This window comes from Miscanthus floridulus, chromosome 15, assembly GCF_019320115.1.
Source record: "Miscanthus floridulus cultivar M001 chromosome 15, ASM1932011v1, whole genome shotgun sequence".
Lineage (NCBI taxonomy): Eukaryota > Viridiplantae > Streptophyta > Magnoliopsida > Poales > Poaceae > Miscanthus > Miscanthus floridulus.
In genome coordinates, this window is record NC_089594.1 from 64,647,504 (window position 1) to 64,719,592 (window position 72,089).

The 72,089-nt window shown below is 44.8% G+C and overlaps 2 protein-coding genes and 1 pseudogene across 2 annotated transcripts; 1 reads left to right on the forward strand and 2 right to left on the reverse strand.

The window, feature by feature from the left end:
- Positions 1–15,492: 15,492 nt before the first annotated feature.
- LOC136508160 (uncharacterized) lies at positions 15,493–32,398 on the forward strand. The gene is made up of 7 exons (XM_066502788.1): positions 15,493–15,737; positions 30,442–30,495; positions 30,607–30,693; positions 31,333–31,412; positions 31,497–31,610; positions 31,755–31,804; positions 32,104–32,398. The coding sequence occupies exons 1-7, from the start codon at positions 15,519–15,521 to the stop codon at positions 32,169–32,171; spliced, it is 672 nt and encodes a 223-aa protein (XP_066358885.1). The 5' UTR covers positions 15,493–15,518; the 3' UTR covers positions 32,172–32,398.
- A 576-nt stretch (positions 32,399–32,974) lies between these two features.
- LOC136509279 (uncharacterized) lies at positions 32,975–43,799 on the reverse strand. Its single transcript, XM_066504090.1, has 4 exons — positions 42,594–43,799; positions 41,632–41,893; positions 33,736–35,521; positions 32,975–33,560 (listed from the first exon to the last, which is right to left on the reverse strand). Exons 2-4 carry the CDS (start codon positions 41,850–41,852, stop codon positions 33,141–33,143), a joined length of 2,427 nt encoding a protein of 808 aa, XP_066360187.1. The 5' UTR covers positions 41,853–41,893; positions 42,594–43,799; the 3' UTR covers positions 32,975–33,140.
- LOC136509397 (non-specific lipid transfer protein GPI-anchored 7-like) lies at positions 36,638–37,028 on the reverse strand (annotated as a pseudogene).
- Positions 43,800–72,089: the final 28,290 nt, after the last annotated feature.

The window sequence follows — 72,089 nt, forward strand, 5'->3', positions numbered from 1 at the left end:
CTACATATAGTAAAACTATACAGAAAAATCTACAAAAATTACAGTAGCTACCTCATGCTTCACATAGACTACCATAAAATTTTCAAAGCAATTGGACAAGCAGAACTTGCTGTATCAAAAATAACAGATGGCAGGTCTATTTCTAGCATAATTAGGAAACCCTATTGAAAAGTGTCAAGTAATAGATTTCACATTTTTCCTAGTATATTTCTAGCATAAGAATAGCACTCACCAAATTTTACCTTTACTGGATCTATAGAAAAATTATGAAAATTCACACAATATCCATCCATGCAAACAAGAGAATTACCTAACTCCTACATACAGTGTCCAAAGTGTATGAAAATTTAACTACAAGCTATTCATAATATGAGCAATACACCATAAAAATTTCATGCCATTTGGAGCTACATAGAAAAAGATATAATTACCCCTATTTCCCACATGATTAAAAGAGATAATTAGCAACTCCATTTTTCATAACAGAATATGGCATAAATTATATTTTTAATATAAACTAGACATTACCAGGGACTCAACAAAATTGGAACCACATCATTTGGACCTACCAACCAAGAGATATACATTTTTGAATCTGTACTCAAATCTGTGAAAAAGAATAAACAACACAAAAATGGAAACCCTAATCAGCTACTGGGCCGGCCCGGAAGGCCATTGCAGCCCGCGACGCGTGCGTTAGCGTAGCCTAGAACACGGCGCAGCCTAGGTCGGCTCTCGCCTGAGCTCTGCGGCTGACAAACGGGTCCCGTGAGTCAGCGAGACAGACAGGGGAGGGGAGAAGAGCGACGACGGTAGCTCACCGACAGCGACTCCTCCGATGAAACCGACGGCACCGGCGTGCTCCCCACAATGAGGCGCACTCATCCATGCCCTCACTTCAACCTCTACCAAACCCTAGCAAGGACAATGGTGTGCATGGCAGACGATGGCGTGGTCTGACGGTGCTCCAGCGAGGTTCAACCTCGTAGGGCGCGGCTAAGCTCGGTACGAGCTTTCAGAGTGCGCTACCAAGCTAACCAAGCAAAGAGGAGGGGATGGGAAGGCCTCAATGGTAGTTGGCCGCATGGAGCACCAACTCCAGCGAGGTCCCGTCATGGCGGCGTTGGTGGAAACGGCAAATACGCCCTTACCAAGACCCAATCGACATGGCTAAGAGGTGGAGGAGGTAGAGGAGAACACGGCGGAGCTATGGACGAGCTGGCCGACACGTTTTTGTAGTGACGAATGAGCTAAGCGACGGCGAAGCTTGGTCAGCAATGGCGGAGCTGCTGCTCTGTTGCTGCTCACGGGTGAAGGCGACTGGAATGGAGGAAATGAAATGGCGAGTGCGTCAGGCAGGCGGGCGCGAGTTCAAGTCATGGCCAGTAGCGCCAGGAGGCCCACGGCATGTGGTAGCGCAGTTAGATGGCTGGCAACGAGTGTCACCCATGCGGCACTCATTTTCTGAATGCTGTCAGGTACTATAGCTCGCATTCAGTTAACTCGATCAGCTTGATAGCCATGTTTGACAGTGTTTGATCTCTTAAACCGTGATGAATTAGTGGAAGCGATGCACATGAAAGTTGTAGAGTTAAGCTAGGTCTACAACTTTGCTTTAGAAATCAATAGCTAAATCACAAAGGATCGAGAGTTGTATCAAGCCAAAGTTGGCTCAATCAAACTGAAACTGGATTTAGGACAGAATTTTTTTTCAGTGTTGAATCAACCTTCAATAATGACTTGTGGGTCCTTTTTGAACATGTTCTAGCCATTTTCATGAGATGGTCATATTGAGACTTTTGTTCCTTGATAAATTGGCTACAACTTTGGTAAAGGGTGCAATCCATGCAAGGTCTCTAGGTTGGACTTTTGAATCAGTCAAATAGTGGCACTCTATAGGTCACCCTAAGTCAAACCTCCACCTAGAGGGCAATTTAGTCATTTTGGTCCACATGAACAATGTCCCATCAATTACCCTAAGTGTAGTTAAGGTGTATTAGACCATAATCAACCACTCTACACAAGTGCTACACCAACTTCTAAGTATCACATGTGATGAAACAACAAAACACTCGATTTACCCTAATGTTGCAATTCCATGTTTCACATGTTTCATGACTTTGTTGCAATTTTACACTTGTCAAATTACACTACCAAGTTGCCATGTTTCAAGGTATGAGATACTCATGTTGCATTCACATGTTGCACCACTACCATTCACAAACAATCAAGCATGAAACAAACATAATTGAGAATGTTGCATATGCATGTTTCAGTAATAATGGCATGATGAGGTAGATGATGCACTTGTTTATAAAATGAAATGCAATTTTTGTGGGAGCTAAACACCTAGGGTGTTACATAGTTAGCCTTGTGTAGATGTTAATATTAGATTAGTTAGTATAGTTATAGTTAGAATAGGTATTAATATTACTATGGACATTATGCACGACGATTTTGATAAATTGATGAAGTTTCTTGAAATGCTTTTGTAGATGGATTATTGTGTTAGAGTTTTTTACGGAGGAAGTGTTAGGAGGGAAGATGGTATGTTTGAGGATATGGAAGAAGAAATGGAATGGTTTGATGAACCTCCTAGCTTCAATGACCTTTGTGTCCGTTTGAACACAAAGTTTGGCGGTGATTTCATAATGAAGGGGAGGTTTGATACTAGGAAGACTAGGGCACACTATGTCCTTATGCCCTTATGTAACCCTGCTCACTAGTCCCGCTACACTAGGGTGCTCCAAGGTTCCAATGTGACCATGGCTGAGGTGGTGGTGGAGAATAGGTACAGGATGCAAGGTGTCCAGGACGGCCGTCCATTGACGGTGTTAGAGGCAATGAGCAAGAATTGGGGGTCGAAGGGGAAGCAGCTTAGGGTAACATGGATTTGGACGGTCTGTTGATGCAGGAGTAGTTTCATTCAAGTTAAGTTGGCTGTATAAGCAATGATTTCGATGTGAACAAGTTTGAACTAGAAGAGGAGGAGCAGGAGGAGGAGGACAGGATCAGTGATATAGTTAGCAGTGATTCAGACGATTCAGATGGTGGCCAGGGAGATAGACATGCTATGCCCATACCAGTTGATGCCATGCCAATACCTGTTCATGGTATGCCATCACCAGTACCAACTGAGGTTTTGCATGTTATCCATGCTCAGGGTAGACTAGTCATAGATTTGCCAGCAAATGATACCCCCTATGATTCATGGGGCAGAATTAGCAAAGCACAATAGTATGTTCCACCACCACCTTACACAGCGACTGAGCTTGAGCAACTAACAAATAGGGGGAAGCAAAATCATCAGCAGCTCACTACACGTTACCTTGCCCATCGTATATTGGGGCTCGTTGATGACAATAACGATATTTCGGTGTCTTCTTTACAATAGTCCATATCTGGATTCGTTAAGTACGATATGAAGTATGAAAAGGCATGGCATGCTAAGCAAATTGCCCTGGCAATTCATTGGGGTAGTTGGGAGGAAGCGTACAACAGGGTGCCCTGCATCTTATGTGCAATGCATTACTACAACACTGGCTTGAAATGGTTTGTGGACACCGGAGGGATGTGTTTTCGGGACCCATTGAGGCATGTCCTCTATCGTGTGTTCTAGTCATTCGCGCAAACAGAACATGCATTCTAGTTTTGTCGGCCAGTCATACTTGTTGATGGCACTTTCCTGACAGGAAAGTACAGGGGCACCTTGATGATGGCTACTGCTGTTGATCCTGAGGACCAGATAGTACCCATGGCATTTGCTTTAGCAGAGGGAGAGAACAATGAATCATGGTCATGGTTCATGCGGCTTCTACGTGTATAAGTGCTTGGCCCATCTCGCACTATATGTTTGATCTCGGATCATCAACCAGGGCTTCTTAATGCTATAGCTGAGCATATAGATGGGTTCTCACCTCTAGTGCATAGATGGTGCATGAGACACTTTGCCGCTAATTTCTAGCGGCGTCAGAGGAAGAAGGAGGTATGTGACAAGGTAAAGGCTCTATGTTGTGTATGTACAGAGCACCAGTTCAAGGAGACAAAGAGAGAACTAGACAAGATGATAAATGAAGTGGGAAATGCCTGGTTAGAGGCGTAGATGGAATAGAAGGCTCAGTGGGCATTAGCATATGACGAGGGGGGTTTTAGGTATGGCATCATGACCACTAACTCCTCGGAGTCCTTCAACTGTGTATTTACCAGAGTTCGATCGTTGCCTGTGTCTAAAATTGTTGAGTTCTCCTTTTATAAGTGCAATGAATATTTTGTCAAGAGGTGGGAACTTGCGTAGAGCAATATAGCTGAGCAGGGGCGTTTTGGAAAGGTTGGAGCAGAACATTTGAAGGAGGCTGAGGAATTGGCCAAGTAGCACACCGTCGAGCCGTATGGACCCCGGCGCCATATCTTTAGTGTATGGAGTAAGGGTGGCACAAGCTTGGGCGATGAATGTTATGGTGGATGAAACTACTGAGTTGATCTTGAAAAGGTAGAGTGCAGTTGCAATGTCCCTTAGATCATGCATGTCCCTTGCTCTCATATGATCACAGCCTGTAGGGTTCGCGGGTACAACTATGAGGATCTACCATATATGCCACCCTTGTATCTATGTTTGAACACCGTTAGTTTGGGAGATGAGCTTCGAGCCAAAACTTGACCCGACATAGTGGCCACCTTATAATGGTTATGACTACATGCCGCATCCGGATCTAATGAAGGTAGGGAAGGGTAGGAGGAAGAAGAAGTGACTCAAGAGGGACATGGATACTATGAGAGGGTACGACGAAGACATGTACGGAGGGGGAGACTTCAACGAGACCCATGGCAGGAATCTTTGCTCCGTTTGCAAAGTCCCTGGTCATAAGGCTAGCATGCATAGAAGACGAGGGCAACAAGTGCTTTCATATTGTTAATGTTATTTTGAATATATACATGTGTTTTCATATTGTGTTCGTATTGCATAACAAGTAGTTCAAATTTTGCAATGCTACATAATGTTAATTTGAATATTGTTAATTTGAATACTCTAATCCTTTGTTTATCAATTTGTAATAGGATGGCCCCTCCCATGCAGCACTAGTTGTACCCCCTTCTTGAGGTGGAGTACGACGACCCACATCGAGCACACTTCTTGACTGACAATGACGCAGAGGTGCCCTTGCTCCACACCGATGTTGGCTACACTCCCACTATGTTGCCTACAAATCCGAAGAGACAGAGGCATCCGCGGGATCCTTACACTCCTTGGACTTAGTTGGTTATGTTGAACGAATATTGTCGTCCGAAACTTGTAGACTCATGAACCAATGAAAATGTTATGTGGCCCTTGTCAACTTGCGCACGAACTCTATTTATTTGCTTCATATTCATTTCAATGCGTCGCGGCAGCAATTATAGTTGTTTACAGCACTGACAGCAGCTCCTGTTCAATTGGAATTGAGGCTGGTCAGATGCTGTCTGTGTCCTAGTCCTACCGCACCATGGGCTATGGCATGGCAGAACCAGGGCTTAGGGTTGCATGCCAAACGAGAACATCGATCTGACAAACGTGCCGCGCTGTGGGCCTTGTTATTTTAGATTGATCTGATGCTAATAACATAAATCACACGATACTATTTTAAAATACATGGGAAACATACAAGATATATATGCCAGCCAACCGTATTCGAAATAATTTCACTTGATTATGTTAGTTTTAGAAATTCTCAACGCATTCACTATTATTAAAAAAACTTAGATGCATCGAAGAGTGACAAATGGATGGGATCACTTAAGATCGACCATGGGTAATCTAAGTACATGATACATGGGTACAATAAACCAATAGTTCAAAAGGAAAATAAGACAACACAATAAAAGTTCTAGTACATAGCTACATAGATCATTAATAAAGCATGGAACTAACAGACGGTGCAATAAAAAACCCTCAGTCAGAAATATACTAAGTAAGAAACTCGTCATTCGAGTACCAATCCTCTGCCATAACCCTGTTGCTGTGGCTAGGGTCACCTACATTGCCATGATATGCCTTTTGCCTGTACTAAGCGGCCTCCGCTTCATCTGTGGCCTCTCTAGCCTGAGTGAAGAACGCGTCGTCATCCTCCTCCACCTACAAGCCCGCCTCTGCTAGAGCGATGAGCTCACTCAGTCTACCAATGTCATCCTCAGCCTCCTTCGCTTGCAAGCCCGCCTTTACTAGAGCGATGAGCTCGCTGAGTCTATCAATGTCGTTCTCAGCCTCCTCCGCCTGCAAGCCCGCCTTTGCTAGAGCGATGAGCTCGCTCAGTCTGGCAATGTCGTCCTCATCCTCGCCCCCCTCATCAGACAACACAATCGGTGATTGAACGATGCGACCAGGTCAAGTTCTGTGCTCATCTAACTTCTTTTCCTCATACCTTACACGAGCCACCTCTCCATCATGGTCCTCGTTGCATCCAATCCCTTCATTTATAAAATGCAATTAGTTAGCAACACGATTATATTACATTTAAAATCAGGCAATGAAAAAATGGCTTTCAAGCACTCAATGGCACATAATGCAACAACATGCTCGTTCAAGACCTACATCTGTACTCTTGTCTCCTCCCTTGCCTCCTTGCTTGCTCTCTCCTCCTCTAACACCCTTCGTCTCTCCAATCCCCATTTGTCAAGCCCAACATCGATCGGGTTACGAATACCGCATTGTCTAGCAAACTCACACATCTTGTCTTTGTGATGTTTAACGAATAGGTTGACGTAGTCAGGTCCATATCCTCTCTTCCATTCAATTACTTGCCTCCCCTTTAGTTCATCCAAGAACTTAGCTTGACCATCATAACATTCCCACCTGCATTTCCTAGTGCTCTGTTCAAACGAAAAATTATATCATATATGTCTTAGAAAAAGAAATAAAATACAATTTCATGTTTACCACAAAAATAACCAACCTCATCATAGTCAACCATATGGCCACAATAATGGCCTATTCCAAGCTCCAAAGGGACTAGGCCATAGTTGGAATTAACACCACATTCGCACATGACAGGAGGTGCTTTGTAAATTACCCTTTCTTTCTTCTTTTCCTTAACCCTTGGTGGTTCTTTCGGCCATTGGTTCTTAGGACCATACAACCACTCCTTAAAATGACACTTTGCCATTGAAAACACCTAAATAAGGTGACATTAGCACATGAACATATATAGCTCAACATTTCAACACATACACTTTTCACTTACTTCATGCTTGTTTGGACACACAAACTCCAACGTATTCTCAGGGTTTATCACAGCTCGATCTCCACAATTGCATAGAGGAGGTTCCTCGAGTTGTCTAACTGTGGCTAAGTGCTTCTCCTTAGCCATCATTAGAGGGGGGTTAGGGGGAGGTGGAACCCACCTCTCAAAGTGCTCTCGTGGATGTCGCCCTCTACACCAATCGTCGAAAAGGAGGTACCTAGGTCAAATTTGTCTGCACCATCGATCCACTGAAAGAAAAAGGACCTCTCATGGGCCTACACAACAAAATTCCAACAAAATATTAGTAACCTAGTAATACAAATGAAGAAAAAAACATACAGAAATAATTACTTACATTAAAACGACTGCATGTGTAGAAGCAATGAGCCGCTGTATCTGGATGTCTCGATTGAAACATGTCGGCCGGACGACCACAGTCATAGTTAGGGACAAGGAGGTCAGGAGGGACGGGGGCATCTTTGCTAGACTCGTCGGGGTACAATTCTCTAGGACGACCCTGTTTTCACCACAACTGCTCCCGAAACATGTCTTCCATCTAATAAAACGGTTCAAATTAAACATCAATCAAAACAACTCAAATTAATGTAAAATATGATCATTTGCATTGCAACTCAAATAATATAACCAACACTTATAGCAACAAAAAATATACATGGTAAACATACTTCTAACTAAATAATTAACCTTAACATCGACAAAATCAAACTAATATCTTCCTCCAAACCATATCCCATAGTTCCTAAACATAATTTTCCTCCTAACCTTAACTCCCATGCATAATATTTCAATCTACCATTCAAATGAAAATAAAAAATGCGCCATTACCTTGAACGAGGCTGAGGAGGGAGGGAGGCGGCCAGGGAATGGAAGGGAAGGGAAGGGAGGGAGGGAGGGAGGCGGCAATAGAGGGTCGGGCGCCGACAGCACTTGGGAGTGGCGGGCAGGCAGGGCGGCGGCAGACACGGCGGGCGTGAAGGCGCGGCGGCCAGGCACCATAGGCAGGCAGGACTGGGGCGCGGCCCTTTTATCCGGCTTTGCCGCGCCACCGATCAGCGCCCCGGTCATCGCCACATCATCCCTCTCACTGCGCCACCATGCATGGCAGGGCACAGGCGTTTCGCCACACCAGGAAAATAGGCACGGCCAAAAGTGTTAGTTTTGAAAAAAAAAATTAAACAGTGTTAGATTTAAAAATAGTTTATAAAAAGTGTTAAAAATAAAAAAAATTCACAGTAGCAGGCCTGTTTTTGCCAACCTCAATATCTGATTCACTATCTTTAGTTTATATCTGTCTTAGGGCTGCTCTTTTTTATAAAGAGCGTCATCAGCCTAGTGTGAGATGTCTAAATGTTTGTTGGTTTCATCACTCTGGTCCTCATCAATTCATCATTACGCTTATCCCGATCAACTTGGCTAGTGGAACCCTTGTAGTATATAGGTTCATCCTGAGCCTGCACTATCAGTACACATATGCTAGTGTGATTGTGGGAGTTGATGAAGGTAATTTTATGTTTTGGCTAGACAACTTGGCAAGGAGAATATACAAGTCCTCTGCCTACGAAACTGCATGACTATGCCTGTCTTATTTTGGGAATATCATGAAACAGTGTTCCTAATCCTCTGAAAGGAAATAAATCCTAGGCTTTGAGCTTTATTGGGTTGGATCGATTAACACTCTATAAGGTGTCAGTAGGTATCTTTGAGCAAGGCTATAGCAGTAGGAAAATTGGGGGCCAAGGTCATGCTCTAATCCTCATGATCTTCATGCTTACCGGATCAGATGTTTTTAAACGAATTCTACAGAGTAGGTTATATCTGATTGGCCTATACACTAGTTTATTGTTCGAGTTGGTTTTTAGGGTATACTATCATGTATGTCAACCAAGTAACTGAGTTGCAATACAGACTAAACTAAAGTGAACATGAAATAAAAGAAAGCTAAAAGTGTCTATTTCCTAGAAACTGACCGAGGTTCTCAAAAATAAGAATGTAGCGCAGAACAACATAAGCCAAATCCAGAAATTTTCAGCCCTACCAGAACAAACCAAAACATAAAAAAATTATTTTCTGTGATTTGTGCCGATACATTTCAGATATTTTCATGTTTGTTTTTTTTCAGAAGTGTAGGAACTTGGCCATTAATTAATTTGTATTTGGTTCTTTATGTGATACAATTTGGGCACAACTCGTGAAGTGTCTTCTACGACGCAGTGTCAGGCTATGTTAGTTAATAAGCTCAGCCCCAGACCTCTCCAATCTGTCAGAATTAACATGTTTTTTCTGAGACAACAGGAACTTTGTTCCCTGTATTTTTACTTGTTTGGACAACTAGAGACATTTCAGTTTGGCTAGTCGATGCTAGGAGTATAGTTGTGGCTGTTGGATCTAGGAGAGAAGGAGAAATCTTGTCGTCGCCAAATTTGAAGGCATTCCTCATTTGGTGACAAAGCCTGAGTTACCACATGCGGTTTTTGCCTCTCAATAGGTCATGTTTTTTATAACCTTGTCGTTAATCAATTCTTACATTTGATTTTGTTTGGAATTGTATTATTGTGACATCATACTATCTAGTGGTTAATGATTGTGTTTTTCCTGATATCTTGCAAATAAAATCAATAGGATTTCCTCCCAAACTGTTTAAGGACAACTATGGCTACTATTCAAGACATAGGACTCTCTGCGGCTATCAACATACTAGGTGCTGTAGTGTTCCTACTTGCATTTGCTTTCCTTCAGCTCCAGCCAATCAATGATAGGGTTTACTTCCCAAAATGGTACCTGAAAGGCTCAAGAGAGAGTTCAAGTCATGGGGGTACATTTGTCCGAAAATTTGTCAATTTGGACATGCGTTCATACTTGAAATTCTTAAGTTGGATGCCTGCTGCTCTCAAAATGCCTGAAGATGAGTTGATTAGCCATGCAGGTCTAGATTTAGCTGTGTATCTGAGGATTTACTTGGTCGGGTATGTGACTTGTATACCATGTATAAGCAGTCCGGCATAAGTTTTTTGAGCAAAATAATTGTTTGACCTGCATGTAAATATTGCAGTGAAGTTGCAATGAATTTTTTTTGTTATGTAGCCATGGAGGATGATGAATTTATACTGCAAACTGCATTAGAATTCTATTGAACTGTGATTTCATTCTATTCTTTTATGTACAAGCACCATTTTCTTGATTGCACATTTATTAGTAGTAAATTGCATAGTTCAAATACTGCAATTACTGTGTGTAACATGTGCAATATCTAGTCTTTATAAATAACTTTATCACTATTTTGTTTTCCTTTTTACATTTGATTAAGCAGGAAAAACATATGTTCAGGAAGCTTGCCTCTATGGTGGAATCTGTTATATGCCCCCACATTTTGTGTTCAATATCCCTTTCAGTGGGGTGCTCCAACTTTTGATGCGGGTGAAGCTTTTGCAATGATGGCAGCGTCATTTGTTACTCTCATGGAGGTTTAGCTCGTTGCGCTTAGAAAAAAAATATTCCAGTACATTATTGCTATATGTGGGTTTGTATGGTGATATAATAATGATCTCACTAACTGGATATTCCTTGTGTTTGTAGTGCACTGGGGCCTTCATTGCTATCTCTAGGTATGCTAGTGCTACACCAATCCCACCCTCTGTTCTTAGCTATGGTATTGGCTGGTAGGTACATGTTATTGTTTCATCTACCATATGTTTAGGCTCAAGCACTATTTTACTGGAAGCACAGTGACATCACCCTCAAAGGACTCCAAGACCCTTCTCTTTGGTGACAAGCTGGTTACCGTCTTTGGCATCAGGTACTCTCCTGTCCCCTCTCCTGCTTATTTCGTACATGGATTGAGTTTATTTGTTCAGGCTTTAGTTTTGAGCTTGTGAGTTGATGCTTGAATTGCTTCAATTCTACAGGAACCCTAATTAGATCATGTGGGGTGAGGCTGGTGCCAACTATGTCATGGAGTCCACTTATGTCTTCACTGATAAGGACAAGGCTGCTGCGCATCTGAAGGTATAATTTTTCTTCACGGTCCTTTATTTGTTTTAGAATATGTATGCTGTTTCACTTGTTTGGGTACCATATTCTCCTAGATCCTAAATATATCCATTTGGTTGTAAAATGACAGCATGATGCTTGTCTTTAAGCCATCGAGAAGACTGTTGATGGACCCTCAGCCAAGGACTGGAGAGGTGGCAGGGCTGCCAGCTTTAACATCATTCCCAGCAGCACTGGTGTTGCCAAGGTATATGATAAAACTCATGATGTCTCTTGTGATTTGTGTTAGCACACCTTTTCTTCTGTAAATTGTGATTTGTGCCTGCCCACACCAAGTTTTTGTTCTTGTCCTTTCATAGAAAAAATTATCCTTTGTGATTTATGCTAACACACCTTGTCCTTTGTTTCTTGTGATTTGTGTCAGCCCACACCAAACTTTTGTCCTTGTCCTTCCATAAAAAAATGTCTCTTTTGATTTTTTGTGGTAACACATCTTTCAAGTTTGTTAATTATGATTTGTGTCAACACACCTTATTTTTGTCTTTGTCATTTTATAGAAAAAAATTGTCTCTTGTGATTTGTGCTAACACTTGATGAATTTTTATATTCTGATTTGTGTCAACACATATCTCATTTTTCCTCTGTTCAGTGCGTGGTTGTCTCTGAATGTCAGTGCTAGTGATGCGTTGATTTACCCATTTGTGTTTGACAGATTAAGTTTCAGTATATATGCTTATGCTGGATATTGCTACATTGCTAAATAGTAGTCCTGTCTCTGTGAACTTGGAGCTTGCCATTTTTCAGGATATATGCTTAGTGCTGCTGTACATTTTTAGTATATTATCACCGCTGTACATTTTCAGTGTTGCATTTTCAGTATATATCTTTTCTTAAGGACCGAAACCCCAACTTAACTTCTGTCTATCATTTGTATTGTCCACTTGCTCCTAGCTACTGTGCCATTACAGATTTCTAAATTCTATTTCACCTAGTCTGCAATACGTGTAGGCGTCTTGGGGCAGAAAGTGCAGTTCACATAGAGTAACCAAAAGGATAATGCTGAGGTATGCACGTTTAGCTCTGATTTTCATGATCTTGCTGATGTTTCTGTTGCTCCAAATCAGCTATGTAACTTCAGCCTTTGTTCAATCTTAGGAAGACAGCCATGTCAGATGCCTTGTACAAGGTGGTGTCGGTGCTACACTCGATGGCCATGGTTTGTTCCAGCATAAGTTCATTGTAGCCTCCCTACATTGAAATATAATTTAGTTAAAAAACAACCTTTTTATCTTGACATTTTTGAATATCAGCAATGATTTGCTCACCTTTTGTATCTGTAGGCATTTGAAGGGCCGGCATCAGATCCAGTAAGTATTTCTGCAACATAATTGGTGTTCCTACTATGCTCATCTTTGTCATTGTACCTGATGTCTGATAGATTTGTCAACATAGGATTTGTAAATGCTTTCTATCCAGCCTGTATTTATTTGAACATATATACTTATTAACATATGCCTAGTTGCCCTGAGTAAATGATTATTTGAAGCTATACTTTAATCTAGTACATGGTTAGTCTGGTACATCAGTTGTAGTGTTTCTTGCCACTTCTTGATCCCATGTGTTGTTGTGAGATCAAAGTTTGGTTCTAAGTTTCCACTTGCATGTGTATATGGTACCTGCAGTAGATGATGTACATCATTTAGAAATGTGAAATTTAGGAGGATTCACCTGTTTTTGTAGTAAGTACATGGAAAATAGATTTTTTCTAAACCAAAACTTAATTATTGACATTTATATTACCTAAAAGTTATGCCCATCCATAGTTTCAGTGATCTATAATACTTCCTACTCCAGTCTTAATTTTACCCTATGCTTTGCCTGCATTTAGTAATAAATGATGATATATCATTAGGATAAAGTTGAAGCATTATAAAGAATTAGTATTTGAGATTATAGCCACTCGTAGGTACAAGTAGCAATACTTGCATGAGCCGGAACTTTAAATTCTATACATGTGTAGTATAATTGCATTAGTAGCAAGTACAAGTTGCACTATGTGAAATGTGCAATTTCTATATTTGTATTTTGTAATTTATTTACAATAGGAATATAGCAAATGCATAACAAATATATTTGTAATTTTAGTTAAGGATTGGTGAGTGGTGTTGCTGCAGAATTACTTTTAGAAATTGGCCCAAAAAATTCGATATGTTTGTGTGATTTCTGCTAGCTACATGTGTGTGTGATCTCATGCTCTTTGTTTTGCACTATGCTCTCTATATTTCTAGCCTTTTAGACCACATCACAAACCCCCAAGTGCTGGATCTGCTCATTGTGCACAGTGAGCAACCAGGGTCACGCCCTGTTGTTGGAGCAAGCACAAGTAGCAGTCCATCTTTGCCATCCTGACTGTGTTTATAGCTCCCATGATTACAGATTCCATGGATCTAGGTTCTCCTAGTCTTTCATCTCAGCTGCTAATTTGTTTATTGTTGCTTCATCAGATAAATTGGTTTACCAGAGAAATTGATTGAAAAGATTGGTGTACTAACCTTGGCTGATGAGGTATGAATCAAACTTGTAGTGTTTGTTCTTCAAATTTCCTTTGTAATCTAATTTTTGTCCCTGTCCGTGAGCAGAGCAGAGCTTTTCCCCACGCAGAGTAGATCTGTTTTGTTTGCTTTCCTTCTTTCCCAAGTCTTGATTGTTTTATTCCTATGGATTTTCTGTTGTTGGGCTGTTTTTTTTGGGCTACTGCATGTTTCATGGGCTAAGTTATTGTGCTCTGCTATTTTGTTGCACAGAAATTACAACAGATCTGCTCTGTGTGTGCCTTCATTTAAAATCAATTGTTTTATGGCTAGCCAACAACCGTGTGCTAGCTTGTACTAAAACACACGGTTTTTGCTCTGTTACAAATCGTGTGTTATGCAAGCAGTCAACAACCATGTGCTAGCTTGTGCTAAAACACATGGTTTTCTCTCTCTTACAAATCATGTGTCTTGCAGCGAACAAACAACCATGTACTAGCTTTTGCTAAAACACGTGGTTGTACACTAGATAGACTCTTTTTTAATAGGGGAGGCATGCATTGGGGCAAGCACACCCAATTCCTAGCAATTTTTGCATTTTCACAATAAATTCGCGCAATTTGCACAATCCGGGAATCAAACTCACAACCTCAGGCCTCGCATGATATGTCTCTTACCACTGCAGCCCAAAATCACTTGTGACTTAGCACCAGAAACAATCATCTAGTATTTACTTCACCAGATTTTGAAATGGAGATTTGAAGCCCTAGATGAATTCAAATGAAAAAAAGTTTCAACTACAAAGTTGTAGATCTTGTCGAGATCAACATCTTTGCTTTTGATCATTTTTCCATTTGAGAAATTTAGAAAAATTATGAATTTTAAAATCATTAATTTTAAAAAATAATTTTCGAGCCCTAAATGATTCCAAATAAAAAAGTAATTAACTATAAAGTTGTAGATCTTTTTAAATACTACAACTTTCGTTTAGACCTTGTATTCATCCGAGATAATTTGAAAAAAAAAATCAAATTATTTGCAGTGGCGCTAGATTAAAAAAAATCGCTAGCATAACTGCATTTTTATTGTCTGTTTTCCAAAAGCTATCGCCTACTGACGGTTGACTTAAGAAAACAGTCAATAAAAATATATTTGTACTAGCGGTTCATAGCCTAGGCCTATGGCGCCTATATATTATGAATCACTAGTAAAAAAATACAATCATCAGCAAAAATCGACTGTATACTAGTGTGGAGGACATGAAAATCTGGTATCATGGGCAAATCTCGTCTTTTTTTTCATCAACAACAGACCCATGAAAATAGAGAGTAATTAGCATAGTGTATTTGGTATCTAGATAAATGAAAATTTAACAAATCACACAACTACACACAAGAGCACGCACACTTAATAGTTCGATTATTTCAATTTGAGTACGTTATTCTGAATTTGGCTTGGTACCAAACGCAGCATTTTAGGCCAAATTTTGGCGCTGTCCAGGTTTGATCATGGCCAATATTTGGTTTCAAGAGTTTTTTGAAAGTCTTTTAAGGCATGCCCTGTTGCGAACATCTTGGCTGCCATCTCGTTGAAGTGACAGAGTCAAATCTCTTGGTCTTTGTCAAATCAATGTCAATCCAACCGAATCTTATCGTCAAAGCACGTCTATCAAGGCCTCCTGCATCTGCAGTTTCATACCCAGGTGTTGCTCAACCTTTTGCTAGATCCTTGCCCTTGTCGCCGTTGTCCATTACCATGGAGAAGGATGGAGACCATGGCTGCGCTCGCGAGGACGGCGCCGCCCCTTGCCGGGTCCAGTTGCCGGCCCTCCTGTGCGCTGCGGCCGACGGCGTCCCTCTCCTCCGGCGCCGCTTCCACGACGCCCCGCGGCCGGCTCGGGCTGGGGCTGAGCACCGCGTCGGCAGGGAGCGGGAGGGCGGCCAGGGCTCGCGCCGTCCCGCGGCGCAAAATCGTCGCCTCCTCGGTTGGTGCCCCTGCATACTTGGTCTGATTGGGTACTTGCATTAGCTCGAGGTTGGGGAAATGGTGAAGAGTTAATTTTGGTTCTGCTCGTGTGTTCGAGGATTAGGAACGGCTCGGAGAGCAATTTTTTTGTATGGTTTTGGTAGCTTTACTTGATCTTTATGTATTGGATTAGCTTCAAATTGGAGATTTTTTTCTTCGAAAAGTAAGGCTAACTAGAAACTACCTCATAATCCTCTTACCTTTGGGATTAGTCTAGTGGGTAGGTTATGCACAGCAGCTGAACTGAAGAAATTTGCACTGCGCAATGTGCCTTTTTTTTTGCTCCTATTTCACCTAGGCTTTTAGTATTTCTTCTTATCAAAACAGGAGCTTTGGCCACCGCTCAGACCATCCGCGGTAGCAAACTTACTTTGGTCCGTTCGATCTTCGTTTTCACGGCTGACGCCCGTCCCAGCTACTATGCAGCCGTGGCCGCTTCCGTTCGCCTGCATTCGTTGTTTCTGGTTCCCGTCCCACTGCGCAGCCGCCTTGGTCCCTTCCAGTCGCCGTCTCCCTTTTCGCGTTTCGGCCGTCCTCGCCCGCTCCGTGCTCTCTGCCGTCACCATCGTTGCCGCCTCTGTGGGTCCCGTGCTCCTCCGTTTACCTGGTTTGCCTCGCGCTCCTTTTCTCCTCCTTGATTTGCCGTGTCGATTGGGTTTCTGTGTTCCCCATTTGTTCCGCGTCTGCCTTCCTTTCCTCCTCCCCTTCTCTTTTCCGTGCTTTTGCGCTTCTCTGGAATGGGACGTGCTCGTCCTACAACGTGCTCCTGTGCCAGATCTACGCCGTCCGTGCTTCCTTGCCATCGTTCTTGGAAGCGGTCTTCGTCTATTGTTCCCGCCTAGGGTTTACATGCGGCGGTGGGGGTGCCCGCGCTGTTCTGGCCGCCTCCACACTAGACGTATTGCCCGATTCGCCTGCGCAGTGCTGCGTTGCCGTGTTTCTTGCCGCTGCTGTACGCGTATTTCTTGCGCCTGCGGTTTGCGCGCTACAGGCCCCCCGGCCCTGTTCCTCCTGACTGCGCCATGGCCCTACTTGCTCCTGCTTCCTTTACCCTGCTTCCACCCGCGTTTATTTTCTTCTCCTCCTTTGCTATTTTGGTAGGGTTGGGGACCTGCACTTCAGACCGGTGTGCTCTCCACAACGCTTTTCCCCTTCTCTATGCTCCACTCCTTAACTCCTTTTTCCATTCCTTTTGTTTTCCCAACTGATTTCCCTTCTGATGTATGTACTAATACTTGAATTTGTTTCCAGGTTTCGGCCCTGTCGTTGCGTCGCCGCTCCGGATCGACTATGTAGGTGCCTCTTGCAGATGCGCTGTGGACGGAACTTACCTTCCTCTTACTCTCGGTAATTTTGTTGCCTTTGTTGCCGGCCTCAGATCCAATGTTTACTGAGTCCTTACGGTTGTCTGCTTCTTACGAAAAATGTCGGCCTAGCCTCGGCGTATGTCGTTGCGTTGTGCGGTGCCCGTCGGGATGCTTACATTTTGCTTACATGCTTTCCTGATTCGCTTCGTGCTGTGACCTGCTTGGCCGGTTATTTTCGATGAGCTTAGGGTACGTGTCAGCTGTTTCTGTCCGTTAGCTTCCTTCTACGTTGTACACAGTTGTGTACGCGTATGTGTGTGCTGTTGATTTCTACGGTATCTTGGGATTTGCAAGTCTTTCCGTATTGGTTCATGTGTTACAGGTGTATTGTGCGTTTTCCATCCTACTCCTTCATCCTTGTCCTCACATAGCCTTACTAGATATCCAACCTGCCTTGATGCTTCCTGTTCTGTGCGTTATTTCTTCTTCTTGTGCCGTGTTTCTGTCGCTAATTTACCTGGCTTTGTTTCTGGCCTCAGGTGCCACGCTTACTGTGGCCTTGCGTTGCTATGATTCTTACGAAAAATGTCCTTACGTGTCGATGCTTCTTACGGAAAATTAACGGCCTCGGCATTCTTCATACCGATGTACCACGTCTATAGGGATGCTTACATTTACCTTACATGCTTTCCTAATTCTCGTCATTCTATTACCTGCTTGCCCAGTTATTTTCTATGAGGTTAGGGTATGTGTAAACTGGTTGTGTCCATTGCTTTTCTTGTATGCTGTGCGCAGGGGTCTCCATATACATGTGTGCTGTTTGTTTATGCGGTATCCTTGGATTTTCAGATCTCTTCATATTGGTTCATGTGTTGCAGGTGCATTGTGAGCCTTACCTCCTACTTCTTCGTCCTTGTGCTGCTCCAGCCTTATCAAATATCCAAGGTGACTTGATGCTTTGTGTTCTGTACGTTATTTCTTATTCTTGTGCTGTGTTTCTATATGTGTCTGTGTTGTGTGTCTAATGGATATGATTGCCTGTGCCTTCTCGTTGTTGCGCTCTCCTTTGACATCATTGTTTGTTATTTTTGTTAGTCTAATACTCACACCTCATGTGTATCGTTATATTAGGTACATCATGGTTGCTTACTGTTCTCATAGCCTTTCTACGTTATTTGCTTTGTGCCAGGTTGTCCAAGTGCTCCTCATCAGCTCACCTCTTGTTGTTCGTAGGTGTTGTACCAGAGTTCCATAGGATTTTGAGGTTGTTTTTTCTTCTATTCACGTATTGCCTAGACGTACATGTGGTTTCCTTCGGTGCCTGATCTTGTTTTCCTCACTCTTTTCCAGTAATTCGGCCTTCTTGCATCTATTAGCCTGTTTGCTACATTTGACTTCTGCGCCTCTGCTCTACCGGGTATGTCCACACCCATTCCAACTATGTTATTTTGGTTTACGATCCATCCTGCATGCTTCTATTTTAGCTGTTGCTGTACTGTTCGCCGATGGCGCTCCTATATATGCACATTTTATTCCTGTGCTTGTGGATTTATACAGCGTTACCAATATATATAGTTGTGTACGTACATAGATATATATGGTTAAGTATAGTTACATGTATAGATATACACACATTTTATATGCCACTGTGGCTGATGCGTTACTGTTTCCTCCTTTTTTTATCATCCTTGTTTTTATTTCGGCCCCACAATCTTTTTTCACGCTACTTCTTTGTCATCGTTCGTACGGAGGTTTCTTATTCTGTCTGTCCCTTTCACTTTGTTGGCCAGTTTGGTTTCATTTTTTAAAAAAAAAATTGGCCTGTTGTGTTGTCCTTTCAGTTTTTGCGGTAACCACACCTGTTACTCAGTCGTGGTGGGTATGCCTTTTTTTAACCTTGCTGCCTGTTTCTTTTATACTAGGTTTTCTTGCCATCGATTGCTGTCCAGTATGTTGCGCGTACGTGCTTCCTGGGTCTCCCTCTTGCAGGCCTAGACCTCCATCTACCATTGTCAGTTCTCAAGTATTTTCTGATGTGCACCATCTGCTGAACAACTCTCCATCTGTGAGTTCCTATATGTCAAATTGCTTCCTGTGCCCAGTTAGTTCAATACCTGTACCTTCTCTATCAGTCATAATAACATATATGTATCCTTTCCTGTTCCATTGTTTTCCTCTATCCTTCAACATTGCTTCACCAAATTATTTCCTTTAGGTTTCTTTGTCCCTATTGTGGTTGCCTTCTTTTTTACACGTCCTTACTTTTTCGCTGCTTGTATAAAGGTGCCTTCCACGCCTTCGTATGATGTTACCTTTAATTATGGATTATTTAAGTTCTTTACCATCTTCATTCTCTTACGTGCTCTGTCACCACATGCCTTCTCCTTCCTAGTTGGTATAGTCTCAGCTGCTATACATCCATGGCCACTGCGGCGCATCGCTCTGCTGACAACGAACAATCATGTGTGTACATTTTTGGCTTCAAACTTCTGTATCCAAATGTTACCTTCCTATGATAATCTACGCGTTGCTCGTTTACTGAAATTTTCCTTTTATTATGTCATCATGATTGTGACCGGCCGCGCAACAAATTGTATAGTGTTCCTCTATGTCCTTCGTGCTGTGCTTGGTCCCTGTTCTCGATCCTCTTAGCTGATCATAGTGTTACCTGTGGTCTGGTTCTCTTCTCTTAGGTGGCCGTGTTTTCCATGTTTCGCCCGTCTTAGATCATTCTGAGTCCCGCCATAGACGAAAAAGGCTATTGGATCAACACAGCCTTGCCTAGACAGGTATATTGCCGGTTTCATATCGAGCGAATAGGACACGCAGCTTCCACAAATTCTTTTTCTCTTCTTTTTATTTCAACAAAATACAATCTTGTTAACTCTCCGTGTACCACTCCTTTAATCGAGCCGCCTCACAGGTCATTCAAAGAGTTATACACCGTCTCTTCAGTGTGGCCATTTCGATGACGAATATGTTAATGCGCTCAAAGGTACATTTTAGATGCTCCTGAAACAAAATCAGTTGTGCTCTCCTATCCCTGTTTCATTCCCTAAAAGGCTCGTCGCTCCTATTCGTCGTCTCTAAACGGCCATTTTTTAAAACCTTGGTTTATAGCCTCTTATCGAGATAGGTCGTACTATGGCCCCCTGGATTATCAATGCCGTCATTGTGATGCTGTGTTCTGGTATGGAGAGAGGGCCAAATCTGAGTCTTCGTGCCATGATGACAATATTGTTTATAACAACTGTTGTCGGAGTGGGAAAGTTGTCATCCCGCCTTTCCAGCTTCGCCCTGATCCTTTGCCTACGCTAGCTACGTTTGGTGGAGGTCCTCGTTCCAACAAATTCATGAAGAATATTAGGCAATACAATTGCCTTTTTGCCTTCACATCTATGGGGGCTAACATTGATCGCTCACTTAACGATGGTCGTAGCCCTCCGATTTACAGAATTAGTGGACATGTGCACCATAGGATTGGGTCTCTCTTGCCACCAGATGGAAGCCCTCCTAAATTTTTGCAGCTCTATATTTATGACACCGCTAATGAGGTCGCTAACAAAATGCGGGCTTTAGCACCTGTTGACATATCTGATGACAATTTGGATCCTAACATTACTCGGAGCCTCATAGATATGCTTGACCAGCATAATCCTTTTGCTAAAAAATTTAGGATGGCACGGGATAGACTTTAGGATGGACAGAACGAAGATTTTGTTGTGAGGATTATAGGAGCTAAAGAAGGAGATCCCGTTCAGTACAGTCTACCGACTACTGATCAACTTGCTATGCTTGTGGTCGGGGACTTTTCTCTTGATACTTTCCAGTGTGATATAGTCATTCAAACACGCTCTGGAGAATTGCAGCAAATATCTTCTTTGCACCCTGCCTATATGGCGTTACAATATCCTTTGTTATTCCCGTATGGTGAGCGTGGATACCAGATTGGTGTTCTGTATAATGGTGCTATGCCAGCTAAGAAAAACACTCGCACAAAGGTTACTATGCGGGACTACTTCTGCTACAATTTCCATTATAGATGGAATCAGCCAAATCCATATCTTTCTTATGGTCTTCTATCGAGTCAGGCCAAGGTTGATGCTAGAGCAGCTATAGATGAAAGCAGATTATGGTACATTCTAGATAATCAAAGTGATCTTTGAGTTGACAATATTCAGGGTATATCCGATGCTATAGACCGTGGCTGTGTGGACGGTAGCCAGATGGGGAAAATGATAGTTTTGCCATCCTCGTTCATGAGAGGTCGGCAGTACATGATTTAGAACTATCATGATGCCATTGCAATATGTAGGGTTCATGGTCCACCTGACTTCTTTGTGACATTCACATGCAACGCCAAGTGGCCTAAAATAGCTGAGGGTATCATTGAACCAGGACAGAGGCCTAGTGATAGAGCCGACATCATTGTCAGAGTTTTTAATATGAATCTTGAAGATCTACTGCATGATATTAAGAGTGGAAAAGCCTTTGGTCCATGAAGTGTAGGTACTAATATCAGGCCTATTCTTTCTTCTTGTGTCCTTGCTCATCTTTTAGATTGTTTCTGCAGCCATCCCAAATTTACCTATCTTGTTCCAAATTATCATTTACATATGTTTGTTCATTTCTAAATCCATCAGTCCTTTGCACTGCCTGTTAGAGCCTGTTCTTTCTTATTGATCTCATGTCTTCACATGTGCATTGTGTTTTCTGCGATCTATGTCGCTATCTCACACTTGCGCACTTGAATGTATGCTGCAGTTCTTCATATAGTTGAATTCCAAAAACATGGTCTGCCACATGCCCACATCATTCTTTGGCTGTCTACCGACACTTCACAACCAACTTCATCGTATGTTGATTCGTTTGTTAGTGCTGAGATACCAAATCCAAAGGAAGATCCACTGGGATATGCTCTTGTGGCAGAACACATGGTATACGGTCCTTGTGGAAGGTCCAATATGAATTGTCCTTGCATGAAAAACAAGTGTTCCAAAAGATTTCCCAAGCCTTACCAAGATGAAACTTTGGTCAATGGAAATGGATTTGCAATGTACAGAAGAAGAAATAATGATCTGTTTATGCACAAAGGAGGAAAGAAACTGAATAATTCATGGATTGTGCCGTATAATTTGTCCTTGCTCAAGAGGTACCAGGCTCACATTAATGCAGAATGGTGTAACAAGAGCATCTTTATTAAGTACCTCTTCAAATATGTGACTAAGGGACCGGATTATAGCAAGGTCTACCTCCAAAGAGTTAGAGATGGTGTAGACCCTCCCTATGATCAAGAGAGTCGAACTATTAATGAGGTTAAGGAATATTTAGATTGCTGCTATATATGTGAGCAAGATGCATGTTGGAGAGTCTTTGGATATGATATCCATAGGCACTATCCATCTATAGAAAGGTTGCCTATTCATCTACCCAATGAAAATTTCATTACATATCGTGCGAAAGCCAATATGTCCCGTGTCCTCTCATAGGAATTCCTATGGAGGACAATGCTCACTCAGTGGTTTGTTGCTAATCAAACCCATTTTCAGAGCAGGGAGTTAACTTACTGTGACTTTCCTTCTAAGTGGAGATGGGAGGAGGCCTCTAGGACATGGGAACGGCGGTGTCAGAACATCAAAAAAATAGGACGTATCCACTATGTGCATCCCTTAGCTGGTGAACGGTACTTCCTAAGAATGTTATTGTTGGTGGTTAGAGGAGCCACAAGTTATGAAGACCTTCGATCCTTCTAGGGTATCTGCCATCCTACTTTCAGGAGTGCATGCAGTGCCCGTGGTCTTCTTGGTGATGACCAGGAGTGGTATGGTGCTTTTGATGAAGCTACTACTTGGGCAACCTCTAGACAGCTAAGAAACCTTTTTGTTACCATGCTTCTCTTTTGTGAGGTTGGAGATGAGTATGCCTTCTTTGAGAAGGTTTGGAGGCTCCTAGCTGATGACATTCAATACTAGTTCAAAGACATGTTCGGTAACCAAAACTACCAGATGGCAGACAATGACATTAGGAATCACTTGCTTGATAATCTAACTGCTTTATTTGCTAAAAGTGGTACCAATATATGCAATTTCAATCTTCCACAAAGAACAACTGCTTCTGCCTCTTCTTCCACAAACCGTTTGGTTGAAGAAGAATTATCATATAACGTTCCTTGTTCATCTGATCAGTCAAACTTACTATCATCACTCAATGATGACCAGATTGCTGCCTTCAATTCTATAGTAAATAGGGTTACAAATGAAGAACCTAGCTTCTTCTTCGTCTCTAGCTATGGTGGTACAGGCAAAACGTTCCTTTGGAATTGTATTGTCACCCATCTAAGATCACAGAAGAAGATTGTTCTTACCATTGCGTCTTCGGGGGTCGCATCACTGTTGCTGCCTACTGGTCGCACAACCCACTCTCGGTTCAAGATACCTTGTGACCTAGATGAAACCTCTGTTTGTGACATAAAGAGAGGAACTATGTTAGCTGAGTTGATTTAGATAACATCATTAGTAATTTGGGATGAGGCCCTTATGACTCATAGAGCAGCTTTTGAGGCTATCGACAGAACATTTCAGGATATCCAGTCTCAAAACTGTTATGAAGCAGCCCACCTGCCATTTGGAGGCAAGGTTGTTGTTCTTGGTGGTGATTTAAGGCAGATACTTCCTGTCATTGAGGGTGGGACTCAAGCATAGGTTATCAACGCCGTTATTGTCAATTCTCCATTATGGTCGTCCGTAACTGTTCTCAGCCTTACTAAGAATATGAGGTTGTCTTCTTTAGGCCTGGATTCATAGGAACATCAAGAGTTGTCTGATTTTAGCCATTGGATTTTAGATGTTGGAGATGGTAGAGTAAATTCTTTTGCAAAAGAAGGGGACACTGACGCTGCATGGATCAAAATACCCCATGATTTGCTTTTGATGCCTCAAGAGGATAACATCAACTGCATAGTTCATGCAATCTATCTAGATTTGCAGAAAAACTACTCTGATTCCTCCTATCTTAGGAATCGAGCCATCTTAACTCCTACCAATGATTTGGCAGAAACGCTTAACGCGCATGTTGTTTCGCTCCTCCCCTATGAGGAAAAGGAATATTTGAGCTATGACACAACAGGAAAGCCTCCGGCACTAATGATGCATATGATCTGTTGTATCCTGTTGAATTCCTAAACTCTCTCAATGGAAATAATTTCCCTCGACACCGACTGATTCTTAAAGTGGGTGTCCCTATAATGCTGCTACGGAATCTAAGCCAATCTGATGGCCTTTGCAATGGTACACGGCTGATTATCACCACTCTTGGAGACATGGTTATTGAGGCACGAATTATGACGGGTACCCACGCTAGTCAGACCATCCTCATCCCTCGGATTTGTCTAACACTAAAAAATACAAAATGGCCATTTGTTCTCCATAGACGCCAGTTCCCAATTAAAGTATGTTATGCTATGACCATTAACAAGAGCCAAGGGCAGACGCTTTCTTACGTCGGCGTCTATCTTAAAAAGCCAGTTTTCACACATGCCCAGCTCTATGTGGCTCTTTCATGTGTGAGTTCGAAAAAGGGCTAAAAATTCTGATAGAGGACAAAAATGGAAATTCTACAGATGAAACCAAGAATATTGTCTACAATGAAATCCTTGCTTGTATCCCATATACCAGGCCAAGCACATCACAGATCGTTTGAAGTATTTACTGATTGTATTATATGTTGATATACCGGTTGATTGTGTATGTGTATTAACATGTCTTCCTCTAAGTTTGTCTCGTCTGCTAGCTATGCATGGTAGGCTTCTTTGTTGTGCATACATAATTAATGTACTTCCTTACACATTTATTTGCGCCTTATTAACTTAATGTCTTCATCACAGCTTCCCAATTTTGTCATGTCAGAGATTCATCCTCTTCCTGGTTTTACAGGTGCATGATATGGCTCGTACACCAGCCCCCACACTCTTAGCAAATCTAAAGCCAAGAGACATCCAGGCTTTTGTCTGTGTTCGAGTTAGCAAAAAGTGGAATTTCACTGGCAGGAATGAGAATGGCCCTATCCTACATGTTGACCTCATTCTCACTGATAAAGAGGTGTGGGTTTATAACATTTTCTATCTATGTGTACATTTTCATTACAATGTAATTGCTTATGCCCTTACTCACTTCAAAGCTTTGTGTACCTACATTTCCTTTTGCTCCATGTAATCCACCTTTTCTTGTACAAAATAATTGCAGGGAGGTGTTATGTACGCTGAAATTCCAAGAGATGAAGTAGGTGCTCTGTGATCATACTGCACATTCACCTTTAACTTTCACACCCTTAAATCCATGTTCTTTGTTTTGTGTTCATCAATTTCCAGAGACGAAGAGCTTAGGGTCACATTATGGGGATTGCGAACCACAGCATTCAGCCTTGATTCTATCTACAACAACAGTATTCCAAGGGCAATTGTCTGCTTATTTGTAGGTTGCATCCCCAAAGAGTTCCAGAGTAAATTTTCTGAACATCTCCAGTTTATTTGGCATCGGTTTTTCCCTGTTTAGACACATAGCTGAGACATAAAAATATTATAGGGGTATCACATGTGACTGGAAGCAACGCCTGCCACCGGTATCTAAATCCTCCCATACCAGAGGCCCAACCGTATTATAACAAGTGAGTGTCGTGCTTCTACACGGTCATTTGCATCCTTCATTATCTATTGTACGAAGATTTAATTATTAACACGCTTCTGAAATTGTAGGTTTCAGGATCAGCACTTCCCAATAGATTTGCCTTCTTCATCACCAATGCAGCTACAAGAGGACGAACAAATTGTCATAGAGCACAAGTCACTTGATGAGCTAAATGCAGTCGATCCGTATGAGTTCCCTGTATGTCCTATAAACCATTCAGCATTGAATTACTAATACAAAACAATGCATGTTAAAATATATCTAATTTTGGCCTGTTTGTTTCCACAGCAATCAGGCTTTCACTGCACAGTCACAATTACGACTGTGCTAGGTGACAATTCATGGTGGTATCTAGGCTATCGAGGATGCAAAAAATCAAGTCCTGATCAGGTTGGCGGTGCGCCTTGGTGTGGTGCTTGCAAATCCTCAGATTTTATGCCAAGGTAAACCTACTTTCTTACCTCTTCATACACACTACACTGCTGTTTAGTCCTAAGGTTCAATGACACTCTTCGCCATTCATTTTCGTTACCCATTTCACATATACAAATTGGCCTTCGCTACTAGAGATGAAACTGCAGAAGGTCAGTTCTTCTGCTTTGACGGTATTGCTCAGCAGATCATTAAGAAAAGTTGCGAGTCTTTGTTTCACCTTCCTGATAGAATGAGTGCCACACCTCCTGGCCTAACGGCTATTGTCGGAAACAAGTATACATTTGTTGTAGCCCTAACGAGCGAATCTTACTATTCAAAGCATACAAGGGAATAGCAGGTCAAGTATGTTATGGAAGATTTCCAGAAATGCCTATTCACTCCAAGGTCGCTAGCAATTGAAGGATCCAGCAAGATTCCTCCTCCACCAAAACCCTTCATGGTCATACCAGCTACAACCACTGCGCCCAGTACAGCCAACACATCGTCCTTGATGATAGATGTGCCACCTGCCGAGTCTCCTACTCCAACAAAACCAACTACTTTACCACCTGGTGGACAAACTATACCGTCCATAGCTAAAAATTTAGATGATCAGGCCTCGTCTACCAAGGTGATCTCCTTAACGCATATAATGACATTGTAGGGCCTAATTACTTTTACTACAAAAGCCTACTGTTCGATGCTGACTATCATTAAGAGACACCGTGATGTCTGCTGATTCCCGTCACTGTGCAGGACTCGGTGGCACCTGAACCTGCTCATACCCCTGCTTCATGTGATGTTGCTGAGTATGTGTCTCATATCACAAACTGTGTACATACAATTTGCTAACTCATCTAGGTTCCTGTTGCGCTGTTAAGTCTATACCTAAATCTGCCAGGTGTGTAACAGTACCCATGCAGAATAGCTTGAATGGTAGGTGGTTGATATAATACCATAAAATAGATGGTTTGGTCTGAGGGATGGTTAGCATATAGTATCTCTGTGCTTTGCTGCACTTTTACGTCTATTTCTAAACTTGCCCACTGTTTAACAATGGCTGCACAAAATAGCTTGAATGGTACATGGTTTATATAATCCAGGAGATGGTTTGGTCTAACCCTCTGAGGGATGGTTGACATATGGTATCTCTGGGAATTAGTGTTCATACCTTGAAAAGTTTTGTGAAATTCAAGCAAAACATCTGGACCTCTTTCTTGTGTCAGCCTTACTGTGACACTGGTCATGCCTTGCCATTTCCTAACTGGATTACTAATTACTTTAGCGCTTTCATTTTTCTAAACTATCTAGCTGTGTGCTGTTTTTCCCCATGAATTACCTATTTTACGCTAAACTGTTAAAATTTGCGCACTCAGAATATATGAAAAAAAATGTTCTTGCAATGCTCCTATTACACTAAGTCACTAAAGATTAGATGACTACAGATTATTCTTACTGCTGGGACATTACTAGGCTGCTGACCTTTGTAGTGTAAGATCGTCGTGCGAATCATGAATAGCCTAACATGAAACCATCAGGTGGATGCACATTGATAAATTTTAATCCCTGTACATGCAACCGTCCTTTTCTTCTGGTGACATGAAAGTAGTAGTATTGTGCAATTGTGTTTATTTCATCACCAGAATTAGTATTGCTTCTGATGATCTTATATCACTGGCCCACTGTTCTGTATTGGTCTGTTGTGCAATACTGCCTTTGAATATTATAGATGCCTACTATATTTAAAGTACTACAGCTGACACTTAGCACTGATTAACTAATCAAACATTACTTGTCGATTCGCAATTTCTGATGCTATGTTTTCTAGCCCGGCAAAGTCATCGACCCATGTTGAAAACAAAGGTGTAAAGAGGAAGCTGTTTGAGGAGCAATCTACTTATAAGGAGGTTTGTCCTCTTTGTATCCAAAAATCGTATCTTTTTTTCCACCTAAAGTGTACACCGCACATGCTGATGCTAGACCTGCATTCTCACATATAACAAATGTGAATACAGACTTCATGTTAACTATGCTCAGCGACCTCTGTCGATAACGTCCTTTTCCTATAGGATCAAACAACCTTCGCTGAATCTGCTCATCAGAGCTCTCAGGAACTCAACATAGACGTCCAGATCGCCGGACAGGATAAGGATACACAGGAGCAGCATCCGGAGGACCACCTAGACAGCCGAGCAAAAAGGTATTAAACACTAACTATGGATCGGAGATTCACATTTTTTGCCAGACTGTTTAAGGTGATGAGTTAGAACATGAGGATATAATCCTTCTGTGCAACTTCTCAACAGTAATAAATATGCTCTGCTTCCAAGCCAAGAGGTCAGGATACTAAGCCACATGCCAAGTTTGGTGGACGCAAATCATCATCAGGCAATCAGAAAAAGTGAAACAGGTTTTTAGATACATACTGCCATAATTTTATAAAGTCACCTTCTTCAACGCTGCTATTGTCACCTCAACCTATTTGATGTTTTGTACAGTTTGGGAACCCCTTGGTGCATCGCCTTTTGCAAGGCCGCCACAACGCCTACAACCAAGCTCGTCTTGAACACGATGTACATTGGTATTTACAACGGTGGTTCAAACCTTTGCTGCCTAGGTTACTATACCGCGACGCAAACTGTGCGCTTTTGGAGCTCATCGTTAGCATTCTTGTATAGTCTAGCATCCGACTATGTAATGTTATGGAACTTGGACTCCTACTTGCTGCTAACTGCACTGTACCAAACTATATGGCAAGCTATAAACTCTGTCTTTGGACATATGGCATGCACTATTGTAGTGTGTCGGCAACGCTACCCTAGCCTTCCAACTTGAAACATTGTCGGCTTAATGACATCCATCCATGTAATATAAGTAGACTTGATACCTCTGCGCTACATTTACCAGTACTTACTATGCTTACCTGTACCATTTGATTTCCCGTTTAATCGCCAGCGCGCGCAAGGGCGCGCGTGATGTACTAGTGTTTCTTGAATTCTATTTTGCCTTAGGAATTAGGAATGTGGTGAAACTAAGCTTTGGGCTTCCTCTTGCAGTCAATGCTGAAAATACACCATTCAACACATGCTCCATTTTCGTAAATTATCAAGAGGACTCAACTTTTCCTCTCTATTTGTATGTAGTCACAACGTGTCTCCTGTACCATGTCATGAGTTGGACCTTATGTGGCCCCAGTGTAATGCTCTCCTTGTTTCCAGTCAAAGTTTGACCATGCTTTCTTCTGACGAATGCAAGGATACATGCGAACTGACTGCAGGTTACTGAAAGTGGATTCTTGCAGTAAATTTACTCCCCCCATCCCAAAAAGAAAAATGCAATTCTCACTTCTGGAGGAGTCAACTGATTTTTAGTTTGACCAAATATTTATAAAAAACACTAACATTTATGATACCAAATGAGTATCATTAGATTTATCATGGAATATATTTTTATTATTTTTATTTGGTGATATAAATGTTGATGTTATTTTCTATAAAAATGATCAAACTTAAAAAAGTATGACTTGCTTTAAACTAGAATTGCATTCTTTTTGGGATGGAGGGAGTACAATGGAAGCAAGTTTTTCTCTGCCAACCTATTTTTCAACTGAAACATGATATGTGCTAATTAAATTAAATTAAATGCTTTTGCACATCTTAGTGATACATTGTGGAATTCCAAATACTTCCAAATTAGTTAATTTCGTTGTGTTTGCAGATCTTCAAAACATAGCAAAGGCAACTGAGTTATTTTGCTAAAGATGACAACCTAATCTAGTCCTTCCACCAATTCCTGTTGATGCTATAGGAAACCATTTTCTCCACACAAATCTCAGGCACATGTGATTTGATAAATAGTGCTAGTAGTTTCATCCATTTAGCCTCAGAAAGTCCAGATTCAGGTCATCAGTGATTCATTTAGGGAACAATTTCAGATTTGTCGTTGAACTCTATAAAGGCACACATGGAAATATGATTTCAGATTGGATAAATAGTTGTTGTTTATCAGCGGCTTTATCATGAATTTACAGAATGTCTTATTTCTGTTGCCATCTGTATGGCACACTTATCCTTTCGTTCTATGAAACTCAATCATCCTTTTGTTTTCTACAAAGAAGTTTAGAATTCATAAAATGTTTGAAACTTTTTGATGATGCTGATATCCTGTGACCTCAATTATGAGAAGTTGAGCAGTCCACTTTCATCTAGTTCTTTACTTATCCATAATGAGACCTTGCTTAACAAGAACTTGCAATCTGTAGGAGGTTGAGCAAAGCTACATTATTATCAAACCAGATGGTGTTCAGCGTGGTCTGGTATGCATTCCCCAGTTCCCCACACCCACACTTTTCCCAGTATGGTGCTGTTCCTTAGCTTCTTTCGTGTGTTTTAGTTCAGATAAAACATACTATATCTGATGCATATAGGTTGGAGAGATTATTTCTCGCTTTGAGAAGAAAGGGTTTTTGTTGAAAGGATTAAAACTTTTCCAGTGCCCCAAGGACTTGGCTCAGGTTTGCTTCCCAAAACACATCAATGTTGCAGAACTATTGTGGATCTTGCAAAGTTGCTTATCATTATCATCTTTGGCTGTCAAATATATCTCCCAGTGCTACATATTTTAGCTTAGGATCCTTATGTGTATCCTTTCTACATAGATATGCTTTCCAACTTTTATTATATTATTCATCAGTTATTCCCTTAAAGAAGTTCCTGATATTCAGTTAGTTTCATAATTTTACTGTGTATCTTTGATTTTTGGCATCCTAAGTACTGATCTGATGCTGTAATAGTGCTCGCTTTGATATGTTTCATTATATTAAGTGCCAGGATAAGTTACTTCCTAGACCATATCATTCTTTTTCTTCAAGTGGCTGGTCTTTCTTGTCTTCTTTTTGTACTAATATTTGATAAATACATTGCCTGCATCTCTCTTCTTTAATAACTTCACACTTTCATCGTTTTCTTAACATTCACTAAAGCGCCAACAGAATCTAGTCAACCTTTCTTTGATTCTTTCTGTGCTTCGTTGCTGCACACAATGTGATGTTTGTTTCCACATCAAAATGGAAATATTGAGGAGTTCATTATGTTCAGCTCACTTATAATGCTTTTCATATACTTTGTGTTGTTCACCCTTCCTTGTCTCTCAGGAGCATTACAAGGATTTGAAGGATAGACCTTTCTTTCCTAAGCTGATAGATTACATAACTTCTGGCCCTGTTGTCTGCTTTTCTTATGACCTAGACATATTTGCAACTCCACACTTCCACCAATGCAGAGTTCACAGCTGCAATCTTGTTCTTCTATCCTGTAAGGCCTGGGAGGGTGATGGTGTTGTTGCATCGGCTCGCAAATTAATAGGAGCTACTAACCCCCTTCAAGCTGAACCAGGGACTATAAGGGGTGATCTTGCAGTTCAAACTGGAAGGTTGGCAGCCACCCTCTTCCATGTGTTTATGTTGTAATATTTAATCATGCAACTCACCTGTTAAAATTTATAGTTGGAAGGTGCTTCCATTTTACCATTTTTACCTGCATATCAAATAAACTATGATGGAATTGAACGTTTCAGGAATGTTGTCCATGGAAGTGATAGTCCTGATAATGGCAAGCGTGAAATTGGTAAGTTCTGCAATATTTCAGTATGATTCTATATCGCGTTTAGGTGATTTCTTGAGTCAATGATCCTTTTAAACAAATGGCAAGGTCTAGTAATGTTTTGTTCAAACTTTGAGAACTGCCTTGAGGATTGGATTAGTTGACATGAAAATCAGGAGCTGGATTAAGGATATGAAACAGATGGTGTCATGTACTTAGTGACATGGCTTGCATATTAACTTGGACCTAAATTTGTTTTAGCCTGCCAGCTATTATTCTTAACAATATGAGATGACGAGCTCAAACTACTTTCCTACTTGCAGCTCGGTGGTTCAAAGAAGGCGAGCTCTGCCAATGGGAATCTGTTCAAACACCGTGGCTTATAGAGTAGCCCTTGCTAATCACTTTGTGAGTTGTATTCAATGTTTTTTTCTGTTCAACTTGATTCAAGGAGCCATGTATGAGAGTATGAGTTTAGTTCGGCTAAGTAAATTGGCTTATGAGGGCTCGAATTATCGGTACCTTTGAACCTTTTTACCTGGAGGTTCTTTTTGCAGTATTGAGGATTTGTGCAACTGAAACCTTTGATGAATTGTTCATGTTGAGAAGCTAATTTCATCTCACATTTACAAGTAACGTCTTGAATGAAGTAAAGGCAAGAAAGTTAAAAATAGTAGCACATTTTGTTCTATTTCAGATACAATGGTATACGTGGAACATATATATTATCATGAAGCAAAACTGAACACCCATCTTGCATGAGAAAAACAATATGTGGGTGAAAGTAAAATATTTTTGGCATTGATGGTGAAAGTGCAGTATAGCCAAAGCCGGTTATTTTGTACTGCAGTCTGGAGGTGCAGTTCTTCACAGGATTGCGTCCAGACAAGGTTGTCATCAGCAATACCCAGCAACTATGCAATTAGCTAGCTAATATATACGTGTCGGTCCTATAAATGTATACAATGACAACAGATTCTTGTCATCTGTATAGTAAGAAAAATATTAGAAAATAAGCACAAATTCCGTAAGTGCACACAATGACAACGGATTCTTATCATCTGGTAGTAATAAGAAAACAGAAGAAAAGAAACACAAACATCATAAACATAAATATTCGTGCACCAGCACTGAGGGGCCAATCATGTATCCCATTTTTACTTTATTAAAATATAAACACATGAAAACAGAGGATATATAATTAGCATAATAACATGGTCTCCAGGCAAATGAAACTTAACAAAGTACATCCACACAAGATAAATAGATATAATAGACATTTATATTGAGAATCCTGACGGAGCAAAGTGCATGCCGATGTTGGAGGCTTCAGGTTTTAGAGCGCTGTCATCTAGTCCTCTTACTCAGGTTCCTGTTTCACTTGAGGAATTAGCTGGTCGTTCATCGCCAAAGCCCACGTCTCCTCCCAATTTTTCTTGGTTGCTTCAAACACAAGTGATCTGAAAGTCTTGTGAGGCATCCCCTGTCCCGCACATATCTTGGCTGCGATCTCGTCGAACTGACGAGCCAAATCTTGGTCTCGATTCCATATCCAGTAGTTGTATACCGTCCAGCACAATTCTACCAAGGCCTTCTGCAGTTGGATTCCCTGGTGTTGCTCATCCTTTTGCTGATGAGAAGTACCATTGTTATCATGCGAAGAACCACCTTGTTCTAGGTCCGGGCCAGCTGCCGGAATCTTGCCGCCGTTGTTTGCTTCTGTTACAGCTTGTATTCCTGCTTCTCTCATGCCTCGGCCATGGAGAATTTCTTTGAGCACCTGAGGCATCGATCCATAATATAATAATGCTAGTTCTGAGTTGCAAAGATGCTAGTACTGTAGTAATATATACTCCGATAATATAAGGCAGGCCTTGTCAGTAATATAGGAAGGAAAGGGATTTCATTAAAAAAAAATGGTATTAATATATGTTTGCACGGGTTAGGTTAATTACCTCTGGCATCGCATCAGTCATGGCTTTCTTCAGCTGTTTGAGATTTTCAACATCCTTGGTGTAGTAACGGACCAGGCCCTCCAGGATTTTTGCTGCATGTATTCTGATGTATGCATTGTTTTCGGCATCTGCAACTGCTGTAGCAAGGCTGCGAATAACGTCACCAACTGATCGCAGCGTACTCGCTTGTGAAGATGAAGACAGCATGCCCTGCAGCTTTTCACCTGCTAATCCTTTGATGTCACTGCTCTTCTTTGCCAAATGAGCGGAACCGCACATCCTGTCAAAGTGATAATCTGGCACAAGAGAAATGTGCAGCAGTATCCATACGAACATTGTGCTGCTGCTGCTTCCACTTCCACCGGGCATAAGCATAATGGAGTCTGGTGTATGTGTATCCACAGACAGAGACAGGTGTAGGAGGACCTCTACGGCTTGTCTTTTCAGCAGCGCTTGACACCTGACACACTCTAGAATAACTTTGATGGCTCTGATGATGAATTGGATGTTGCCTGAGATCTCACTTGGCAGCTTTGTTCCGGTCTCTCCTCGATACGGAGTAGCCATAAGCTGTGAAATCAGTACCAATGATTCCTCTGCCATGCTGGACCATTCATCATGATGGTCACCGCCGTGAAGTTGGTCTGAGATAAGAGGCGATATTGCCTTGTATAGCAGACCTTGAGCGTTCCTTATGATTCTGCAGTTGTCCTCATTGGCGGCCAGACCCTGAAGGATACGTAGGCCTTGCACCACCAGACCTTTGTAGCCCTGTGTCTTGCTGTCAGCGGCCTTCACGGTTGGAATTTTGTCGACATGTAGGTACATAAGCTCCCGGTCACCTAGCAGCCAGCCCCGATCGCACTCCTTGTACCTGTATTGTCGCTCATCATATCCCTCATGCCGCCAACTGTATTCTTCAAATGTGTCGAGCAGGGATGATACACACTGAATCATCATCATCCCTTGAGCTGGGAAGTGGTCCAGACAGATGCTGCCAGCAACAGTTGCCACTATCCAGGCAGCTCGCACCCTGATCTCTGTGCTACATGGGCTTCTCGGACCAAATGTCTCTAGTAGTCGCTGGACCACGTGGCTAAAGGACGCTGATCCAGTCAGTAGTTGTTTCATCAGACCCTGCTGCTGTCCATAATAATACCTATCCATTTTTCCAAGAATCAGAACCCCAGAAATGTAGCCATACCTAGACTTAGATTCCATCAATAAGTCCACAGCATATGTGACGAGGTTCCTTCCTCTCGCAAACGATGGATCCTTCATACATCCTTCCACAGTTTCGTCTAGGTACTCCGAAACTAGGTCTGTCTCTAGTAAATAATAATTGGCCACACCTTCCACTAGTCCGGTTTTTGCCACTAAATCATAGATGGCCCTGTAGCCATAAACCACACCTTGGGCCATGGCTAAGGAGTACAAGACGTTGAGAGCTGGCTTTAGGTTGGCGCCTCCATCGTCGACACCATAATCGTGTTGTATCAGACGCCATAAAGAAATTCCAGCAGAGAGATATAGCCCAAGCACATACAGAACCGCCAAAGGACACAAGACAATACCAAGCACCAGCACTTGGACAACCAATAAAACATACACTACCACGAAGCGTGCAATCGACGGGCGTTTATTGTCTTGTTTAATTTTTGAAGTAACACGGGCGTTTATGTCTTTTTTGAATGGTCTCAAGACCGCGGCAACTACAGCAGCCAGCAAGCCCATCAAAGAATTGCCAACGTCACTTGCCTTTTCCTTTAAAAGGAAATCGAAGACCCTGTTAATGAAGTGTTGTAAGCGAGATTATTAGGAAAGAAGCCGTGTGTCATGGCAAGGATGCCACCAAACTGATTTATAAAGCACAAATTGCAATAATATAATGGTGATGAGTTAGGTAGTTATGATTTTTTCTCAAAAAAATATGATGGATTTCATTAAAACTCGACATACAACTGGCCCTACAGGTAGTAATAGAACTTGCATTGCGTATTAATATTTGAGTGACTAGCAAGACACGCTCTTAGGTGGTGTTTGGATCCAGTGACTAAAATTTAGGAGGTGTGTCGGGAGGACATTGCAAAGGGTGTTCGGATACTAATAAAAAAATAAAAAGTTAAATGCATGGGTGGTCTATCAACTTGTGCTCTAGTTTCACTTAGGTCCATCAACTTTAAAAGTGGTTTTTTGGGTCCATAATCTTTGTTAGTGGAGCATTCTAGCATATACCCCATTTGTTTCAATTTTTTAACCGACGTGGCACCTCACACACGCATGCATGTGCATGCACGTCGGCCCACCGCATCCAACCTCTCGCTGTGGCGGGGGCAGGGAGCGTGCGGGCGCCAGGCCGGCCGCAGCCCCAGGCAGACAACGCAAGATTCCGGCCCACGGGCATCCCGCCAACCACCCGCCCGTCATCGCATCTCCGCCGCCTAGCTGGCACGCCACCAACCGGCCCGGCGGACCCGAGGCCACATCCGACCGCACCGCCATAAACTCCCACCCGCATCTCGCGCACCCCGCCCGCAGCACCGATCACTCCACTCCCTCAGTGTCACTCGCCCGCAAGCACAGCTGCACAGAGCATACAATGCAGCAGAGCGCCGCCCGCCTCCTGGCCGCCATGGCCGTGGCCTGCCTGGCGCTGGCACCATCCGCGTACGCGCAGGGGACGTCCAGCTCCGGCTCCGGCTCAAGGGCGATGCCGTCGTGCGCGGCGAAGCTGGTTCCGTGCGCGGGGTACCTCAACTCCACGTCCACGGTTCCGTGCGCTGGCTCCGTGCGCGGGGTACCTCAACTCCACGGGGGCGGCGTCCCCCACGGCAGCCACCAAAGATTACTTACCGTAATGTACTTGTGGGAAAGGTACTCATTCAATCATATGATGCTCTAGCTAGTAGCAGCAGCAGTAGAAGAAAGGAACACAACTGACGACGACACGCGATCTAGCTAGCTTACCTCCGGCGGCGCAGGCGGAGGCGTCGGTGGTGATGTTGCATTGCCTAGCGAGGACCAGGCCCTGCTCGGGCGCCACGCAGAACGCCCGCAGCGTGGCCCTGTTGAGCAGCATGGAGCACAGGCACGCCGTCTCGTTGGCCGCCGCGGCGCGCCGCCGTGGACGTGGAGTTGAGGTACCCCGCGCACGGAACCAGCTTCGCCGCGCACGACGGCATCGCCCCTGAGCCAGAGCCGGAGCCGTACGTCCCCTGCGCGTACGCGGATGGAGCCAGCGCTAGGCAGGCCACGACCACGGCGGCCAGGAGGCGGGCGGCGCTCTGCTGCATTGTATGCTCTGTGCAGCTGTGCTTGCGGGCGAGTGACACTGAGGGAGTGGAGTGATCGGTGTTGCGGGCGGGGTGCGCGAGATGCGGGTGGGAGTTTATGGCGGTGCGGTCGGTTGTGGCCTCGGGTCCGCCGGGCCGGTTGGTGGCGTGCCAGCGAGGCGGCGGAGATGCGACGACGGGCGGGTGGTTGGCGGGACGCCCGTGGACCGGAATCTTGCGCTGTCTGTCCGGGGCTGCGGCCGGCCTGGTGCCCGCACGCTCCCCGCCCCCGTCGCAGCGAGGTGTTGGATGCAGTGGGCCGACGTGCATGCATCATGCATGCACATGCATGCGTGTGTGAGGTGTCACGTCGGTTAAAAAATTAAAATAAATGGGGTATGGGCTAGAATGCGCCACCAACAAAGATTATGGACAAAAAACCACTTTCAGAGTTGATGGACCTAAGTGAAACTAGAGCGCAAGTTAATGGACCACCCATGCATTTAACTCAAAAATAAATTATATAATCCGTCAGTACTGCACGAGACGAATTTTTTAAGTCTAATTAATCCGTCATTAGCACATGCTTACTGTAGCACCACGTTGTCAAATCATGGGCTAATTAAGCTTAAAAGATTCGTCTCGTAAATTAGTCGCAAACTATGTAATTAGTTTCGTAATTAGTCTATATTTAATACTCCATGCATATATCCAAACATTTGATGGGACAGCGACTAAAATTTAGGAGGGGCAACCAAACACCACCTTAGTCTTCAAAATGAACGTGTTTGTTAATCAATGTTCAAACTCTGACACCCTTTGTGTCGGCTAAGAGATGAGGAGAAGATGTTGTTCCTACAAGAGGTTAGAAACTATAAGGATCTGAACAATGGGCCTTGGTTAGTGCCAGGAGACTTCAATCTAATTTACCAAGCTACCGACAAGAACAATGCAAATCTGGACAGGGCTATGATGGGAAGATTTAGGTGGTTATTGGATGACACTAAGATCAAAGAACTACCATAGCTGGGCCGTAAATACACATGGTCCAATGAGAGGAGGTCTCCCACATTAGTTTGGTTCGATAGTGCATTCTGCTGCGTTGAGTGGGAAGGCATTTTTCCTAATTCAGTTTTGTAGAGTACAGGGGTATTTGATCACTGTCCACTTATCCTTGGCTTAAAAGTGAGCACCGGCGGCAAGCATCCTTTTCATTTTGAAAGCTTTTGGACAAAGGTCCTAGGATTTATAGATGCTGTCAAACAGAATTGGGAAGCACCAGTATAGTTTGATTGCGCCATTGATTGGCTCAGTAGAGGGTTATAAAAATGGGGACAAAGGAAGGTGGGGAATATTAAACTCTAGCCTGAGATGGCTAAGGAGGTCCTTCACCACTTGGAAATTGAAAGGGATTCAAGGGATCTTACTGAAGAAGAGGAGTGGCTGCGCAAGAAACTCAAACTCCATTGTCTTGGGTTGGCATCACTAGAATGAACCATTGATCGTCTACGTTCCAGAATTCTACACCTTAAGGGGGGAGATTTGAACACTGCATTTTTTCATCAGTAGGCTAGATTTAGAAAAAAAAAAAACAAAAAAAATTATTCTAAAGCTGCAGGCTGGGGATCAAGTGGTTTTCTCTCAGGAGGAAAAACATCAAGCTGTGTTTGACTATTTTGATGGTATCCTTGGAAGGCAGAGGAAAGGGAGTACTCCATTGATCTGAATAGATTGGGCATTCTGCAACATGATCTTTCTATACTGGAGGCTCCATTTTCAGAAGAGGAAGTGTGGGCTACTATAAAGGACATGCCGGTGGATAAGGCCCTAGGACCGGATGCGTTTACTGGGCGGTTCTAGAACATGTTGGAATGTTATCAAAGGAGACATTTTGATGGCCCTAGATGCCATTTACGGGGGCCAAGTGTTCAAGTTCAGTCTCCTTAACTTGGCCTTCATCACCTTGCTGCCTAAGAAGATGGATGTAGTTCAAGTAAATGATTTTAGGCCTATAAGCCTGATTCATAGTTTCAGTAAATTGGTGACTAAAATTATGGCTAATCGACTGGCCCCTTTCTTACCCTCTCTGATCTCTATGAACCAAAGTGCTTTTGTGAGAGGAAGGAATATCCACGACAATTTCATTTTAGTGCAGCAAATGGTGAAATCTCTGCACAAAAAGAAGGAAGCTCACATCTTGCTCAAGTTGGATATCTCTAAGGCATTTGATTCTATGTCCTGGTCATGTTGGAAGTCTTGTGACATATGGGGTTTGGACAGCGATGGTGTGACTTGTTATGCCTGATCCTGTCAACCTCCTCCATGCAAGCTTTGGTGAATGGTGACCCGGGAGAGATTATTACACAGCAGCGATGTCTCCAGGGGTATCCCCTCTCACCCATTTTCTTCATACTAGTCATGGACGTCGTGAACTCAATGGTCAGATATGTGCAATGATGAATGAGTTACTGCATCCACTATCCATTCAACAAGCCCGGCATCAAATCTCCTTCTATGCCGATGATGTGGTGATATTCTTAAGACCCTTCAGTTTGGATTTAACTGTTTTTAGACATCTTCTTGATCTATTTGGACTTGCCTCCGGTCTTAGAACCAATCTTTCCAAAAGTTCAGTCTCCCCTATCCACTATACAGATGAAGAGCTGACACTCACTGCCAACATCCTCTCTTGCTCCATCAAGGATTTTCCCTATACTTACCTTGGGCTCCCACTCACAATTGGCAAGCCAACCAAGGAGGTATTGTTGCCTTTACTAGATAAAGTGGCTGACTACCTCCCATGATGGAAGGCATCTTTAATGAATAGAGCTGGGTGACCGGTAATGGTTTGCTTGGTCTTGACAGCTGCCCCAATTTACCTCTTGACAGCTAGGGATATGCCAAAGTGTTTTTTAAGGCTATAGGTAAAAAAGAAGAGGTTCCTTTGGAAGGGACAAGAGCAAGCAAATGGGGGTCACTGTCTGGCAGCCTGGGAGAAAGTACAGCGGCCAATCGAATATGGAGGGTTGGGCATCCATAACTTAGAACTGCTAGGTTGTTCTCTAAGAATTCGATGGCTTTGGCCATACCTGAACAGACCATGGGCAGGGCTCCCAGTCTTAGTGTAGCTCGTAAGGCTCAGGCCCTTTTTGATGTTGCAGTGGATGCCATTGTGGGAAATGGGGAGCAGATCCTGTTTTGGACTGACAGGTGGCTAGATGGGCACACCATGGCTAACATAGCCCCTAATTTGGTCAAAACAGTGACAAAACAAACAGCCAAGCGACAGACTGTGGCTCAAGCAATCCAAAACAGAAGATGGGTTGGTGACATAAAAGGAGCTCTCACAATAGAGGTTCTGATTGAGTACCTCCGTATTTGGGATACTGTGGATGACTTACTCTTGCAGCCAGATGTGCAGGACCATTATACTTGAAAATTATCCTAGGATGGGACATACAACAGCAAATTTGCACATGGAGCCTTCTTCGTGGGAACTGTCAAGTTTGGACCATGGCGAAGGATTTGGAAAAATTAGGCACCCCCGTGCTGTAAATTCTTCATCTGGCTGGTATTTCACAATAGGGTCTGGACGGCTGACAGGTTGGCTAAAAGTGGTCTCCCCCATATGGATACTTGTCCCTTTTGTGATCAGGCTGAGGAAACCATATATCACTTGCTGGTTGAATGTGTATTCACTCACCAAGTGTGGGCCTTGATATTCCATAGGCTTGGCTTGCTGTTTCTGGTGCCTGATCCAACTATGAGTCGCTTCTCAGGATGTTGGAGGAAAACTAATGGAGCGGCTCCAAAGGAAATCAGAAAGGTTTGAACACTTTGATAATCATGATAGCTTGGGAGGTCCAGAAGCATCGTAATGATTGTGTCTTCCAGAACTTAAGGCCGAATGTTCAGGAGGTTATCAGTGATGTGTGCACGGAGGGCGGTCTTTGGTGTATGTCTGGGGCCTCCAAGCTCACACAACTTTTATCTAGGTCGCTCCCCTTTGGAGCTTAAGTTCTGGGAGTTGCTGGTCGTCTTTTAGTTAGTTTGTGCACGGAGGGCGGTCGTTGATGTGCTAGTCTCTTTAGGTGGGGTGTGTGTGTTTGTCCTGGTGCTCGGGTTAGTTCTCCTAGACCCGTGTACTTTTATTCTACTTTAATGAAATGACATGCAGTCCTCCTGGATCAAGAGAAAACAAAGTACATCCTACCCGATAAATAAAAAGGGCTATGTCCAATTGAGGGTATCCAATCGATCAAACACAAATAAATCTATTGTTTTTACCTTTTTCAAACCCTAGATTTTCCAATCTCCATACTTCTTATTGTACAAAAATCTCAAGGGTGTTTTTGTATCTTCTAGGTGGCCTATAGCAATCCTACAACAACCTTAGACATCTCCTCGACGGGCTCCTTTCCAGAGGGCATGCACTCGAGTTAGCAAACGGATGAAGTACCAAAGTAAATTGGCATGTGCCCCTTCCCATTAGTAAAAGCAGAGTTCCCTCTAGAATGCGAGGTTATCACACGATACAATTCATATTGATTTGATAAGAAATATGGACTGATAAAATACAATGAGAAAATATGAACTATTTAATTACAAAGGAAAGGAAACTAACCCTGCAGTTTGGACTAGCGTGATAACTGTGAGACACCAAAAATCATTCTTCTGCAGCATGGAGACAAAGCCACCGAGGAGGACAACTGTGGTCCATGTAAGCACAAGCAAACCAAGCCCCCTCACGCCCATCAACAAGTACCCCATGAATATAGCATAGCTGTTGATTTGCTGAAGCTCAGGCCAATACTCATCATCAACGGAATTCTTTTGATGGGCCATTAATCTTCTCTAGAGGAGTCTGTGTTGCTCAAATGAAAAATCTGCAAAACGACTTGAAGACTTAATAAGAAGAGGGTCTCTTAATTGTCTTTTATTTTTTCAAACCGCTTAAACAAATGACTCATTCGAGTTGTTATATATATTCAAGATGTGGCAGTAAAACTCCTTTTTGTTGTATATATCTTTAAAAAGAGAGCTGACTATATAGCCATGGAATATGAAACAAAGATATACTAGATCAAAAGTGAAAGAAACCATACTATATATTGTAACATTAAACTACATTAGGCCCTGTTTGGCTTGCACTCGTATCTATCTTAATCCATATTTATTGGGATGAATTAGGATATTTAACTAATTTTCACCCCGATCTATTCTAACACGAATGAGTTGAGGTAAATATGAGTGCAGTCAAACAAGCCCTTACGGATTTATGGTTTCTATCTCATTCGTTATTAATTCACCGAACAAGTTATTAGAGGGATGCCTATATGGCGCTGCTTCTTCCGTTTCAGATTGTAACGTACTGTTAGACTATTTTAATATAACAAATGATTATGATGCACACACGTGTGGTGGTTATCTATTTTCAAAAATCTGCTATCCCCCAAGTCTCCATCCCATGAATCTGACGGATGCATGCATGCCAATTAAATTTGTACTACTTCTGCAATGAAAAGAAAACAAAAGGGGAAAAAAGAAAAACCCTGAAGTGAAATTAAAGGCGCTGATTTCACTCACCTGCAGGAATTGCCCACAGAGAAAACGATCGAGGCCTCCTTGTTCAAATTTGAACTATACCGGATATGCAGCAAGATGGGCTGTCAGATAGATAGATAGATAGTTTCAGCTGATGGAGAGGAGAGCCTGATGAAATAAGTTTCGGAACCGGATAACCCAGGCAGGGCGCACGGAAAGGGAACTGACTAAAGAGTAAAGACCAAAGCTTAAGCCAGCATTCAGATTCAGGGGCCGTTTGTTTCCGCGATGCCGCATCGTGCGTTCGCGTTTGAGCAAACGCGGCTCCGAGGCCGCGTTTTGGGAATCGCCGAGCCGCGTTCATTTTCTGCTGCAAAACGCGCGAGCGCCGCAGACCGTTCAGCGGAATTTTCCACGCATCTCGGTCGCCAACGCGTTTATGAGCGGAAACAAACAAGCCCTCATTTACGTGTTGAGGAGGCAAGGAATAATAATCGAAGCAGAGCAGAAGCATCAGCGACGTCAGCGACTCTGTAGCGACGAGACGAGGCGCAGGCGCTCAGACACGGCTTCCAATTCCAGGTCGGTGCCGTTGTCCACCAACGACACCCATCTGCGAATCTGCCTCCACCACGAATCCACGATCTGACCCATCAGGAACGAGAAGTGGGGCACACCGCATCAGGAATGAGAGGTGGGGAGCAAAGCAGGCCGCAGCGGCGCCCGGAGGTGATTTGGGCGAACAAATTGATCTGCACATCCCACTGGTGCAGCCCAATCCATTGGTCGGCCAGGGGCGCTGCGGTGTGTTCGGACCGTGCGTGGCGTGGCCGAGGCGAGGCGCCGAGGGCCAAGCGGCACGCACGGGCGAGGCGGCCAGTGGTGGGTTGCCCGTGCGGCGGTGCACGAACTTGTAGCCGTACGTGTGGCGAACGCGGGGAAGGGAAGACGGCCGGCGTTGGCGAGCATGGGTACGGCTGACGGGGGCGCGCGGGCCGGTGTGCGGGGCGTTGAGCGCGTGGCGGCGGCGAGCACGAGTCCAGGCGTCCAGCTGAGGCGGCCTTTACAGTGGTGAGCGAACGGTGGCGTAGATGCGGGGCGGGGGCGCCACCAAACGACATGCGCATGGAGGCAGCGGCCGCGAATCTTCCGATGCATCATATCAACCCTCTGGATCGGAGGCTGTGTATTGGAGGCAGAAATGCACTGCAACGTTATGGTGGTTGTATTGGAGGAGGCATGGATCGGAAGCTACGTTGTTATCTCTGCTGATGTTGAAGCAAAGGAGAGAACATCCAACAACATATATCGATGGTTAATTTAGTATGGACGCAAAGGCCAAAATGAAAAGGAAAACTTACGGACCATATATATATATATATACGAGTAGCAATGAATAGGGGAAGCTCATACTAATTCAGTGGTAACTTCGACTGTGAACTTAAGGAACCAACAAACAAATACTCCCTCCGTTCCAAATTCTAGGTGGTTCTGGCTTTTATGTATACATAACGACTTACAATTGAGGAGGCAAGGAATAAATAAAAGAGAAAAAGGAATCTATCTAGCTTAGCTGGGAGCGAGACGAGCAAGCAAAGGTTGCTTGTAATGTAATATATATACGATCTGATGCTTCATATCACCCCTCTGGCTTATCTGCGTCGCTGCCTCAGAAATGCACTGAAACGGTTGCAGGCTTGGATCTGAAGCTACGTTGTTATATATCTTTGGTTTTTTTTAATAATGGAATAAACATCTGGCTTCATCCTCGCTCGTAAGTGAGGAATCTGACCACATTATTACAAAGAAGCTCTCACACTTATGTTTAAAGCAGACTCACAAAAAAGACAGAAAATCAGTTCGCAGTCCTAAGCATAATGGGCCATTCATAAGAGGAAAAAAAATGCCAAAGCCGATGTCTCCAGGGTCTAACAAGCCTTGTAGATACATTCTTTCTTTTTTTTCACTTAGTTGCAACTGATCCCAAAACCGGAACCAATGCGTTCCCTGAGTAAGACCTGTAAAAATGTTTTAGGACTACATTTGTCAAAAACACTATCATTTCTAGTGAGCCATAAGGTCAGCAGACAGCCGCCCTTGCTAGTAATATCAAGCTTGAATCTATTCCACATTGCTTATACTAATTCCCAAAAAGGTTTGCTACAGTACGCGATGGGTTAGCACCAACAACATATATCGATGGTTAATTTGGTATGAACGCATATATAGCAATGAATTGGTGAGATCATACTGATTCAGTGCAAACTTCAATTGTGAAATAATTAAGGAACAAACAAACAAATAGCATATATAATTGGACGTGACAAATGCACCACTGCACCCGTAGACTTTTCTCGTTTTGGTCAAGGGCATGCGTTCACCACCAGAGACTGAAGCTACAACAAGCCTCCACCAGCCGTACGGGCCGCGTTGGAGCACAAGAGCAACAAGGCCCAGCTTGGGCGTCTTTGGACCTGAGTGGATCATGTAAAGACTTGTGCTTGTACACACTGAACGAGTGAACGGCCAGTGTTTGCTTCATGGTCTTTGTTTGAATTGTTGGCTGATGACTTATCACACAATTTGCTTCCACCATTGCTTGGAGGAAAGACTGTACAGAATTGCTCTTCGATTCTGAGCAGTGCAACTGAAGGTCTTAAGTCATGTTCCCCAATATCTATATTCTTCAGGTGGCAAATGGAGTGACTGTGCAGCTCAGATCAATGCCTAATAGAATGTAGTAGGTCTGATGCAACAATGTGCTAAAGCTTGATAATTTTAGAAGACTGAATGAATCCTGGTTTCGGCGAAAAAATAGTGACGGTGTTGGAGCTGAAACAGTTAATTTTCATCTATAAATTATTACTTAAAACTGGGGTTGTTGGGAAAAAGGACATAAGAACGATGATGGATGTAATATATCCATTTGCATATTAGTTTTGATCGAGGATTATATGTTTGTTCTCTTCTAGCTAGATTTGGTGATAAGAAAGGCCATCGGTGCCAATCATTTCTAGAAATAAAAAACCGGGGGCAAAAATAGCAATTTTTTATTCTAGAAATAAATCTCAGAACCTCAGGCCTCGCACATTACTCTTCTTACCACTGAGCCTCACACTCAGTTATGACTAAGTAGCAGATACATTTCTTTTGTCTTCACTACAGTGAACGTAATGAATATTTGAAACTCCAAATAAATTTAAATGAAAAAAGTTTCAAATAGAAAGTTTTGGATCTCGTCGAGATTTACATCTATGCTTCAGGTCGTTTTACCATCCGAGGTAATTTCGAAATTTTGAATTTAAAGTTTATAGAACTTCAAATAGAATTTTAGGATCGCAAATGCTTTGAAATAAAAAACATCAACTACAAAGATGTAGATCTCAAATTGGTTTGTTCATTTCTCCATCTGAGTTTGTTTGGACATTTTGAAAAAAAAATGAATTTTAAAATATAAGAACTTCAAATAGAATTTTGGGACCATAAATAACTTCAAACTAAAAAGTCATCAACTAAAAAGTTGTGTATCTTCTCGAGATATACAAGTTTTATATAAAGTTTGTCTTCAACCGACTTTATTTGAAAAAAGTTGTGGATTTTACTATGTTGTAGCATGGTTATTGCTGTATGATTCGGTAGTGAAAACCATTTTCATCGCTGCATCATACGGCGAGACAACAGTGATGATGGAGCCTATTTTCCTCATCGGTTGGTAACACCAACAGGCGGTGATAGCCCCATCACCGCGAGCCTTGTATTACGAACTGATGGTGATAAGCATCATCACCGTCGGTTTTAATAAATCTAGAGGTCAAAGTATTGGCCGTGAAAATGTTTTTTTGTAGTGATAAACATCTGTGAGATACTAGAAAGACAGGCACGGCCTTGCCGCGCCATTCATTTGAGTATCCATTTGAAGCCCTGGTTTCAGAAAGAGATCTCCATTTTCGAAGTCCAAAAGGGTATTTTGCTCTCTCCACCTATCTCACGCCTGAGTTCGTTTGGTTGGGAGTAAGAACGAATCCATCTCTGGGATAGTTCTAGTAGGTGTTCAGTTAAATTGATGAAATGGTTGTTTTACATGGAAACAAGCCAACATAAAGAATAAATCATGGATACCAGCTTTTACAGAAATAGAAATGATGACCGCTTTATCACATGTTAAGGTGACCGCTAATTTGATGGCATGAATATTGATCTAAACTACAGCACGAGACATTGTCTGTCAGTATCAATCTTTACGAAGATAGGAGCGGAAACAAAAAGGCTCCTCATGAAATCAAAAGAATAAAAAACAGGCCAACATGGCAGTGAACACATCCACGCTGCTAGTGATATACCCTCTTGATGCAAGTAGTTGGTACATATGATCATTTAGTAAAATGTTTGGACGAATGTTTCTTTAAAAATACTCTCTGAAACCTGCAACTTTATTTTTTATCTGAATATTACTTCAATTATAGTCAGAATGTGCAAGTCAATTTGAACAAATGAATGGTGAAAAACATATACAAGGCTATCAAAGTCATAGCGTGATGAAACTTTCCTAGGCTTGTAGGGCTTGTAGTAGGCACCACAGAGAATATCACAGTTCGCAGTATTGCAGGGGAAGGAGCTACGGTAGTCTGTGGCGCCTCGCAAGCAGTTGCAGTTAAGCACACTGGACTGGAAGAGGTGCCCGTACACAGGCACAGACTCCTTGATTGGGCGGTCGACGAAGGTGGCACTGGCAGTTCCCTGGCGATAATGGGGTCGGCGGCGACTGCATCTTGCCTGCAGCGCCGTGTGTCGAGGGCCCACCTAGCTCACGCTGGCAGAGTCGCGTGCGCCCGGGGGCCGGCCGCGCACGCACCGTGCGTGGAGCCGGCTGCGCCCGCTCGAGGGAGCAGCCACGCTGGGGCCAACTCGCTGTTGCGCCGGTGGCCAAGGGCGACTCGCCCTGCCATGGCCGGGGGCCAGGGCCACCGCGCTTCCGTGCCGCGGGGCGGTTCTTCCCAGCCATGGCCGCCTCGCCGCCGTGTCGGGGCATCTGCGCCGCCGCCGCGTGAGAGAGGGAGGTTTCAAGAGAGAGGGAGAGAGAGGAGAGGGAGGGAGAGAATGGATGTGGCGATCGAACGATCGAAATCGAACGGCCGAGAAATTTTAGATGGCGTGGACAAATCTGGTGCCGAGGAGGATGGGGCAAGATTCGTATAGTAAAAGATAACTCGCAGCAAAACATCTAATCTTCCACATGCTGTCCCTTTGCTTTCGTATCGGCATTTCCATACTCCATATTAAACTTTGTTTAATTTAGAATTCAGGATGCACACAAGTGACATGACAGCCAATTTAGATTTTGCAATTTTGGACCTAAGTTTTTGCCTTCAGCTGGTTCTCCACTCCTTGATGTCTCCTATTTTCTTAAATATCACCGAGAATTTGAGGTAATACATGTATTATTTACCTCTTAGAGATTCCAACTTCCACTCCTTTCATTTCCCATTATGTTTTTTGGAAATTGCATTTATGATTCTATATGTACTGGTTATCATGTTTGACCTTGATGAAGACATGGATTTCCCTTGCACATTAGTAACCCGAAGTGAATGTCATAAAGTAGAAGTTCCTAGAGTCCTAGAGCAAAGCAAAAGCTCTTAGATTCAAGGATGTAGGTCTGCATATAATCAAGGATGTCGAACAACAATTGTTTGAATTATTAATTTTTCGATAGACCAATGGATGAATGTATGAGCAAATATTTCTTCCTTTAGTAATATAGATAGAAAGGACGGTTCAGGAGCTTTGGTTCTTCGTTGTTGCATGTATTCTCCAACCTTGTTTGGACTTACTGGTTTGGTTGCAAAAAATTGTCAACCATCTATCTGATTTCATTCTGCTTTCTGCTGTTCTACAGATAAAGGATACCTGTGTGCTTGTACGTTCAAGGCCCAGCCTGGGAGGATCTTGACAGCTACTTAATTGCCAGAGGTCTCGAGTGTTTTGAGGTCTATGTGTGTGTTATGCCTGAAAGAGACTATACTCTAGAAATGTGGAGATTGCTTAATCCAGATTCAAAATTGATCAAATCACAAAATTCTATTAATGTAGCTGCTCTGCTTTTAATCTTTATGTCATCTATTTTAGGATATATATTATTAATATATGTTAAATTTGTAATCTTGAAACCTGTCGGCTCCGCTTTGTGCTTCTGTTTCGTATATGTCATTGTCTATAATCAATGGTGCTTTTTCAAGAGTCAATCTTGACCATGCAGGCAGTCCCCATTGGAAGCAAACCATGATGAAGGTTCACTTTGCCCCTTGGGCATTCTGCAGATCCTGCTCTCTACCTTGCCAAGCATAGAAGAGTATATATCAGTAGGCAGCCTCCAGGTGTAACATCAAGTAGTAATATCGTAGTGCATTAGTGATTAGTGCTAAATTTGCACTGGTCAAGGTTGTTTGCTCTAATAATAAGGTCGACCATTTATGCTTGGCAATGGATGAAGTTTTGGTCTTCATGTTTGTTGATCTCGACTGGGGCTACTGTTGGGCCCATGCTGATTCGACGGGATATTATTTTATTCATGTTGCAATGCACGGATAACCCTCTATGATACACCAAAAATTGTTGGGCCCATTCATTATACGGCAAAAATATTTGGTTATAAAATACATGAGACGTGAATCTTAATGAATCTGATTGTTCGTTTTACTTTTTACAAATTTTATCATGTTTTGTATTTTATCGTAGTGTTAGCATGGGCACGCTACCAGTCACAAGGTGTAGCGTGTGCGGTTCCCAACGTTCATTTGATACGTGTAACATGTTTTAATTTAGAAGGTGTTGCACTATAGGTGAACGACCAGCTCTTGCACAAGAAAAAGGAGCCGGTGCTTTTGTTGTCACGTACTTTTTTTACGTAAATTTGTTGTCACGTACGTGTAACATGTTTTAAAACTCACCATAATATACGTGATGCACAAATGTGGCGTGCACACCAAAAAGGAGGCCAGGCCACTCAATCGCTCCTATGTAAGGGAAACTTCCCCCACTTCTTTGTTGTCCCGGTGATTAGGGGATTTTAGAAGATTTTATTTTTTTATTAGAACATTTAATTATTTAATTAATTCATAAAGCTAATAAATCAATGGCTCAAATTGCTTTGAACTGTTACCTGTTAGAAGGTAATGGAGGTACCGTAGCATTGCCCTTTCTGGCCCTGTTGTCTGCACAATATATATAGTTTTCTTATGAGCTAGACATATTTGCAACTCCACACTTTTAGCAATGCAGAGTTCACAGCTGCAATCTTGTTCTTCTATCCTGTAAGAGGATCTTCAAGAGTTCCTTAAACCTCCTCCTAATCCTAAGTTTTTAGAAAGATCCACAAAAAATCCATCTCCAACAACTCCTAATATTTTAGGAGTTGAAAAAAATCCCCCTCATCCGCGTAACTTTACGCGCCGCAGCCTCGCACGTATCCTTCGACTCCCGCTCGGTTTCCTTCACCTCCTGCGCGTTTTCCCTCGTGGCGCTTTCCCAGGCACACCCCGAACGCGCTCACCGGGAACTGTAGCAGGAACGGTCACGTCTCGCCGTCAGGCAGCGTCGACACCTCCGTCGCTCTCAGCGTCTCCAGCTCCGGTCCTTGCAGGGCGGAGAAATATCGGTCGACGCTGGGGACCTCATTCTCGTTGTCGCCATCGCCGTCGCTGGTCTCCTCCTCCTCCTCCTCGGAGATCTTTGAGTCTGCAACCTCGATCTCTGCCGGAGGGTGAAGGGTGGAGACCTGGCGCTCGACGCGGCTGCCGCTGGAGAAGGTCTTCAAGTGATCGAACCGGCGGTCCCGCCACGGCTCCTCGGTGCTGATCGTCAGCGTCGGGTGCCCCGTCTGACTGAGCAGCTGTGGCGCCTCCGCGGTGGCCCCGTGGTGGTGTGTGTCGAGACTGACCTCTGTCGCCATGCGCACGATGGACGCGCACGCGCCGAGGTGAAGCCCAGACGGTGAAGCCCTGTAGTTCCCGTGATGGAAAAGAAAAAAAGCCGCAAAATAATTCATATGGCCCCAAATTTGATTTTTTAGATGCCATTTATTAGAAACTTTTGGAGATGACCTTCTTTTTTCCTCCCCAAATCTTTTTAGGAGTTGCTAAACTACAAGTTTTTAGGAGAAAAAAGTAGAGAACTCTTGGAGATGCTCTAAGGCCTGGGAGGGTGATGTTTTTGTTGCATCAGCTCGTAAATTAATATGAGCAACTAACCCCCTTCGAGCTGAACCAGGGACTATAGGGGGTGATCTACATTTCAAACTGGAAGGTTGGGGTAGCCACCCTCTTCTATGTCTTTATGTTGCAATATTTAACATGCAACTCACCTGTTAAAATTTAGTTGGAAGTTGCTTCCATTTTTTTGAAGAAACTGGAGGGGCTTTGGGCCCCTACAGATATTTTATTGAAAAATGGAAACTGTTACAAATGAAGGGAACAAAGACTAAGGGAATTAAGAAACTAAAAAGGACACAAAGAAAATGAGAAAAGAGAGGGAGGTTACAACAGATTTTGGATCCATAAGTCGAAAGTTTGTGAAAGTCTAGCCTTAGCCCTTAGGGAAAGGATCTTCATTTCTTTTGTGAACATTGCTTTAACCATCGAAGAGCTTGGTGGGACTCCTTTGAATATGAGGTCTTTTCGTGCAGTCCAGATGGACCAGCACATTAGGACCGCCATCATCAGGAAAAAAGCAGGATGAGATTGGTCCCTGATCTGATCAATAGCAGCATAAATGTCGTGATCTGCCTGAATTGTGATTCCAATCAGATTCCAACAATCTTTAGCAAACTGACAACCCAAAAACAAATGATCAACTGTTTCCTTAGATGCTGTCTGACATAAAACACAATCATAAGAGTCAAGGTGCATGTTTTTCCTTTTTAGAATGTTTCTGGTACTTAACCTGTCTTTCAGAAGCAGCCTGGCAGAAACTCTTCCATAACCATTTGAACACCTGAGGGACCTGCCTGTGTCCAATGAGGAACTTGTATGCTTTTATGCAGAGAAAGTTCCCCAATCTGTACACCATACATCTTCCTGTTCAGATAATGGAAAATGATCTCTGAAAGATTGAAGGATTTGCAATTGCTGAAAAGCTTCAGTTGACAGAGGTAGACTGAAAAGATCCTGGGTGAGCTGCTGAGAGAAAAACTTGCATGCCGTGATTGCTTTATTCTTTGCAAAATGATCTCTGAAAGATTGAAGGATTTGCAATTGCTGAAAAGCTTCAGTTCAAAGGTTGCTGGATCCATTTATCAGACCAAAATAAACAAGATTGACCATTTTGGACTTGGACTGTAGAGAAAGATTTGAAGCAATCTAGTAACTTTAGAATGTCCCTCAACCAGAAAGAGCCCTTTTTAATGTGGCTTGGCAATTTCCCATCTGAGTAGTTTTTCCCAAACTAGTGAGACCCATGGGATGTCCTTCTTGTTAAAAAAATTTGTCCAAATTTTTCATCAAGAGTGCTTCATTGTGCTTTTCCAAATTTATGACTCCTAAACCACCTTCCTCTTTGGGAGCACATACCATTTCCAAAGCTGCTTTTGGCGCCTTTTTTGAGTTAATGTCAGCCCCTCTCCAAAGGCAATGTTTCTTGAATTTGTCAATTTGTTTAAGCAACCCTTTTGGAAGAGCAAGGGCACAAAGATGAAAGGTACGTAGGGAGGACTGTCAAAACATCATTTGTTATTTCTAGCTTTCCAGCTTGAGAGAGGATGGTGGAGGTGCAGGCCAACCTTCTTTCACACTTGGTTACCAAAGGAAGGTAATCTTCAATTCTTGGCTTAGTGATGCCCAAAGGCAGTCCAAGGTATATACCTTGCTTCCATTTTACCTGCATATAAAAGAAATTATGATGGAATTGAATGTTTCAGGAATCTTGTCCATGGAAGTGATAGTCCTGGTAACGGCAAGCGTGAAATTGGTAAGTTCTGCAATAACTCAGTATGACTCTATATGTTGCTTTTAGGTGATTTCTTGAATCAATGATCATTTAAAACAACTGGCAAGGTATAGTAATCTTTTGTTCAAACTTTGAGAACTGAACTGAGGATTGGATTAGTTGACATGACAATCAGGAGCAGGATTAAGAATATGAAACTGATGGTGTGTCATGTACTTAGTGATATGGCCTGCATATTAGCTTGGACCTAAATTTGTTTTGGCCTGCCAGCTATTATTGTTAACAGAAACGACGAGCTCAAACTACTTTCCTACTTGCAGCTCTATGGTTCAAAGAAGACGAGCTCTGCCAATGGGAATCAGTTGAAACACCGTGGCTTATAGAGTAGCCCTTGCTAATCACTTCGAGAGTTGTATTCAATGTTTTTTTTTTCTGTTCAACTTGATTCAAGGAGCCATGTATGAGAGTATGAGTTTAGTTCGGCTAAGTAAATTAGCTTATGAGGGCTCAAATTATCGGTACCTTTTAATCTTTTACCTGGAGGTTCTTTTTGCAATATTGAGGATCGGATTTGTGCAATTGAAACCTTTGATCAGTTGTTCATGTTGAGAAGCTAATTTCTTCTCATAGTTACATGTAAGGTCTTGAATGAATTACACGCAAAAAAGTTGCAAATCATAGCGCATTTTGTTCTATTTCAGATACAATGGTATACATGGAACATATATATTATCATGAAGCAAAACTGAAATACCCTTCTTGCACGAGAAAGACAAGATGTGGGTGAAAGGAAAATAGTTTTGGCATTGATGGTGAAAGTACAGTACAGCGGAAGCCGGTTATTTTGCACTGCATCAGGTGCGGTTCTTCACAGGTATGTGTCTTGACAAGGTTGTCATCGGCAATAATACCCAGCAACTTTGAAATTAGCTGGCTAATATATACGTGTCAGTCCTATAAATGTACACAATGACAACAGATTATTGTCATTTGTAGTAAGAAAATAGAAGAAAAAACACAAATACCATAAACATGTACACACAATGACAATGGATTCTTATCATCTGCTAGTAATAAGAAAATAGAAGAAAAGAAACACGAACATCATAAACATAAATATTCGTGCACCAGCACTTTTTATTAAAAAATAGACGCATGAAAACAGAGGATATATAATTAGCATAATAACATGGTCTCCAGGAAAATGAAACTTAACAAAGTACACACAAGAAAAACAAATATAATTTGTGTTTGCTTATTTTCAATCTTATGACATTTATACTGAAAATCCTGACGGAGCAAAGTGCATGCGGATTTTGGAGGCTTCAGGTTTGTAGCGCAGTCAACTAGTCCTCTTACTCAGGTTTCTGTTTCACTTGAGGAATTAGCTGGTCTAGTACGTACAGCCGCCAATCTTGAAGCCCTCTTCTCCTCTCGAAGTTTCTCTTGTGCTTCTTCCACAAGTGATTCGTGTTAGAGAGTGACCAACTGAACTCTATTCCAGGCCCAAAGGGGCAAATATACAGCGTACAAATGCAAAGAAGTCCTCCAAGTAGAGGGAAAAGACATACACATCCTATACATCTAACACCCCCTCCCCCCTAACTCATGGTGGATCTACAACACTGAGTTTGGAGAGCATAAATCTATGTTGGGCCCATGTCTGTGCCTTGATGAAGAAATCCGCTAGCTAAACTTTTGAAGGCACATGGTGGAGGGTCACAACCTGATCTTGCACCTGCAATCTCATGTAGAAAGCATCAACGCCAATGTGTGTTGAATGGGGTGTTATATGAAAAGAGGCACCAGAGTCAAGGAACCATGGGGATGATGTACCTGACGGAGGAGGAGGAGGAGCGGAACAAGAAGCCTGAGCAGTAGTCCTGGAAGCAGAGGCCTGAGCTGCAATAGTAAGGCGACGGAACAGGGCAAGAACCTCCTGTTCCGCTGCAGACACGGAACGAGTGCCCTAGGAGGAGCCCTGAGAGGAGCGCCTGCCACGATGCCCCTGTCAGTCGCGCTGCTTCTTGCGACAATCCTTCTCCTCATGGCCATAGAGCTTGCAGTACCCACACTGAACACCAGAAGGTACCCCTACCACCACAGGAGAGGGCTGAGACGGAGGAAAGACAGAGAGCCCTCGGGATCGGTCGAACGGACCAGAGAACTATATGGATTGACTGCTGAGAATTTAGAGTTGGTCACCAGCTGACCCAAGCCGGACCCCCGCGAATGGGATGCCGGGGCCCCACTCGGACTAGCCCGTTAACAACTCACCGAACACCATGATTCGTCCATAGAGGAAAATCATGGCACGACTCAGCCCCTCCGTTTTTATCAGAAAAACACTTGAGGGAGGACGATCACAAAGACAAGCCGACCCTCAACTGGACCCTAGTTACGTGTGAAGGGCTCAAGGAAAGTTGGACTCGCAAGGAGACCGAACGCGCGGTCACAGAACGACGGAAGGTCGGGCAGACTCCCATAGGGGTCGGAATCAGGAAAGACCTTTTCCGACCCATCGGATCTCACTGCTATACCCCTGAGAGGCCCGATCACGATGAAAGGGAATCGCTGTCCCCAGGACACGTCGTGGGCGACAAAAGAAGGCCAAGGCCCTCAGTGTCTTCCCCTTAGAAAAAGCCTCCGAAGGAGTATTCTACTCCTCCGTAGGCTCGGGGGCTACTGTCGGGGACCAATACTAGGGTACTCAAAGAGGAGGAGCTAATAGTCATCAACATTGATTCGCCCAAGCAGTCAAGTGCGCGACTACAACTCCAACAGACCCCAGGCACGCGGGTTCCGTCTCGCCCGACCGCTGGGGCACGAAACTTCAGCTCGCCCGATCGCTGGGGCATGGGGTAGGGGGCTCCGCCTCGCCCGACCACTAGGGGCAGGCTCCACCTCGCCCGACCCTTCAGGCGCGGCTCCCAATGGAAGCCCATACCGCCGCCAACCACTACGAGCCAGAAAGTACGACCGAAGGTCAAACTTCTGGCACCGTGTAGGGAGCGTGCACATCTTATCATGACCCGTGCACGCGATACGTCACTCCAGGGAACTCACACCACCAACAGTGACGGATGTGTGGTCACTATGTTGCCTACTCACTGTACAGTCGCTAACCAGAACGCTGGTCCACCACGTCGCCCGCTGGGACGGGATGGGACGCCACGACCCGCTGACAACGCCAGGGCGCGGAGTCAGCGGCGATCAGGCGCCCAGCGTGGAGCCATCCTTGTCACCTTCCGCATAAAGGAGAAGAAAAGCCTGGCGGTCCGAGAGGCCTTCTTCCCCTTGACTTTTCCCCTCTATCACTCTCTCCTCTTCTCTATAATCTGCTCATCCCCTTGAACTATAAAAGAGGAAGCAGGATGTCCTATGAGGGGCAGGAGAAAGGGGAGGCCTAATACGACTCTGCACGGCAATAGACACGACACATCCTAGCAACACACACACACTAGAGACTTGAGATCCCGTCCCTTTCTCGCCCGTTTGTAACCCCAACTGCAAACTTCAAGTGCTAGTAATACGAGCAGCAGCGACGAACTAGACGTAGAGACTTTCTGCCCGAACCAGTATAGACCTCGTGTTCTCTAAGCACATCATCTGAGCCAGACACGTAATACTAAAAATTTACTAGTCGGTAACTCGAAACACCAACAAGGTTACTCTATATTTGTTTTTTATGATGGTAGAGGTGGATAATTATTTAGAAAACATAATAGATCTAATAATTATTATTATCTATGGTGATTAGATTCTTGAAAATTGATGGCTAGATCTTTGTGATTTTTGTGAGAATTCCAAAGTTTTATCTATTTCTCACACGTCTCATGAGCATTAACGTGAAGGCTCGATTGGGGACCTCCAAGATGGTAGAGGTGGATAATTTAGATATAAATTTAGGGTTTTTAAAATTATATTTCACAATGGTATACCATATGATGCCACAGTGGAGGGGAGGTGGCAGCGCTAGAGAAGACAACATGGTGATGGCAATAGTTGCTTTGACGGAAGCTGCTAGGGAGGAGGATAGCTTAGTGAGGGCCGAACCCGTGATGGCTGGCGGCTGTTGCAGCAGCTGCATGTCTAACCTGGTTGGCTCCCGTGACTCTACCCTTGGCATTTGGCACCAGAGCGATGAGATGGCCTCGGAGAGCCATGACTGTAGATCTGTGTGAGGAGAAGGTGGATCTGTCACTTGTTCAGTGGATTAGGTAGAAAAGGGGTTGGATTTTTGCTGAAGATTTGGTCTGAGAGGGGAAGAAGAGCAGTGGGAAACGACGCGTCCGACCTCACATCCTTGCCTATACAATTGTTTACTGAGTTAAGGTTCAGTTTTTGCTTCCAAGATCCTTCTAAATACTTAGACTGCAGGTTGAGTATTAGATGTAATTGTGTTGTATTGTAACACATGCTCTATTTTCGGCCTATATATACATAAAAGGTCACTCAACCCAAAGGGGACGGGATGTTTTCCAATTTTCTACGCTTTAGTAAAAGCTGAGTTCCCGCTCTAGTCATGAAAAGGTTATCTCGTGAAACAGTTTAGATTAATTTGATACGAAATATTTTACACCACGAATTTGATATGCAATATGGTCTGATAAAATTTAATAATGAGCAAAAATAAAGGGCTTATAACAGCTAAGGAAGTAAGGAATCTAACGCGGCAGTTTGGACTAGCGTGATAGCTGTGAGACAAAAAAAATCCTTCTTCTGCAATATGGGGACGAAGCCACTGAGGAGGACAACTGTGGTCCATGTAAGCTCCAGCAAGCCAAGCCCCCTCACGCCCATCAACAGGTACCCCATGAATATAGCGTAGCTGTTGATGCTCAAAACCTCAGTCCATTCCTTGTCAGCAAACAAATTTTTTTGATGGGCCATTATTCTTCTGTTGAGGAGTCGGTGTCAGTCAAATGAAAAAACATCAAAATTTTCCGACCCCCTTAACAAATGGCGCATACGAACTGTCAAGTTCAAGATGGCAGTAAAACTCCTATTTATATATAGTATATATGAAAACAGAGAAATGGGGCTACTTATCCGCGGAATATGAAACCAAAAGATACTAGATGAAAAGTGAAACAAAAACCCATACAGAGAAATGGGACTACTTATCCACTGAATATGAGAGAAAAACAATATACTATGTCTGATAAGCAAGTTGACAAGTTCAAGCGAACAGAGCCATTGATTTTTAGGTTCCTGTCTCATTCGTCATTAATTCATCCAACAAGTTGTTGGAGGGATGTCTATACTCTATATGCATGGCCTGTGTGCTACGTAATAGGCTATTCTAGACAAATGGTACACAGACGACTATGATGCATGCATGATGCATGGCAATTAAATTTGTACCAATTTTGCAAAAAAAAAAAGGAAAAAAATAGAAAACCCCTGAAGTGAAAATGAAAGCGCCGATTCACTAACCTGCAGGAATTGCGTACAGAGAGATAACGATCGAGGGTTCCTTGTTCAAATTCAGGATGTGCAGCAAGATGGGCAGTCAGATAGATACTTGCAGCAAGATGCAGGAATTTTGCTGGTCAGTCGGGCGAGGTGGGGGCGTCAAGAATGCGAGCTCGATTGGCTTCCGACCCGGTAGTGGCCCTGCGTGGACTGCAAAGCTGAGGGAGATGCGTGTGCTAAAAGTAGTTAGGGCATGGTTCCTGACCTTCTGTGTGATGCATATGCTACAAGTAAGCTAAAAGTAAAAAAAAAAAGAGAAGAGAGAAAGAGAATAAAGTCACATGAAACCACTTTTAGTCACTTTTCGCTATCCCTTGGTGACTAAAGCTACTAAACTTTAGTGACCCTTTTAGTCAGGATGTTTGACATTTTAGTGATTAAAAGTGACTAAAGTTTAAACTTTAAGAGGGATGAACCAAACTAGTTCTGGGTTGTCGAGCGGGCGACGAGCAAAGCAAGGAAGATGGCGGCACGTGGCTTTCGTTGTCCCCTCTTCCTCCGTTTCAGCCTACGCCCGGCCGGCGGTGACTTGGAGTTGGTGGTCGACCAAGGCATGAAGGAGTCCTCTTGCAAAAGCCCCCTCATGGCAGCATACTGCCAGGAGGTGCGCAAGCTTGAGGACAAATTCTAGGTGATTGAACTACATCATGTCCCCCAAAAGGACAACGATGCCGCCGATTTTCTTGCAAAATTGGCTGCCAGGTGGGTTCTGCCTCCAGATGGGGTCTTCATCAACGACCTTCATGAGCCGTCTACCCACATCCTGGAAAGCCCGATCCAGACACACTCCGACACCAATTTGGCACTCGAGGGCTCCGACCTTGGTGCCTCCATGACGACGTCGCTTGACGACGTCGCCGTGGTAGCACTCGATCAAGCTGACTAGAGAGCACCGCTACTCGCCTACCTCCTCGAGGAGATTCTTCCACCAGAAAGGACCGAAGCGCGACGAATCACTCGACGCACCAAAACGTTCGTCACATTCGGTAACGAACTTTACAAGCGAAGTCCGTCGAGAGTACACATGAAGTGCATCCCTACCGACCAAGGGACACAGCTCCTCCTCAAGGTCCATGCCAGAATCTGCGGTCATCACGTGGCCCCGAGGTCGCTGGTCAGAAAAGCCTTTCGCCAAGGTTTTTACTGGCCCACTGCGCTGTGAGATGCAGAGGAGGTCATCCGTAGGTGTGAGGGATGCCAGTTCTACGCTCGACAAACTCATTTGCCGGCGCAGGAGCTTCAAACCATCCCCATCACCTGGCCATTCGTGGTCTAGGGCCTCGACATGGTCGGACCCCTCAAAAAGGGCCCGGGTGGCTTCACTCACCTACTCATAGCGGTGGACAAATTCACCAAGTGGATAGAGGCGAAGCCCATCACCAACATTCGCTCAGAAGAGGAGGTCAAGTTCTTCCTCGATATTATCTATCGTTTTGGTATTCCTAACTGTATCATCACTGACCATGGAACTAACTTCACCACAAAGAAGTTCCTGGACTTCTGTGATGGATACGACATCAGGATCGATTGGGCCTTGGTCGGACATCCGCATACTAATGGCCAGGTCGAGCGAGCCAATGGCATGGTCCTACAAGGACTTAAGCCACGCATCTTTGTCCGACTCAATAAGTATGCCGGGCGATGGGTTGCAGAGGTCCCAGTGATCCTTTGGAGCCTAAGAATGACCCCGGACCAATCCACAGGGTTCACACCTTTTTTCCTGGCCTACGGAGCTGAAGCAGTGTTGCCCTCCGACCTCGACCACGGTGCCCCAAGAGTGAAGGCCTTCGACTGAGACCGAGCCATGGAGGCTCAGCAGGACACGGTTGACCTCCTCGAGGAGGCTCGTGAGACGACCATCATCCGCTCTGCTCACTACCAGCAAACTCTCCGCATGTACCATGAAAGAAAAATCAGGGGGAGGATCCTCGAGGTCAGTGATCTCATGCTCTAGAGAACCCAATCAACCAAGGAGAAACATAAACTCTCTCCACCATGGGAAGGATCCTATACGGTGACCGAGGTGATCCGACCGGGCACCTACCGGCTGAAGGACGACAACGACAACATTCTCACCAACACATGAAATATCAAATAGTTACGTCGTTTATTCCCCTAAAGCTCGGTCTTACCATTTTCTTTTATTCAACGTTTGCTCCTACAAGCACCCTAGCCCGAGCACTCTCGGCCTAGGTCGCTCGGGGGCTGCACGAGGGTGTGATACCATCCCTCTTTTTTACCATCATATAGTAATACTTTTCACCCAAACGAAGGGGTAGTCCGTCCCTTTAATTACCCTACGTAACTTATGTTTTAAACTCCCAACCGATCACACCCCGCCATGACCTACGGTTACGAGCAGCTGAGCCTCACGGGCCATGCTCGGGCTCTTAAGGTTGTAGCCTACGGGTCAAATGGGTAGGTGCGAAAAAGAAAGGATAAAAAAACAAAGCTATGCTTGGGTAAAAACAAGGACGAATGGGACAAGCTTGCCCTCATGAGTGATTCCATCACAAAACAAAATTAAAGTATTTCATGAATGTAAAAAACTGTTCACACGGGGGCTCCCCCACGAACTTATTTTTTACATATACTGACTGTTTATACTCTAAATTCTATTATGGCCGCTCGGTGGCATCGGATGATGGCACGATCGATGAGGATAAGGGTTGCTCGCTTTCCGACAGGATGACGTTCGGTTCGGTCGGAGGCGGGACGATGCACGCTTCCAACCCTGTCTCCACTCCTTCTGCAGGCTGGATGACATCTTCCTGGTGCATGCCTTCAGCCATGCCTGAATAGCGAGCCTCCATCACCCACTGCGCGGAGACTTGCTCGGCAACCATCTGTGCATATGGCTCCCAGTTCTCTCCAAGCGCATGGATTGCATCTGCGCTCCACCCGTTGGCGTACCCTCTGTAGATGGCGGCGAAGTCTAGATCTGGGTGGTGTGTCGCCACTGAGGTCAGCACCCCCGATGTCCTATAGAACATGCCATCAGAGCTGAGCGCCCGAACTTTGTTCGGAACCTCCACCAGCTGGACGGCGGGCTTACTGGTGCTCGGTCCCAACCCGAACACCTCAGAAACAAGCACCTGGGCGACATTACGAATCTAGCCGAGCTCCCCCTTGAGAGCACATCGCTCTTCAAGGGACTTGGCTAGCGCCTCCGTGCTCTGATCGATCATCACCTTCGCTGTCTCCAACTCTCACTCCAGAGAACTAATTTTTCCACCTAGTTCTAGAAAAAGGATGACAAGTTCAGAAGCAAAGGAAAGGAGAAACCAAGGCATCAACCAAAGGTGGAATAGATACATACCAAGGCGGGTGCTTTCGAGGATGGAGAGTCCATCCTCCTGCCGGCTCACCTCCTCGAGCAGTCGAGCATTCGACTCCTCTGCCCTAAGCACCTGCCCCCGGAGTGTGACCACTTCTTGTTCAGCCTCCGACCGGGCCTTCCGCTCCATCTCTAGAGCCACCAAGGACTTCTGAAGCACTTCCTCGGTCTTCGCTAAGTGGACCTTCGCTGCGTCGAGTTCCCGCTCGGTAGCAGTCACCTATTCAACGGCAAGCAGTTCCACAGCCCGTGTTCCCATCGCCTCGGGTGCCCGGTCTTGGGACTCGTGGTAGGTGGATTCTAGCTGGCGCTGAAGCTCATCAACCTGTCGCAACATCATTGCTTCCTACTCCATCCGACCATGTTCGTCCCAAAGGAAACGGGACTTGCGGATCGACATCGCCTCTAAATCTTGTAAAGCGAGAAGCAAACATACTGAAACAACCAGTGGAAGACCAAGGAGTCAAGGACAAACTTACCTCTGCGACATGTGGCAGGTCAATTGTAATTGCCTAATGGACGAGCTCAACCTACTCCAAGGCCTCCTTGAGCCTCGCCTTGGTTTGGGTGAGATCGGGCTCCATTGACAGTCCTCTCTCCCCAAGCAAGTGCCGGAGCTTCACCTCCTCCTCATCGTGAAGGACAAACCGAGCCTTCCCCGGGTCGCCAGGGCAGGGCCACACCAGCTCACGGGTCACCCCTGACTCGCTAGGAGATCCATCCATCGCAATATCGTGCGATAATCGGATCATCACCAACTCCTATGACGGCAGGATGGCTGGTGGCTCCACCCCATTACCTGCCTCGCTGGAGTAGGGGATCTCCACTATCTAGACTCCATGGCTCACCGGTGGATGTTCTACCTCTGTCCTGGCGATGTCCCCTCCCGACCCCTCCAGCTCGGACTAGGAGGGCGAACCGTACGCTCCTCCAGGCAAGGTAGGGAGCCTGTTTTCCCTCCTCTCTTCCACCGCAGCTGTTGGGGGAGGGATCACAAGGGTCACCTCCAACCCAACCTCTGCCATCACCATGGAGATCACTGCCATCACCGCCACTGCCGCTACCGCCATACTCGCAATTGGCCGGGAGGACGCAACCCCCAGAAGGGAAGGTCGCACCGCCGCCAATCTGCTTTCCCCGCCGCTCATCGCAACTCGCTGTAGGCTAGGTCTCCACTTCTCCCGCACGGGAGGTAGGGCGATGCCCAGTCCCGCCAATCCCTGGCCGCTGTCAAATAAGTGTAGGCCAGTCACGCTCAAAGAACTCAGCTGTGAGATAAAAAAGGAACATAAATGCATACCTAGACGAAAGCAGCAGAGCCCTGAAGCCCCGGCCCGCTGGCAATAAGCCCACCGGATAAGGACCGCTCACAGGTCGCAACCCGTGCCCCCTCATATCGACCGAGGGAGGAGCCAACCCGGCTGGCTCCCTATTGGCCCAAGAATGGCCACGACCGCCAGCTCGTGGCGAACCCACCGGAGCAACGGACGAGGCATCTCCCCATTGTGGGTCGTGCACACGCGTCGACCCTAAAGATACAGGGGGATGAACATGCTCCTCCGACCGGCTGGCATGCCCCGCCACACTCGGAGCAGGGGGGTGCAGAGCCAACAACACCTTCAAAGGGCGCAACGACCGCGCCTGCTTTGCCTCTTGTTTGATGGTGGTGTCTTCGCTCACGGCGCTCTTCCTTGACTCGGGAATGTCGCCGCGCATCTCCGTATCCCGCCCACTGTTGATGCACACGGCCGTAGGCTCATGATGCTCCACCGAGGACATGACGCCGCCCCTGTCTCCTTCGTCCTCGGAGGTACTCGCGTCGCCACCTATCTCTGTGGGCTCCTCCGACTCGAGCTCCACCTCCACGTCGCTCTGGCTTTCACCCCTAAACCCATTGGTCGATCTCCTTCTCCTTCTCGAACCTCCTCTGGGCCTTCTTAGCTCTCTTCTTCTTCTTGGCAAGCGCTGCCTCCTTTTGGGTAGCTTGCCGAGCTACGCCCTTTGCCCCCCTTGAAAGATGCGGCCAGGATTTATGACCCGTGAGTCCCTATGAAACGGACAACTTGAAATCAAAACAAAGGAGAGCAAGAGGGAAAAGGTCACGGAATAAGAAGAGGGAGCATACTAGATTGGATAGCTTCATGGTGTGAAGAGGTCTAGGCGTTCCTTCAAGGGAGTCTTTATCCCTCAGTTGCAGCACCCGATCGAGTCGACTCTAGACTTCGTCCTTCGGCAACTCCTCCGGCGATGCACAGTCGGGATCCGTTGGGCTAGAGTGCGCCCACATTGGCCACCTCCTCTCCGCCAATGGGGTGACTCAACGGCGAAAGATGGTGTGGAAGACTCGTAGCCTATCGAGGCCATGCTGCACTAGCTTTTGAAGCTCTGCCTCGTTGACCTCTAGCTTGTTCTGCCGACCAGGGGGACCCCACAACTAGCTTTCCCTCCTCTCTGGACTTCTTTTGGTGAACGGCAGGAATGGTGCCTCCGCTGGGTTCCTGATGTAGAACCACTTGCCATGCCACCCCCGATTGGAGTCACACGGGGAGTACGCGGGGTAAGAGGTCGACAGCTTCGACTTCTTCTGCAAGGCAAAACCCCTGACCGATGCTGTTCTGGGTGGCTTCCCCACCGACAAGGCTCGCCCACTGAAGATCCGTCGAAAAAGGTCCACGTGTGGCTCCATCCCGAGGAAGGCCTCGTAGATGGTGATGAAACCGGCGATGTGCAGCACCCCAGTCGGATTGAGGTGCTATAGCTCTAGGCTCCACTCGTTGAGGAGCCCGCGCAAGAACCAGTGAGCGGGATATCCAAGCCCGCGCTCATGGAAGGCGAGGAAGGAGACAACCTCGTCGTCTCGGGGTCACAGAACAACTTCCCCTAGCGTAGGAGCCCTCCAATGTGCCACCTCCATCGATGGGAGCAGCCCCTTCTCGGCGAAGGCGGCCAACACCTCCTCATCTATGTTGGATGGCCTCTAGTTCGACATTGTGCCTCGGATTCATGAACGAATCTGTGGGATCTCCTCTCCCTCACTTTACTGTCTCTCTCCTAGAAACTGTCGTGGCACACAAATGGGGTTGGCAAAAAGGAGGAAGGAGGAGAGGCAGCAGTTGGAGAAAGGCGAAGGAAAGGAAGAAAATCCTCTCCCTTCCCCCTATTTAATGCGGATAGGCATGCGGTGGGACACATCCTGACTGATGGGACGCGCCCTGCCCAACGAAATGTCGCTTGGTTAAAATAGGATGTGGCCTGGGTAGGGCCCACCACTACCATAACCCGGGCATAGGAAACAAGGCGCAACCACACGCAAACAACCCTCTACCTTCCTAGGCAAGGTTTGGAAGGGCCCACCAATAGGATCTTCGTCAAGGAAAGACCAACAGGCTACCTGAGTCGATCGGACGGCTCAGGCGACTGCCATGAGATAGGTAAGGAGCAGTGGGATGCCCCATGTGGGTTATTCTGACTCTGTCATGAATGACGGACACAGATCCCATTAAGAAATATCCGATAAGAGCTCCTCAAACCCATCACTCGATTCATCAAGGTAACTTTACCAAACCTTCTTACTTTATTTTATTTTCTAATGCGTGGTCATTCATTCATCCTTTCTCATACATGCATTCACACATTCATCCATACAATCATTCATTCATCCATACAATCATTCATTCATCCCATACATCCAAAGCATTGCATATGCAATTGATGCATCACAACGCTTCATGTTGCGTCACGAAGCTGCAGTCGCCTCATTCGACATGAGCAACGACCGACCGGGGTTTGAAGGCTAGCCCGTGAAGGGCTTGAGGCCGCCTCACGTCAAATAGAGCCAGGGGAGAAAACACAGATGAGCCCCAACGGCCCTTGCCTGATCAGCTCAGACGCAGACAGGGTCATCTCGACCTTCTTGTTTGATCCCAACCTCGATCCATGCCCACAAAATCTCCATTGTGGAGAGGCCAGCGGGCCACCTAAGTTGGTCTCCGAAATGGCTCAGGCATCTGCCGGGAGGTGGGTTAAGGAGCAATGGAATGCCACATGAGGGCTATGTGACCCCGTTACGAACGACGGACCTGGATTCCACTCGGACGTACCCGTTAGTGAGCTCACTGAGGGCGTCACTTGAGCCATCGAGGCAAGCGACATTAGCTCAGCCCCTTCAGTTGTGGAAACTGCAGATGGGGTAACACACGAAACTAGACCAACCCCTCGGCCGCGCCCAATGCCTGGGTCAGCGCTCCATCGCACACGACCCCTTGACGCGCCCGATGCCTGGGTCCGCGCTCCATCGCGCCCTACGGCTACTCATGATCTTACACCCACCCGTTGCTCTCATACAACGAGTATAAATAGCCCCTTCATGACTTCGCAGAAGTCCCAAAAGGGCTCGGGGGCTCCTGTCGGGTTCATAAACCTAGGGTCCCCGATGGGCCTGCTTCCCAGCAAAAGCTCAGCCCAGCAGACGGCATTACAACAATGCGTGACTCCTGGGCTGTCCCAGATACCTAACAACAGGCTAGAAGAGCGATCTAGTCTCTAACCAAAAGGCCTAACCAAGGAGGGGACGACGCTCGCTTCCAACTCCGACCCGCTTTTCTGATCGGGAATACACCAAACCTCTTCTTACAGCTCAAATATTTACTTGTTGGTCACTTTTCGCACCAACAATATCCTTCCTATCTCTCATGAGTGATAGGTAATCACTTGACTTCTACCAGATCCTATAGCCTAGCAATCTACTCGATCCTAACATGCTAGTAGGAATCATAGGATAAGGATATATATATATGCAAGTGGATTTCTTTCAACTCCTTAAAACTTAATGCACAAACATAAACAAAGTGCAGAATAATAGGGGTTATGCACCGGGGTTTGCCAAGGCAAGATATAACCAAGGATTTGCATTCCACCATGGTGACACGATCACCAAGGCACCATCCTCCTGCTACTCCGATCGACTCCAGATCCATTGTTTCCTATTATGATATTTGCATATGCAGCGCAAAAAATGTAATTAACCAATGGCAACCGCACTCTAAAAACACTATTACGCTTCGCAAGCTAACGGCTAGCTCTAATGACTAACGCACTATACTACATATCCGCGTTGTCAAGTAGGGCTTCATTTCTAGAAAATGTTTTAGTTTTACAACCCCAAGGTGTTTTGGCATCTTATTGATTAAATACATATATTCGTACTAGGGCTCATTTAGCTACCTTAGCAACTAATTCTTATGGAGCTACAAAAATTACAGTGATCACCTAATAATATTAGGAAGTTACTCTGAAATTTCCAGAATTAACACTAGCACTGATTAATCATAAAAATTCCTACAAGTGTATATCTTAACAATATTAAGCATCTCAATTTAATCAGATAACTCCAGAAAATACTATAAAACTATGTGAACAAGATACACTAGCAGATAGATCATGATTTTATGAACCTAACAAAATTAGTTTCACAATTTTTGGTCAACTACACAAATTTATATTAAATTTGCAAGTTTGCTTTAGAACCTAAATTAGAAAACACTTTAGGAAAAAGAAAAAGGCCGGCGGCGACTAATTCCGCCCAGCAGCCCTGCGCGGGCGTGGCCGTGTGCGCGCCACAATGGCCGAACGCGGCCCAAGGCCGGGGAGCCCACGCGCGACAATGGTTCTGCAGAGATGCCCCCAAGCTTCGAGGTAATAGTACAACTACCAAGTGTAGTGTTCCTATCAGCAGTGGCTTTGCGACCAAGTCCTCGGTTGTTTTCGTCCTCACCACGCGTAGGTCCCTGGAATCCCCGCACTCACCGGCGTGGCGGCCGATGACATAGGGCAGCTACGCCGAGCAACCTAGGCTCGCTAAGATGGGAGTAAGGGGTCGACCACCATCCATGGTTAAACGCGCATGGCTGGGTGGCGGTTAGGGGCTCAGAGATGTACTAACGTGAGCTGCAGCGGCGAGCGGGTATCCACGGCGGCGGCGCAGTCATTCCGACGACTTAGAGTGCTAATGGAGGGGTAGGGATGATGGGGAAGCATTAGGATCTCACCGAGGACCGTGCTGCGGTGACTGTTGAAATCGGGAAGTGCCAAGGTGATCTGGCCACGCACGCCCAAACTGTGCGGCGGCGCTACGAGCGCGGCACCGATGTGTCACCACACTGTTGTCGAGCATCCTGGCCAAAGTAGCACGAGCACCGGATGGAGGGAGTCAAGGCAAGCTCAGGGTTATGAGCAATTGAATAGCTACCACTCCTACATGCCTTACCTCCCAACCTACAATTTCGGCGGCGCACCTGACCAGTGGTGAGAAAAATGCCAATTTGCCCGTGGGTAGTGACCGGCCAGGCTTGAGGGGAACTGAGTGTCTAGCTGACTGCCTGTGCCACTCATGGGTGTGAGGAATCGAACTTTGAAGCCCTAAGCTAGGCGAATTGGAGAGCGGAAAGGCGGAGCTCTAGCCATGGTCATGCCGTGGAGAGTGCACCCGAGCGTGGGCGAGTGGATTAAGACGGGGCGGTTCCATTTGATGGCGGTAGATCGAACACGTGCGCACAGGTGACGGTTCATGGGCTTGGCGCGACGTGCTTGAATGGAGCGGCAAGACCCGAGCGGGGCTCACCGGTGTTGGCAACTGAGCAAGGGCGAGCAGAGAGGCATCACCGTCACCCTATGGCTGGGGTCGGTTGACCCAGATGTAGCGAGCGGCGACATGGACTTGCGGTAGGTGAATCATTGGGCAGGGCGACTGCCACGCAGCCATGGCAACAACGGCCACAGCCACAGCCTTGGACTGACGCTGCGCGCGGCTCAACGGTCGAGATGGCGTGTGCACGAGGCGACAGCGGGGCACACGACAACAGCATCGCAACGACGTCTCGCCACGTGACAAGGCAACGATGGCTGTAGCCTCGGCTCGACTCCGCACGTGGCTCAGAGGCCAAAGGGTGGCGCACGCATGCCACAACAGTGGAAACCTAGTCGCAGCCAACCGTAGCCGGCCAATACGAGGCCAAGGCAGTGTGCGGCATCAGCCGAGTGCGCAAGCTGGCCAGCGGCCGTAGCCGGCCACGGCGTGAGCCCGACGCCAATAGCATTGTGCACGCGGTGACCACGAACTCAGGCCGATCGGCTACTATGAGTGACATGCACACATTTTAAAGTGAAGTAAAAGCTACTAACGACCACGATTGAGGTTCAACTAATTCCCCTATCCTAAAGTCAACCATACCAGCTATCAAGCGGAGAAATCACAAAGACTAGAGAGCAACCAGAGAGGGAGATAGAATGATGCTAACTTGAGCTCGTCGTGCTGAATGCTAGTCCGTGAACCGAGCACTAACTCATGACTCACAGCGCGTTCTAAGGAAGTTCGAGCCAATTTAAAACGAGCAAAGTGACATTCATCACCACTTCGACCTATACCCAAGTTATATTTTATTTTTGTTTATATAAATTATTTTTCGTGCCAAACAATTAAAATGACTTATCCCAATTTTCTCATTAGGATTATCATTAGCACTTTTACGCACTAAGTTAACTTGGACATTTATTTGAGTCCACAAAAGTGAGTCACATAGGATTCGCTTATCATTTCATGTGCGTTATAAATTTTAAAACCCAAAAACTTGTTTGCCTACTCCCTCTTGGGCCTCAATCTCAGTGCTAAGCAAGCTCGTAACACTAGGGGTGTTACAATCTTCCCCCCTTAAAATAATCTGGTCCCAAGATTCGAAACAAGAATCAGAAAGGGGAAAAATGCGATTACACTTTGCAGATCTAAAATTACACGAAAGATTACATGACGTCGAACACTAAACCACACAGGGATTTAGAGATATACGGTTAAGAGCAACCTAGTACAACCAAGGCTTAATCCAGAAGTCGAGATAGACGAGGACAATGGAGAAACAACAAGAAAATGATTATCCAAAACATGGTGTATGTCCAACAGATCTAGAAACAGGAGACTGAGAACTCAAACATCATGAACCCTAAGACCAACTAAACAAAGGTGGGCTTGAACTTCTTCGACAAAACTAGATCCCTTCTTCTTCTTAGATTACACAATCACCTCTGACTGACGACCCTAGTTCCACAAAAGACGACTGGATCTCGCAGCTCTGCTTCAGATTCGAGGGGGATGGGGATGCAAGAGGAGAGCAAGGGCATCTTATAATGGTGAACGGAGGTGGGGCATAGTGCACTAGAAGTGGAGGTGGCGTGGATGGGAGACACTGGCGGGTCACAAGGTGGGGAGAGCGTTGGCCATGGTGCGCTCTCCTACACGAGCGAGCAGAGGGAGTATAAGGGAGAGGGAAGGGGATTCGCTCGGCGAGGAAGGCGTGTGGGTGGCCGTGTTCCCAAAAGAAGAAAAAGAAGGGAGGGGATCCAGTACGGGAGTGAGGGCGGGGATCGAGAGCCGACAAGGTGCCGAGAAAAGGGGAAGCACATAGTGCACGAGTATGGTGGATGCAACATAATGCCGTGGTTATGCGAGGATGGGGTGCTAGTGGTCCCTGGCACTAACGGTTTCAGCAGGGCACGTAGTGACATCGACCCGACGTGCATAGCATGGTCAAGCTAGACACAAAGCTTGGGACATGACATCCACTCAGGCTTTTCCAATCACTCCCGACTACCCAAGGCTAACTTTTCCTTGTTGCTCTTCTTTTTCCTTCCCTTCCTTGACCACAGTATGCACCAGTCTTTCGTATGTCCTGAGATCAAGACATACACACTTCCTCCAAAACCACATTCTCTTGTTTACTTTAAGGGAACACTATTTCATCAACCCGTTGTGGATTTCCTGTTTGAACACAAAGATATTTTTCCTAAGGAGAATATTCATTGCAAGAGCGATACGGTGGTGTAACTTGGTAAAGGTACTTGGTCAACAACCTCGATACCAGTGCATGCCGAGCAGCATCACCATGTGGTAGCTATTCCATAGGGACCCTCAGTTTCATCGTGGCACCATAAACTATTAACTAGGCAACTATTACCAACTTACACGCAATGAAGGCGGTGGGGTCACATACCATAGAATCAGAGGAGTATTGAAATGGACGATTCAGACAACAAGGGTTCCTTTCGCAACAAGGGACAAGGATTTCAAATTCCGCAACGGATTTGATTTAAGAGATCTAAGTGTTCTGCTGGGACATCCACAATTAGTTGATACAATGCCCTAGGTTATCCAATCACGGCCGGTCTTGCTCGCATCTGAATAGTAGCTTCTCTTGTAACCCACTTAACGTCGTCTTGAAAATCCTAAGCATGTCTAACGAGACCTAAGGGTAGATGGACGTAATAAACACGAAGAAATAAATAAAATGCACATTCCCATGTCCTTATGCTGGTATAATATACAGGCACTCACTCTCCCATTCTCGACACATCATTCACCTTCCCTACGACCGGACGATCTCAACAACTATGAATGAAATACAACATAAAGATTACAATACTGGAGGACAGCGATGAAAGGCACTACTAACTATGGGTATATCTCCCCAAGGTAACTAATCTACTTTGTCAGACCACACAACTTCACTCCCAGCCTAGGTGGATTCTTCTACCGCTCCACCTATGGATCTGCCTCCTCTCTAGGTGGTGGCTGAGTGAGGGGAAGCAAGGACTCAACGTTTGATACCTCCGAGGGTGGAGGTGCTAGCGGCACTACAACATCGGTTCTTTGTCTTTCTAGTGGGTGGACAAGGGATTCCCTCCAAGATCAAGGGATCCTGCCTTTCAATAGCTAGTGTCCTACGCTTGGCCCTAGTGACAAGGTAGGCATCCTCCAACTGATGGGCAAGCCGATCTTCGGCCTCTTTTAGGGCTTCCGACATGGCAGCCTCACGACTCTCTGTGGCTACTACACTAGCATGCACTTTAGCGAGCTGCACCTGGAGCATCCTGGAGAAAATCTTGGCTTCCTCGGCTCGGTAGAGACACTTCCTCAGCTCCAAGGCTTGCCGATCATACAGCTCATCTAGAGCAAGCAGGTACGTGGTCAAATGCACCATGGTGGGACTATCTTCTTGCACATCCTGCCCTTGCAAAGCCTCCATGCAAGCCCTCCATACCCGTCGATTCTTTTCCAGAGGTGGAAAGAACCTCATGGGAGTACGAGCAATGGGCTCTTCATAGATCTAGCAAAGGTGTCGCAAGGCTTTGCGGGCCATGACTTGGTAGGTGTCGATGAAGCGAAACCCAGTTGCGGTCACATTCTAGGCTTCAGTGATGTCGGGGAACTCCTCACTCTTTCCAATATAGACGGTGACCTCACATCGCTCAGTGCCAAGTTTCTCATACTCACGACCCTCATACTCGGGATGATCTTTGACTCTGACTTTTTGTAGGGTGGCATATAGGATTTTGGGAAAACCATCAGTGTTCAGGCAGTGGCAGCTAACCTAGACTTCTGCCATCCCTGGTGGGTGGTTGCAAGGTAGGATTGGGTGAAAAGCTTGCTCAAGAGGAAGCACTAGGAGAGCTGGAATGCACTGAGTGGTGGTACCAATGGCTAAGCTAGGCCCCTTTTGTAATGGCAGAACGGTCAGTGGTCCTAGCGCAGTCCACCTTTGGTTCCTGCACAGGGCCACTACAAATGAAACGGTCGAATTTTTCGCACGTTCGAGGCGAACAATGTTTGAGGCCATAAAGAACTAGTATGGCTATAGGGCAAAGGTCCGGCATGAGCGCAGAAGGAGTACGGAAAGACATGGGTCACGATAGGTGTGAACCACAGACGAACACGAAGCACGAAGCCACAGTACAATAGT

Coding starts and splice junctions, on each gene's coding strand:
- LOC136509279 (XM_066504090.1), bottom strand. CDS start 41,852: ATGGCCCATCAAAAGAATTCCGTTGATGATGAGTATTGGCCTGAGCTT. Junction 35,522..41,631: donor ACGCTAGTCCAAACTGCAGG/GTTAGTTTCCTT, acceptor CTTCATTAACAG/GGTCTTCGATTTCCTTTTAA. Junction 33,561..33,735: donor TGACTGATGCGATGCCAGAG/GTAATTAACCTA, acceptor TCGATGCCTCAG/GTGCTCAAAGAAATTCTCCA.
- LOC136508160 (XM_066502788.1), top strand. CDS start 15,519: ATGGAGACCATGGCTGCGCTCGCGAGGACGGCGCCGCCCCTTGCCGGG. Junction 30,496..30,606: donor ATGGTGTTCAGCGTGGTCTG/GTATGCATTCCC, acceptor TGATGCATATAG/GTTGGAGAGATTATTTCTCG. Junction 30,694..31,332: donor GCCCCAAGGACTTGGCTCAG/GTTTGCTTCCCA, acceptor CTTGTCTCTCAG/GAGCATTACAAGGATTTGAA.